Source organism: Octopus sinensis, linkage group LG2, assembly GCF_006345805.1.
Source record: "Octopus sinensis linkage group LG2, ASM634580v1, whole genome shotgun sequence".
NCBI classification, from domain to species: domain Eukaryota; kingdom Metazoa; phylum Mollusca; class Cephalopoda; order Octopoda; family Octopodidae; genus Octopus; species Octopus sinensis.
The window spans coordinates 76,218,538-76,286,403 of NC_042998.1; the positions used below are offsets into that span (position 1 = coordinate 76,218,538).

At 35.1% G+C, this 67,866-nt stretch overlaps 3 protein-coding genes across 9 annotated transcripts in view; 1 reads left to right on the forward strand and 2 right to left on the reverse strand.

Moving 5' to 3' along the window:
* The window catches only part of LOC115232426 (guanine nucleotide exchange protein SMCR8), an 81,477-nt gene extending 64,121 nt beyond the window's left edge, over positions 1 to 17,356 (reverse strand). Inside the window, exons 1-8 of one of the 7 annotated variants that reach the window (XM_036514315.1) lie at positions 16,885 to 17,054; positions 16,680 to 16,681; positions 9,520 to 9,727; positions 7,404 to 7,492; positions 5,113 to 5,191; positions 3,746 to 3,828; positions 3,240 to 3,285; positions 15 to 99 (exon numbers count right to left, since the gene is read on the reverse strand). In XM_036514315.1, coding sequence (XP_036370208.1) covers positions 15 to 99; positions 3,240 to 3,285; positions 3,746 to 3,828; positions 5,113 to 5,191; positions 7,404 to 7,492; positions 9,520 to 9,711 — 574 coding nt within the window. In that variant the 5' untranslated portion in view covers positions 9,712 to 9,727; positions 16,680 to 16,681; positions 16,885 to 17,054. Of the gene's footprint in view, positions 1 to 14; positions 100 to 3,239; positions 3,286 to 3,745; positions 3,829 to 5,112; positions 5,192 to 7,403; positions 7,493 to 9,519; positions 9,728 to 16,679; positions 16,682 to 16,884; positions 17,058 to 17,214 lie in introns of those variants that run through there. The other 6 variants (XM_036514321.1, XM_036514306.1, XM_036514328.1 and 3 more) reach the window with 6 other exon arrangements.
* Positions 17,357 to 24,712: 7,356 nt separating this feature from the next.
* LOC115224943 (coiled-coil domain-containing protein 174) lies at positions 24,713 to 43,168 on the forward strand. The gene is made up of 11 exons (XM_029795882.2): positions 24,713 to 24,864; positions 29,336 to 29,440; positions 31,568 to 31,668; positions 32,879 to 32,940; positions 33,781 to 33,919; positions 34,922 to 35,023; positions 35,884 to 36,056; positions 37,726 to 37,820; positions 40,388 to 40,523; positions 42,067 to 42,189; positions 42,505 to 43,168. The coding sequence occupies exons 1-11, from the start codon at positions 24,802 to 24,804 to the stop codon at positions 43,083 to 43,085; spliced, it is 1,680 nt and encodes a 559-aa protein (XP_029651742.1). The 5' UTR covers positions 24,713 to 24,801; the 3' UTR covers positions 43,086 to 43,168.
* Positions 42,029 to 60,682, reverse strand: LOC115228157 (dynein light chain Tctex-type 1). Its single transcript, XM_029798807.2, has 5 exons — positions 60,526 to 60,682; positions 48,079 to 48,120; positions 45,537 to 45,660; positions 45,342 to 45,419; positions 42,029 to 43,424 (listed from the first exon to the last, which is right to left on the reverse strand). Exons 1-5 carry the CDS (start codon positions 60,550 to 60,552, stop codon positions 43,354 to 43,356), a joined length of 342 nt encoding a protein of 113 aa, XP_029654667.1. The 5' UTR covers positions 60,553 to 60,682; the 3' UTR covers positions 42,029 to 43,353.
* Between the last annotated feature and the right edge of the window lie 7,184 nt (positions 60,683 to 67,866).

The window sequence follows — 67,866 nt, forward strand, 5'->3', positions numbered from 1 at the left end:
TTGAAGATACTTACTCAAACTATATTCGAGATCCTGCAGCTGATGACTCATTTCCAGAGCAAACAATTTCAAATTTTCTATCTTCAAATCACTAGAAATCTTAATGTAAAACAGAAACATGTGAGCACAGAAAATTTGAGAGAAGTTATGAGAGAACAAATATCTGATCAGAGACAAAGAGGAAAGGGAGTTTGTGTAAAAGATAAATACATACCAAAGAAACTAAACTGACTTTATCAGAATATAAGGATATTTTTACAAGATTATGAATGGCTGGAGATAATAAGGGTGGTGAATTTGTAGCATGAAGTATAGATTACTTTTGCATATAATATATGTATTTATTATTATGATTATACATAATGAAATGGAAACAAATTTAACTTGAAATAATTCAGAAAGGTGATGTACTGAATGATGTATGCAAAAATCTTTAAATGAATTGAAATTTACCTCTTATTTTGGGAGAAAAAACAAAAATATAGTGGTAATTCTTGGATCCGCTCCAAGAAAAGGAGAGATAATTTTCAGAGATGAATTTTCATGCTTAGTGGGAAAATTTTATCTTTGTTAATTAGTTGGGCGACAATTTTGTTAAAAGTATGATCAGAAAAAGAGTAGGAAGTAGTAGCAATGTGAGATAGTCACATAGTTTACAATGGAATGAGGGAAACAAGTAGTTAGAAAGATAGTAGGAACTCAGTGTTATCTACTTGTCTTGATAAGTAACTAGTTCTCAAAGAAATTTTTCCATAATCTAAACAAATCAAAATCATCTCAAAATAACATATGAAGTGAAAAATCTGGGTCCAAGAACTCATGGGTAAAACAGAGAGGATTAAAAAAACAAATTGTATAAGACTGCTTGCAATGGTGTGGTGAGCTTGCTCATTCTGTCTCTGTCTCACACAAACTTTCACCCTTATCATTCTCAGACAACAACATATACACAATGTACATTGTATTATCCATTTAAAAATAATGTTGAAAAGTTTGTATGCATAATTTACCCTTTACCAAGGAAATACAATACAATATTTTTTTAACTGTTTCAAATTAAATTTGTGCCTATGAAATATTCATATATTATGCTCTATGAATTGGATTGTTAATTTTTATGAGGTTTGAAAATATAGAATCAAGAGGTTTTAAAGTAAACCTAGCAAACACAAAGGTTTTACTAAGTAAGAAAGCAGACAGGATCTTGGAACCTCCAGGGAAATGACCGTATCCAAAATGTAGAGAAGAACAAACATAAATTCCATTTGCTGCATGCAATGTAAGCCATGGACACATACGTAGTGGAATCACGGGCTGGCAATCAGAGAAAGTAAGCATCATATGTGATAGATACACTGGAGCAGTACATCCTGTGAATGCATCAGAAGATTCTCCTACATGCTCAGATAGCTCATTAGAAGTGGTTGATAGCTTTTGTTACCTAAGAGATGAAAGTATAGTAGCTAGAGTAAGAATGGGTTAGAGAAAATTCAGGAAGCTTCTATTACTGCTGACAACAGAGTAAAGGGCAGATTGTATTATGCTTGTGTTAGAACTGTGATGCTAAATGATAGTGAGACATGGGCCCTGTATGCAAAGGATTTGAGAAGATTGGAAAGAAATGAAGCACACATGGTCCATTGGATGTGCAATGTAAATGTGCATCAATGACATAGTATAAATGTACTGAGAGAAAAACTAGGCACAAGAGGAATCAAATGTAGTGTGCAAGAAAGAAGACTGTACTAGTATGGTTATGAAATGTATATGGATGAGGGCAGCTATATAAAAATTACTGATTATGATGCGAATAAAGCTTGCAGAAACAGGAGGTCCAAGAAATGAGATGAAGTGATGACAGAGGTGACAACAAAGGACTGGTATGACTGGCAACATGCAGCTTTCAAGAGGACCTACCCGCCTCAGTGAAACTGAAGTTATGTTTGAGCTGTGTGTGTGTGTGTGTGTACGTGTACATGCATGTGTACAACTGGACCCTTGGTCAAATTTTCATCCTCCCAAGATACTTCCATCACCTCAACATCTTCAGTTCTTCTTGATACCACTTACTTTTCTTACTGCCCTGAATCATCTCACATGTTATTCACTCTTCATTCATTAAAAATGTTCTCCCCACCCCTCCTTCTCCCATCATCTTTATCATCATCATCATCATCACAATCAAGATCATCTTTTATCGTCCATCTTCCATACTGGCATAGGTTGGACAGTTTTACAAGATGCAACAAGTTCAATGCTCCAATGTCAGCTTTTGAATGGTTTCTATGGCTGGATGCCCTTCCTGAGACCAACCATTTTACAGAGTGTAAAGGGTGCTTTTTTTTTCATAGCATCAGTACAAGTGAGGTTGCCATACAGCTTGCAGGACTAAGATCCCCTTTCAATGAATGAATGGGGCTACAATAGAGGAAAGCTGCTTCATGCAATAAGATGAGAGATTAAAGCATGAAAGAAGAGGCCAGAACAGGTTTCTTGCGGTGGATGAACAACATAGCTACTCATATTATAGAAGTATGGATGGGAGTAACCAGAGTAGAGCAAGGTTAAACAGTGGAAATAAAAAGTGTCAGGGAGGACTCTGAAGGTACAAGAAGGTGAAAAGAGGTGAGTGGGGACAGAAGAACAGTGAGTGACAGAGGGTAGACGTTGAAAGAGTATATCAGAAGAGCAAGGCATGATTAGAGATGGAAAATGGGTGAGGGGATGGGGAGCAAATTCAATGCAGAATAAGGGTTGAAGAGAGGTTGATGATAAATACATGGGGGGAAGGGAAAGCAGTATGAGAAAGATAACTGGTATCACAGAACAAGATGATGCATTTAATTGCAGCAGCAGAACACTGCAGTTATGAAGGTAATGGAAGAGAGAGTCAGAGAGAGAGATGATGATTGGTAGAAAAGGTGCAGTTGTATGTATGTGGAAGTTAAAACAATGATGATACATAATCTGAGACCAACATTGCACTGTATCTATAAGTAAGTCACTTAGCTTTTATTTGCGCAGTCTACTGTCAATGTTAAGAATGCTGTTTCAGCAAACTGGGATCTATATCATTTGCCAAGTGTTTCTATACAATGATAATAAACTTGAAATAAAAACAACCTGTTTTTCATTATATTTAAAATGTTAAAAATAAACAAATCATGTATATTTTAACTGAATTTGGAGATTTAATGAGTGTTGATTAATTTTTTTTAATATTTTGAAATATTACTTACTTTAGAAAAAGCTTTATGGATTTCTTTATAAAATGTTATCAGTTTCCTGAAAAATAAATATTTGGTCAGAATATTTAAGGATATGTTTCTTTTGAAAAAATTTAAATATACAAAAGAAAATATATTTAAATTCAGATGTAATTTTAGAGACATATCGTTTTATATTGATGTTAGCAACCTCAAAATGATAGGGCCTTCTCTGATTACTATATAACCTTCTTAAACTACAATAACAATTTCTCTAGTAGTTATATGGTTTTCAGAAGGGGAGAGGGATAAATTATATTGATGTTGTAAGTGTGAAATTTTAATGCCAGTAATAGAATTGAACTTGTGCTAGGGATCAGGAATTCTGTGCTTGAACAAGCTGCACTGTTTCCTTGGCTACAGACTGTATAAGGGCACTTTACAATAACGGAATGTAGGTCTCCTGTGATCTAAATTTGAATCTAATATTCTAAAAGAAACTAATATTCTTGATATAGCTATTAAGAAGCAGTACTTACTTGGAGTCAGGTGAGACATATGCCATACAAAATGGTCTAACATAACCGCGGGCTTGTAAATCATATAAAAGAAAATGGTAGACCTGAAGAATAATATTAACATACTTTAGCAAGTTATATTATTACCATTATTGTTAACAAAAAACTGAAAGAATTTTTTTTAGCCTTAACTGTAAAATGTTAAATATTAATTAATAATGGTACAAATAGATTCTCTACCCATACTACTAAAACTAACAACAATCAAAGTTTAATTTCATTAAACTGCACTGAGTTCTAATAACTTTTTTTAAAAAACGTATGTCCTTGGCGTTTTATCCATAATCACCATTAATATTCACTTTTACATGCTTGCATGAGTTAGATGGAGTTAATTGAGATAGATTTTCTTTGGCTGGATGCTCTTCAAGTTACCAACACTCACCTGTTTCCAAGCAAGGTAATATTTGCCATGATCAGACATATTCTCACAGAATATTAGAAATGAACGACACTGCTTGTATGAACTGCTTGTATGACAGTGACAATCATTTACAACTATCATGCGATATTAAGACACACACACACACACACACAAATATATATACAATGAGCTTCTTTCAGATTTTGTCTACCAAATCCATTCAAAAGGTGTTTTTCTAAGCAACAGATATTAAGAATGTTAACTTCAATGGTGAGTAAATCCTAGAATCAGAGGAAACAAGTGAGAGTCTGTGTGAACAACAATAAGTGAAAAGTAAAGTTTTCAGAATGTTCAATAAGTTATGAAGAGCAGAAAGTCTAATATTTTGGACACTTGCTCTTCATCAGGAAATAGACAAAAAAGGTAAAGGACTTGTTGGCCTAGTTGGCAATACAAGTAGATGGCAACCATAACTCTATGCACTCCGAATTCAAATTCTACCAAAATAAATTTTGCCTTTCATGCTTTTGGGATTAGTAAAAAAAATACCAATCCAAGGCAATGGTAGATGAAATTGTAAGAGGTTCTGACTGGATGCCTTGTGGTAACTTGAATTCTGAGTTCAAATACAGCCTGACCTACTTGGCCTCTTAAAATGCAAAGCATCTGTGCAATACTTCTAAAACTACTCATGACTAAAATAATTTGAGAGGAATTGGTGAATTAATACAATTTTCTTTGACTTGGTGAATCATAGTAGAAGGTGGTGGTGCTATCTTTTCTTCATAGATGTTTCCCAACTAATTACACAGCTCTAAATACCCATAGATCTGAGGTTTTGAAAATTACTGTTATATTTCTGTAGTTTTCTTAATGAAATAGTTTAATATGTAAGAACACTGCCCCATTATAGAATTTTTAGCAAATTAAAAGTGAAGCAGAGTGTTTAAGTTTATTTACTCACATATGCCGAAACTCCTTCTGCTATATCAGTAAAGAGAACTTGTTTATCTTCCATTAATGTGAAGTTATTGCATAAAATACTAGGGAAAAAAAGAAAAAAAAAGCATTTACAAAACATACCAAAACCAATATATTGGTTTAACATAACTATTAAAAAATTAATTCTGGTGGGTAGAAGCATCTTAATATATATATATATATATATATATATATATATATATATATATATATATATATATATATATATATATATACATATATAGGGGAGAAAAAATGAGTTAAAAAAAATAATTCAAACTTTTGGGGGATTTAAAAAGATAGAAAAAAATGTTGCATCAGAAATAGATTTATTACAAAACTGAAAAAATCTATTTCTGATTCAACATTTTTTCTCCATTTTTTAATACTTGTTTATGGTATATTTCTATACCTATAACAAAACTCTTCAAAGAAAAAATATATATATATATATATTATTATGGTAGTTTTGACTTTCAGAGTCCCTCATAGCATAAGGCATTTATGTGTATTAGTGCCCTTAATATAAATAAATATATTTAAAGGGAATAATTATAATTTTTCCCTTTTTGAGGTTTTTCACGCTGACTACTTGATAAATCTTATAAAGATTTTATCATATTTTTAAATCTTAAAATTTATATATATATATACATACATACATATATATACACACACAAACATACATACACACACGTGCACACACACACACACACACACACCACACACACACACACACATACATACATACATACATACATACATACATACATACATACATACATACATATCTGTAATTTTCATCTATGGTGCCAAGCTTTAATCACCCTTGCCTTTCTCTTGAAAAGCATCAATGTCATCATAGTGAAAGAAAATTTCTTTGAAGAAGCAACTGCTAGTTTTTCACAAAAACCTTGTTCAGGCCTGCTCCAGGTACAGATACTCAAACCAGCTATAAAAGACATCAAAAGACATCGATATGTCCCTAATATCTTTGATTTCAAATCAGCTAGAGAGTAAAAACATACATATTCTATCTTTATCATTTTAATAGATTAAAAAGGCTTAATCTTTAATCTATCATATCTCTTAGAAATTTCCACATAGACAGTTTTGACCTTAGAGTTCTCTGTTGTTATGAAGTGAATTCAAAGAAAATTTTTATCCATTCAGTCTGATCCTCTCTCCTACAATCATTTTCTCTCATCCTTATCACTCTATCTAGCTCACTCACCATGAGGTTTACGTATAAAGAATTAAATCATACTTGGAATTCCTTACTGATAGCATCCCTTTACATGACTTGTACAGCTCTCACCAACCACTCATCTATCCCTAGTCTCCACATTGATCACCAGATAAGGGATCAGGGGACCTTGTCAAAGGCTTTTTCCATCTCAACAAAAGCCAAGTACAGAGGTTTATCTTTGGTTAGGAATTTGGGAAGACAAATCACTTTTATTGACAGTAATATAAACTACAAGATAAAGTTTTCTAATTATGATGGTGGATTCACTTGAGAGTATTCTGAATTTTGTTTGAAGTGTCGTGATTCTAATTTGTGGATGCATGGAGTGAATAATGTGTGACAGTCTGCGAGGTGTTGCTGGAAGATATTATTGGTTTGTTGTTGATATAGGACACAGCACCATCATCATCAATGTTTATGTCTGTTCTCCATGCTGGCATGGGTAGCACATTCTGTTACTGCTCTCCTAGATAAGTTGGAGGATAGCATCTCACTCTTGAGTTTCACTTTTGGGTAGGAAGAACATCTCTGGCTGGATGCCATTCTTAACATCAACCACTTTACCAAGTTTACAGGTTGCTTTTTTTGTGGCACCAACACTAATGACAAGACTAAAGGGTGCTTTTGACCCTACACTTAACGGTATACTGGGAGCATTTTATTGTGGCACCAACATGTACATTAAAAGAAACTGAAGGGACATAATGTACATATATATTAAAGAAGATGCATGGGAAACTGAATACTATATAATTCAATTAGTTCTCGTTGCTCTAGTCCATTCAACTGGCAAAATGGGTTGTATCTGTAGTTCAGTAGGCCAACCTTATCACATTCTATTTTTCACTGAATCTCCCTGAGAACTGTGTTAAAGATACATGTGTCTGTGGCATGTTTGACCACTTGCATAATAATTTCTTGAACAGATTGTTTGGTTGATTGAATCAACTGAAACACACATCATCATAACTGATGGAGAACCAGATCGTATATTGTCAGATTACTTTAAAAAAACCTTCACTTACTTTTTTGGTGGCTGGTGATCAACAGACATGATTTTTACTGCAAAGGCATTGATATCAAAATGACCAATCCCTTCAGATGGCTGGACAAACTATAAAATAAATTTAACTAGTTCAATGAAATTTACATAATAATAGAAATACATACATGCAGAAAAAAAAACTTTCAGCATTAAAGAAAGAAACAGAAATTTTGTTAATAAAAAAATGTCTTTGCTGCATACCTAGATTAAATGCAAATTGTCAGAGATATTAGATTGGAATAGTAACAAAACAATACACGATTCTTATTAAATAATTGCTTTGTTAGAGTTGAACTTCAAGAGTAAATAATTCTGAATAGCTCTTAAAACTAGGAAAATGGTTGCTGATAGTGATGATAATGGAAGCATAACACCCAGGTTTATAGAGTAGGAAGCTATAACTGTACTTAGTACAGTGTTTATCCCAATTTTAGAATAGGAATACGATGTCCCTGCATCTCATAAAAGGCAGTTAAAAGCGTTGATAAGAGGGACATCTAGCTACAAAATAATCTCTTAGGAAAACTGTCCAATCCATGACAACATCAAAAAGCAGAAGTGAAATACTGAGTTATAGATTCCATCATCATTTAATAGAAAAGGAATGAAAAACAATATAGATGAGAAAATAGAATAGTCAATTAAAAACGTAAAACATATCATGAAATGAATTAGGTTGTCAAACACATAATGAACAAAATATTATAAAATGGCAAACTTAAACATAGTTTTATTTCTATAATGGATATTAAATACCAGTATACCAAACAAGAATGGCAGCATGTGGCTCAGTGATTAGGGTGTTGCACCCAAGATTATATGAATGTGGTTTCAATTGCTGGACAAAGGGAATGTGTTCTTCAGCAAAACATTTCATTTCATGCTATTCCAGTCTACTCATCTGGTAAAATGAGTTGTCCAGTGATGGACCAGTGTCCCATCCAGGAGGGGATTATATACACCACAGAATCAGAAACTAGCCTTATGAGCCTATAATTCAAGGAAGGACCTTTGAACTTCCTTTTTTTTTTAATACTAAACAAGCAGTTGAGAGATTGATGGCATTTATTCTGTCCTGGTAATAGAACATGTCAGTGGCAAAATAGATGGTTCTCAATATATTCTGAGAGGAACTGTAAGATTATCTACATTGCCTCTTTAAACAGCAATAATAGTAAAATTGATGGCTTTTAGAGACGAGTAGAATTTTTGCCTAAGAAAAACACTACCCTTCTACAAACTAGTGTTCTATCCTGAGAATTATTTTTCTCTTCATTTAACATGGAAACTGAAAATTTCGGAATTTGGATAGATTAAATAATAATGCTATGTTAAGATAAAGGAGTAAATGCAAAACAGTCTGTTAGTGAGTTCACATTGGTAAGATGTTGCTGTCTACTCACAACTTGTTATTGAGACCCAGGTCAGCCTTGACAGAATGAACCTATACACAAAGGCAATCTAGCCATTACCATCCAATCTTTTTTGAATATCAAGGGCCACATTGCCCAACATTTTCTTTATTTATGACAAGGTGTACTGTAAGAGGTTTGGCTGTTATTTCTAGAAGGTTGAGTGACCATGTAAAGGCTTCTTCATTATCAAATTTGTTGGTGGTACAACAACTATATGTGAGCAGTGACATTATTTATCAGGTTTATGAAACAAATAAGTAATGTGCTTACTTCATAACTTTTAAAGGGGAGTGGCAAATATACCGTTAACACACACTGAAAATAGACCCTCGATATCATAACTGATTCAACTCTTTAAGCCAAATGAAAAATACATATTTTGTAAGGTGGTAGAAAATAGCTATGGAGAATTGTAGAAGTGAAAGTAATCAATATTTTTACAAAAATCATGAACCCTAAAATTTTTAGAAAAGAGTAAATGAAAACTGTAATATTTATTCTTTTGCCCTTCAAAAACGATATGAGTGAAGTAAAATAATTCCAATTAAAAAAAGGGCAAACCAACTTGTTTATCCTAACATTAGAAAAATGAAATCTAACTGCAGAAAATATGTAATAGTGTAATCTGTAACATATTTAAAAGTAGAAAATAAAACAATGACTTGTTGATTCCATACTTACTAATGGTTTGGGTCCTTCAAGTTCTGAGAATTCAGTGACCATTACAAAGTCTTGAAGCAGATTGGTCCCACGATTCCAGGGATGGATTATAGAAGGGCATGGTGTTAAGTAAGAGAATCCTTTAGAATTTCGAATAGAAGTTCTTCTCTCACTATATTCAGATACTTGTGGATACACAGTAGATCCAAACATGTTTCAAATGTTAAAACTGGAGGGGTGAAAAATATAAAAGTAAATATATTTTTAACCTTTAGATTACAAGTAAAAGCTAAAATATTTGAATTAACAATCAGAAATCTGTCACTTTTCTCTTTTATTCTATACTATATTCCTCAGTTTTACTCCCTGTATACAGATGGTCTATTCCTCTTTTCAAAATAATTTCAAATTGTGCAAAAGAAATTTGAAATAGGAATAATTTGGTAGAACCTAAGGTAACATAACAATAATAAAATAGTTTAAGATACCCAACTGCCAATAACATTGAATTAATTCTGAAGATTATTAAAAGTATGAAGTTGTTACATAGCCACAGTAAGCCTATGAAATGTGAGGGCTGAACAATGAGATTAAACTTAGATCCCTCCTCCCAGACATATCCTGTCTTCATCTAGCTGAAAACTATACTGCACACTTTGGTTGCAGCATGGCAGTCTGGACATGTACTATCACCAATCAGGACATTTCTGTACACACTTAGATATTAGTGGTAGGTAGCCACAGCAGAGGTGGGTAAAGTGAACTCAGTCAAAGTATAATAGTTACTGTTCTATATTCATTGTTACTCGTTTTTGTGTGGATGTGTTCTTTTTGCTTGGAACACTTGGCAATATACCAACAGCTAAGAATCAGACACTATGGTCTACTGTGATGGTTATTTGAGGCAACAAGAGTGACTAAAATTTTGTAGAAAATATTTTTAAAAAGTGATTTTTTTCAATATTCAATGCAAACTGTACTGCTACCATCATCTTCATTTTTTATCTACTTTTGATGCTGGCATGGGCTGGACAGAGTGTAACCTCAGCCAGTTTTTTTTTCAGAGTTACTGCCCTCCTTTAGGAGTCAGGACCTATTGTCTCACTTGTACGTTCTGATTTTGACATTGTTTCTATGGTTAGATGCTCTTCTTAACATTGACCACTTTACAGAGTGTATTTGATGATTTCATTGTGGTACCAGTACAATAGAAGTTGTCATGCCCTCAGCTAGCCTAAATTGGTCCACTCATGTCTAATATTAAAATAAATGTTGGAGAACAGAATGAACTAAATATGACTTATTGGATCTAGAATAAAAGTAGAAGTTGTTGAGAACAAACTACTTGCATCAGTTGTTAGTTGCCAAGACATTGCATCCTTTAAAACCTCCATACTTCCTGAAATTCGCCAACACTACACCTGATATCCCCACCTCCATACGCATGCACGCATGTATATCATGACTCATACACTGCTCATTTTCCTGACTTTTGTACATAATTCTATGTACTGTACATGCACCTTTGATGAGTTGTAGTGCATCTGAGCACTAAACACAATAATTTCATTATTATTTATGTGTATATATATATATATAATATATATATATATATATATATATATATATATATATATATATATTCTTTTATTTGTTTCAGTCACGTGACTGTGGCCATACTGGAGCACCACCTTTATATATATATATGAAAGAACAAGAGAAAATGGAGATTACAAAGTTAATAATTGTTTATTATTAACAACAAATTAGTCATCTTCACTTTTTACAGCCATTTCAATTAATACTTTCTTAATCTCCATTTTCTTTTCTTCTTTTAATACTTGAGTAGTAATTGAAATGGCTGTAAGACGCGAAGATGACCAATTTCTCCATTTTTTTTCCATTTAAATGGATATAAACTATGTGCTTTATACATGCCTATTATTTTAAGGAAATTAATTCCCCAAAAATTCTAAATATTGAACCACTATTTCCTTGGGTGAAACCATCCTTTCATGAGATTAACATATTCTCTAATTAAATTTTACATATATATATTATTTTATCAAATTTATTAACTTATGTCATAATGTTTTTGTTAAAAAATTCATTGGAAATTTTATCTAAAAAAGAATTAGAACAATTAATTAGTTTATATTATGACATACAACTTGTGAATATAACAGTAATTACAACTGTATGTATTCTGATGTATGCTTACACGGAGTAAAAAGCAATTCAAATGGCTGCTAATACAAACAGTGTCTGACTGTGAAACACAGCCTCAAAAAGAGAAATTATGATGAGAGTTTGCAAGGCCTTCAAGGTTAACTTCTACTTTAGCAATAAAAATGGCCTTAAAATGTTGGTTGGTGGTGTAATATTCAGTGTGAGGCAAGTGTTTTTTTAATTAGTTGGTATGTTGAAGAAGACCTGTACCCATGATCTGTACAAGCCACTCAGACTTTAGTTGATTTTCTGTTTGAATATTTTCAACACACAACAACAATATCTGGAAGAATGTGTATAAAAAGGAATCCCAGAGAGATGCAATCATGTAGAAGAATAATAGGGAAAGATTTTTTTAAATGAGGATGAGAGGTGTATGTGTCAAGTGGACATGAGTGGAGGGTTATGTAACTTGCTAATTTAGCAGTAAGAGACCATTGGTGTGTAATGTAGACACTAACTCAGTCAAATTTAATCACTTTTTAATATAGATAAGATCTATAATGGCTGGGTGTAATTTGAGAATGTTTGTATCAATGACAAAAATACTACCAAATACTGAATTAGCAAGTTAAATACTACCAAATATCAAAAAGGACAGAGTTCAAAATAATGCTGCTGATTTGATAGGGCCAAAATATGGAATTTTCATTTCAAAATTTATTAATATAAACATTCAGTACATATATACTTCAATGTAGTACATGATAAATTTCAAAACTTAATATGCTATCTTCTGAAAATATACGAAACTCTTGAGTAAAAATTGTGACTTCCTATGCATGATGTGATATATGTATGCAATAAATGTCACAAGTGTGTGTGTGTGCTGCAACAGATATATGTATTTAATAGATGAGTATACATATGTGAATAAGATATGTAAGCATGTTATAGATGTGTGCATGTATTTCATAGATCATCATCATCATCATTTAATGTCCGTTTTCCTTACTGGCATGAGTTGGACAGTTTGACTGGGGACTGGCAAGCCAGGAGGTCGCACCAGGCCCCAATCTGATCTGGCAGTGTTTCTACAGCTGGATGTTCTTCCAACCACTCCAAGAAGCCAGTCAGGTGGCACTGGAATTGGCCACGTTTAGATGATACTTTTTATGTGTTACCAGCACAGGAGCCAGTCAGGGCAGGTAGGCTGGCATCGACCATGTTCAGATAGTGCTTTTTACATATCACTGGCATGGGGAACCAGTCAGGCAGCAGTGGCAACAACCCACACATGCATGGTGCTTATTGCATGCCACCAGCATGGAAACCAATCAGGCGGCACTGTCATCAGCCACAACTACAATTCCATTTGATTGTCATCTGATTTGATTTTGATTTTACTTGATTCAATAGGTTTCCTCGAGCACAGAATGTTGCACGACGATTCAAAAGTACTTTTTAAATGGGCTGGTTATGCAATACTGATGTAGGTTATGGCTGGGTCTTCTCAATCACAGCATATCTCGAGAGTTCTCGGTCTTTCGTCATTGCCTCTGTGAGGCCAAACGTTCGAAGGTCATGCTTCACCACCTCATCCCATGTCTTCCTGGGTCTCCCTCTACCACGAGTTCCTTCACACAACAAATGCCATCATCATCATTTAATGTTCATTTTTCATGTTGGAATAGGTTGGGCAGTTTGACTGTAGCTGATAAGGCCAGTGGCTGCACCAGGCTCTGTGGTCTATTCTGACCTGGTTTCTATGGCTGGATGTCCTTCCTAATTTCAATCACTCCACAGAGTGTACTGGGTGTGTTTAACGTGGCACCTGCATGACTGCTTTTTATGTGGCACCAGTAATTCTTCTGTGGCAGGTGGGTTTTCTTGAGTATAGCAATGTACCAGATATCTTGAGTATAGCAATGTATCAGATGGTCCTCAGCCATCTCCTTTGTAAGACTCAGTGTTTTACATTTGAGGACATATAAGATGCATGTTTTTCCCCAAAATAATTACTTTAGGTCTTATATGCAAAATTGGGTTCCCTACAAGTTAATTTTGTCCCTGATGCTCACTACTATCGGCCATTTTCTTTTCCTGAATACACACTGTTGAAAATTGGGGATGTCAAATATACAAAGAAGTCTTTTATGACATGAGCTGGCAGATTTATTAGCATGCTGGATGAAATGCTAAGCAGTATTTCATCTGCTGCTATGTTCTGAGTTCAAATTCCACTGAGGTCGACTTTACCTTCTATCCTTTCGGGGTCAATTAAATAAGTACCAGTTATGCATTGAGGTCAATGTAATCAACCTAATCCTTTTGTCTGTCCTTGTTTGTTCCCTCTGTATTTAGCTCCTTGTGGCAATAAAGAAATAAATATAACACATGAAATTTAATTTTCTATAGATTTTCACCAATCCACTGCTGAATTGAACCAGGTTTTCCTAAAGAGTCCTAACATTTCTAGGTTCCAACAGAGGTAACTTACTTCATGACCCACTCCATCAACTACTATTGCTATAAGAACTATCATTAGATTTTAAAAGCTGTCAGTTCCTTATCAGTTTGATGCAGATGTTCTCATCTATAGTTTAATCAAAGTATTTGCATTTCTTGAGCAACTGATATCTACGTGAATTCTTACTGGTTCCTGAGAAGTGGGAATGTAGTTTTACTGAACTGTTCTACAAAAACTAAATGAACCCAGCTATCTATTTAAGGCTGTATATGGCTATAGTGCGGCCACACTTGGAATTTGCATCACCAGTCTGGAGCCCTTATCTTGCTCAGGAGATTGACCGCCTGGAAAATGTTCAGAGAAGTGCAACCAAGCAAATACCCTCCATCAGGCATCTACCATACTCTGAACGCCTTGCTTCTCTGGGCATAGATAATATTGAAGCTCTGAGGTCTGGCAACTGACTTAGTAAACACCCACAAAATTATTAACCATCATGCCAACCTTGAGCACCTTTTTGAGCTCCATGTGTATAACACATGTGGTCATGCCTACAAAGTCAGTAAACAGCACAGCTCCCATGACTTTTGGAAACATTTTTTTACACTCAGAGTTGCTGAAGCACGGAACCAACTACTTGTATCAGTTGTTAGTTGCCAAGACATTGCATCCTTTAAAACCGCCATGCTTCCTGAAATTCACCAACACTACACCTGATATCCCAACCTCCATATGCATGCACACATGTATATCATGACTCATACACTGTTCATTTTCCTGACTTTTGTACATAATTCTATGTACTGTACATGCACCTTTGATGAGTTGTAGTGCACCTGAGCACTATACACAATAATTTCATCATTATTATTTTGTTTCAAAAGGGTCCTTTGTTATTTTCATAGTGTATTCTTTCTTTTCCACAATGACATAATAAAAGTAGTACTCAGCAAACATTTTAAGGCAGTATGTATGAAAGGCACACAAACACACACACTGAGTTTATTGAAACTAAAATTTCATCTTGACTTGAATTTCATGTTACTGTGATGTTCAAATGAGAAATCAGATCAAAGTGGCATGAATCTCTAGTCACAAGATAAAAACTCAGTTTTAATTAACTAATATACTCTAGAACGTGTATTGAGCATTCTTACTGCCGCCCATTCAATCAGCAAATGAAGCTGAAATTTGGATTAGTGCACATCTGGGTGGACATAAACAGGAGTGTGTGCTGGGTGGGTTAATAAATTATACCAAGTTTTTGTATAGCGTTAACTGATCGTGTGTGGGCATAACATACGCCTTATATATAACTTATACTCAGAGTAAACAGGTTATTCATCAAGCAAAAGAGCTTAGCTAAGCCTATAACTTACTGAAGTTCATTTATTATAGAGTGGGAAAACAAGTTGTTCCTTTTAATATCTTGTTTCCTCTTCAACATCACCTATGTGATAAACTATACCAAACAATATGCATACATAAACAATAAAAATTAAAAGCCAGAAAATATTGAATTCCCCAACAGCAATCAAACTACACATTTGTGACCAATACATTAAATATTTCCTGCAGAATGTTCGCGATTTTTTTTTATCAAATTAAATGCAGAAAGGTGTCACCTATTGAACTAAACTTCGAACAGATTTCGCTCATAAGAAATATTGGCATCAAACAGTTCATATATGATCTCCTCTTAACAAAAAGTAACGCCAATGCAACCATTTTTGCAACAGAGAAAATAAGTTTCAGCACTGACTCATAAAATACGCAGACGATAATTTGATCTTTGGTTTTCGGAATTTTTTTTTTTTTTACAAATTAATGTTTCAATTTAAAATATAAACTTGGGCTTCATATTAAACACAATTTCATATAGATGAAATAGATTTTCTAAATGAAACAGGCTATTTAAAAGCTTTCCCCTGCGAGACACTAATCTATCAATTGCCTTCCTGTGTATCGATCGAGTGAATGATGTGGTTTAGTGCAGTGTCCATGCAAAATCAAATACATTACCTGTTGTAATACGTAAATTGAAAGAGTGTTTGCTCTTTCTAACTTATTTCCATCGTAGTTGTTCACTTATGTAAATTATAAATGAAAAGGACGTGAAAGTGATGGGGGCGAATTTCCACGGTCTAAGCTTGATATTAATGTGGACTATCTTGAGACAGCCGAATATAACTGGCAACAGTTTATAAATCGTTAGGCTTCATGCAACCACTCCATTCTCGACCTCCGACTCTGTCACGTTACTCTTAAACGCCTACACTTACAGATAGGTATTTATGGAAACTTAAATTCCACTCGACAAATCTATGGAATGGTATGTTTTGGAATTAGTAAAAAATTTTTAACAAAATTATATTTACCATGATCAAATGCACGAAAATACGTTTATACGCCTGGTAGAAGATATAATTACACAATATATTCTAGCATTAAATAAGACTGTAATTATCGGTACACTCTAATTATGTAGAGATGCACTTTGTTCAAGTGACAGGCTTCAGGCTATTTGGGTAGGAAACACCACAACTGGCATATATATTAGAAATCTGTAGCTCTATCTTATTGTGTCAATGTAATATAATGTAACTCGGCATCTAAACAACATCTGTAGATTCTATTTATTTTAAAGAATGTTACTGCAAAAAATATAAATACTTAAATGTCATAACACAAAATAAACAACAATAACAGAAGGGAAGATGACAGCAAAATAAGCATCATGTACTTACAAAAATGTAAACAGTTGAGGTGATTAAGAAAACAGACGATATGTTATTTCATAACTAAAGCCACCCACAACTGTCAATTATCAGAAGTATCAAGTATTTCTGCCGGTGACCAACGACAATTTGCTATCCTGCTTTAGAATTCCGAGTAACAACGCGTCATTCAGAGCATGCATATAAAATATGAGAAAGTGATTTCTGACAAACAGAAGATCAATAATTCTCAAAGTAAACAATAAATATACGTTTCTTACATTAGCATAAAATCTGAAAATAATGACGTTCATTATTTTCCTCAAATCATTAATAACGTAAATTAAGTGAAATACTTACCCAAGAATAGAAACCGATTTCTAAAGAAACCTGTTGATCTGCAGTTCGAATATTTTTTTTAGTTTGCTTGCTGCAATTTTGTCAATTTACCGTATTTTGAGTAAGGTCATAAAAATAATTTTGCTACACAAAATTAATTAATTTTGTCGTTATTATAACATATGGACACATATATATTTTCTTTTAATAATCATTTCTCTAATCTTTAATTTATATGGACGTCGGTGTGTAGCAGTTAATGGTTCCAATTGTAAACTTCAGATACTTAACAGCAATAGTCTCAATATTCGTCTCAGTGGCAGACTACATGCATCTCTTCTCTGAAAATCTCCTTCATAACTCGCCTCCATCAATATGGTGTTCTCTTAGAACTCATCTTTCTATGATGACAAAGCTTAAACAATAACTTGAAGCATCAAGGTTATTGAGTATCTTCAAGCTTCTTCTTCTTCTTCATCATCATCATCGTCATCATCATCATCATCATCATTATCATTATTATTATTATTATTCCAAGTTTACCATATTAGAGCTAGTCCATCTTTTAGATTCTCACAGTCCCTGCAACATTCTAATTTATGAGAAACTCGAAAGTTTGATCTATATTAAACTCACTTCTGGATTCCTTGCTCAAGTTCTATAGCTCAAATAATTTGGGGATCTGGATTTACATGTTTTCTGTTCTCTCTCTCTGGTACTTACCCCCCCCCCCCCCGCACTGCCTTTCTTCTCCTCGAGCTTGCTTCTTTATGATGGACAACTTTCATTCCTTTCCAATGCAGGCTACTTCAAATAGAGAAATGAAGCTCTATAACTGTGGAGGTGGTAATGGTGGAGAAGGACTTGGATTGTTAGTTCTAGAGCAGGGCAGGCCCACTGCTAGACTTTGGTGCCTGGGAGTGCTTCAGAATATTCTGGATGAGCACTAATTTGTAATAATGCTAAAGTTTTGAAATAAATGCATCACTGTAAATCTGAGGGTGTACCATTGAATAGTGAGGAGACATTGCTGTCCAGTGCACCACCTTAGAGATGAGCATGGAGCAGGTTAAATCAACTCAAAGAGTTTGGGAAAATTTACATTTAAATTATATTTTTGGCTTACTTTTTGATCAAGCTGATCAATTTTCAATGTGACATTTAAATTCCATGATTGCCAAATTTTCCAGAGATCAGGTTGGCAAGATTGATGTGTAGGTGTAGAAAATATAGATGTTAGAGACTAGTTAGAACACGAGTAGAAAATTCTCTCTTTATTAGTTCCTTGCTCTGGCTGAATTTTATAGAAAAGAGAGAAAAGAGATAGCTTCCATTTCTGTTTATATAGCTAATGTATGGCTTATAGGTACTGTTCCCTCATTGGTCTGTTAGAACCCAGTGCAAATAATGAACAAATAAAACATCACCTAGATGCATGAAGTTCATTACAAATGTAACCATGAGTATGATTTTATTAATAGCTTTATGGGCAACAGGTGCAGCCTACCCATTTATTGACCTGATTTCATAATTCAGAAATTATGGTGCTAATCTAAATCTTTGCTCTACCTTATCATCAGTTCTGATTAAATAGATACGTTAACTGTGTGGTTAGGGAGCTTGCTTCCTAGCCACATGGTTTCGAGTTCAGTCCCACTGTGTGGCACTTTGGGCAGGTGTCTTCTACTATAGCCCCGAGCTGACCGAAGCTTTGTGATTGAATTCGGTAGGCGGAAGTTACTGCCGTGTGTGTGTGTGTGTGTGTGTAGGTGTTCAGTGCCTCTCCGAAAGAGAGAGAGGGATAATAGTCTGTAGAATGACTGGAGGTATGCTACAAAGTCATTAATCCAGGTATACCATTCAAACATTCAAATAGCATGGATTTTAAGATACAAATACCACAGGAATTTATTATTTACAAATGGACAGTGTGGTGCAAAACTGTTCCCTTTATGTGTGTAGTGATTGTGTCTTTGTGTAATTGGCAGAAACTAGGATTGTCCTGTTCTCATTGAAAAATGTTTCTGAGATATCTATTTATGGAAGCAGTGAGAATCTATCATGTATGCTTAGGTTATTCTTGTATGTCTCGTCTAAGATTTTTTTTATATCAAGAGCAACAGCATTGCTTTTGCCGCCCCCCCACCAAAAAAAAAAAAAAGACACCACTGATGTAGGACATAGACAATCAAATCTCTCTTTTAAAACCATGCTAGTTGTCCCTAAAAGAATTGAGCATTGAAGAAATTCTTACAATCATCTCTATTACTCTTGAGATATTAGGAATGAGAACAATTGGCTAGTAGTCAGCAGGGTTAGAAAAGTTTCTCTTCTTGAGGTCAAGATAGATCTCTGAGCTGGTGCTGAACCATACTTTGAGATTATTAGATGTGACACAACCAGATACATTGTCTTCTTTTGTGGGAGTAACCTGAGGAAGGTTTAGAAAGTAGCTTGTTGCTGTTGCTGGTGGTGTGTATGTAGACTTGGAAGTAAACTGAACAGCAAATGTGAAGGCTTTATCAGCAGGTGCATTATTCACAGACCAATCCTAGTTGAGAAATGGCAGGTAAAAAGATTCTGTGAAATTAGTAGTAATCCGCTTGGGAAGGGACCAGAAGTCTTAAATGAGAAAGAATCTGAAAGCCATGTCGCACAAATCTGTCTTTTGCTAGCTTCTGGGCCATCATTTGATAAATCCAAAAGGTGATGATGAATACATGTTGATGCTATTGTATCTGGACAGGTGAATAACTGTCATGTCATTGGACCAAAAGGTGAGGATGCAGGCACATCTGTTGATGCCAGCCAGCCTGATGTTAGAAAGCTGTTGACAAAATTAAGTTGCCTATTTCTGGATCTAATTTTGAATTAATGGGTACTATAAATATGACAACCTAAAGTATTCACTACAAATAGAAAGACAGTAAAACACAGGAACATAGAAAATACACTCAAAACTAAAGCAGATGGTGTACATCCTCTATAAACCAAAACAAGTTTTGGAATAAGTCGGTTCATGATAAAATAAAATGACTAATTTTTGTATGTGTGTTGTATTGTTCGTAGATTCCACACTTCATACCGAAATGTCTAACAAATTTAGGAAAATCCTTCAGGAAGTTAATTTCATATAAGTTGTAAACAAAGGAGACAGTAAACCAGTATCTCTATCAAATCTGTCAACTTTGCAAGAATGAGCTAACAAAAGATGCTTTTATATGGTAGCTCAACCTGCTAGAAATGGGAGCCAGGTGTCACCCACTGTCTTAAAAAAAAACATTGTCCAGGATACAATCATAGAAACTCTGTGTGAATAAGGATGGAATGTCTTTGATAATAGTTTTACTCAATTAGACCTGACTGGTGGCTGAACAACATTAGCGAAGTATATTTGGAAGAAATTATGAAAGTTGTGAAAGAAACACCCATGTCAGCTGTAAGAAAAAAAATTAATAGTGCATAAAATGTCAGGATCATGTGTAAACTTAACTTAATTTAGTAATTGGGAGATAGTTCAGAATATAGGAGAAAATTTCAAAGACTATAGAACAATTGTTGAATAGAAATGTCTGTGTATATTCTATCTAGATGCTCTGAACAAGCATGGTTGGGTGAAAAATCTTTTGCTGCTATTAATATATGGAAGTGAAAAACCTGACCATAACTGCATCCTACGAAAGGTACAGTGATACACTTACATAACTATTTTATTTTAATGCATTTTAAAGTACTAGCTTAATAGTTTTTAACCTTTGCAACATAGAGCTAAAATAAAAAAGGACAACTTTTACCAGCAGCTCAGATACCCAGCCTTTTCACAACCAAAACTTTCTTCTAATACAGCCAAACCTTCTACCTGTTTATATGCTCTTTCTTCTGTATACTTTGTTATACACCACCACCACCACCCACATACATAGTTTAATTAGGTTGGTCCAGTGGTCTGCAAGGCATGTAGCTATTTTCTTCAGACATATCAGACTCGGCCGAAGAAGAAACAACTATACTCTGAAAAAACTCTAGAGCTACAGGTCCTTAAACTATATATAAACTGCCTTCTAGCAGCAATCCTCTCCTATCAAGTTTTGACTAGTCACCAGCAACTTCATATAGCCATCTGAATTGAGTCTAAGGCCCTCTTCAAAGATGTGAGGATGAATTCTGGTGAGTAGGTGCAGTTAGAATGCCTGCTAGCCATGGCTTCATCGTCTCCATTGCAGCTGTTGATGTCACATCTTACAGCCTTTACAGTGTCCACAGAGCACTGAGCAGCAGTCATGACGTGGCCATTTTGATACCACAGTCTCCAGAAGCTTCACGTAATCATCTGAATTAAGCCTAAGACCCTCTTCGAAATTGTGGGAATGAATCCCAGCATGCAGATGCAGTCAAAATGCCTGCTGTGTTCCTTCCTGTTGGCCATGGCTCCATAGTTTCCATTGCAGCTGTTCATATCATGTCTTACAAGCATTACAGTGTTGACAGAACATTGAATAGTAATCATGATTTTGGAATTTTGACACCTGGTGTAAATCATCATGATATAGGTAACTCTTTTCCAATATTCAGATGGTTTCCAGTTGCTGTAAACTTAATGTGCATCACTCTGAGGATACCAGGATTTGCACATAATTATGCCATTTGTCTTGTTAGACTTTTCATTTTAGAGTTTTTCTCTTCAGAAAAGAACCAAAGTATACTACGTTCATGATGGTTTTTAACCTTGGTAATTAGCTGTTTGGCATGGACCCTGTGTCTTTGCAGATATGAATTGGCTTCTCCACATTACATACAACTTACATTGAATGTTCTCATGTGCTACAGTTCTGATAGTTCACCCTGACAGCTGAAGTTATTTAGCAATGGTCCACATTGATTTTCAGGGATCACCATAGATAATATTTTGAACCCATTGGATGAACTGCAGTACCCTTGTATCTGAAAGTTTAAAAATGTTTCTTTTTTCTTTGACAGTTAAAACATTCCCGCCAGAGTATTCCATCTGATTTATGTACAAAAGCTCTCCCAGGTTTTAGAAAGTTGACAATTTGTAAATTGTCGTATTCAACACATATGGCAACAATGAGTGCATATCTTTTCATTTCTTGTGGTAGCATTTTATTTGTTATTGGGGATCTGAAAGAAATAAAAACCTCTTAAGTGGTAAATATCCTCAAAACCTTTTGAACCCTGTGTGTGTTTGTAAGCATAAAACTCATCAATAAACTTGTAGAATGTTATATTCATGTTAATTTTGTTAATATTTACTCCAATGAGTCTATTTGTAAATTCATTTTGGTTGCATTATTTTTTTAAATGTTGAAATCGGAGTCTTGTGCTATGCTCTAATTATAATGGTTGCTGTAGCCTGTATCAGATATATTGATTTAGTTACCAGTATGGAATGTAAATAAAACTGTTGTTAAATTATATTCAGCAGTTTTGTTTATTATATACTGAAATTATAATTCTTCAGTGTTCTTTCGATATAGCCCTCAGAACTGTCAAAATCCGATGATATGAGACCATATGATTGTTCGTTCATTTCCGTAAATTTTTAAAAATTTATTTATTTTTGTTTTAAAATGAAAGAGGAGAAAGTGAAAGATGTGTACGTGTGTGTGAGAGAGAGAGAGAGAAAGGTGCGTGTTGTCATGTATACATACATACATATGCATTCATCTTTTTTGTGTGTGAGTGAGAGGGAGAGAGAAAGTGAGTGCCACTTAGGCATCACTCTCTCACACACACACACTTAGGCATCACTCTCTCACACACACACATACAAAAAAGATGTATTTATGTATGTACGTACACATGACAACACACCTCTTCATTCACTCTCACACATCTTTCACCTTCTCCTCTCTTTCAGTTTAAAACAAAAGTATATAAATAAAATGTTTTTACGGAAATTAACTAAAAACAATGACAGCCCTGCAAGTCAAAACGAAAAGATAGGAATAATCTAACATTATATGTAGTATTGAAAACAATATAGGTGGAGGAGACAATGAGTAATATTTACTACATTTTTTGACTTTGAGAAGAAATGGATTTTCTATAAGTGCTCACTACTTTGCAAAAACTATGATTCAAGCAATGACCTTCTCTAAATGAATTAAAAACACTAGGCGAAAGTAAGGAATACGTACACCGGGTGTTTAGGGTTAGGATTTTTGTTACGCCGAAAATGGGTGGTGTACGTATTCTTTACCTCTGCCAAATACTGTAACATATTCAGAACACTTTTTCAGAAAATTATCTCCGTTCTTTTTGAGCATGTAAAAGACAAATTTAGCCGGGGCAAAATGAGTAAAACAAGATAGGGTAAATTTGCCGCTTCAGTATTACATTTAGAAAAAAAGACTCAAGATTAAAAATGCAACAAAAATTTAAAACATCTAGATCAATTGGAAGGAGCTCATGGAAAAATAGTAAACGGTATGAAATTAACGAAATTTGACCAAATCTAAAAACTCAGCATAAAATATTCTTCTTCACGATCTGCTTGAGTGGCTCTCTTCCTGATATATTTATGCATCATGCAGTTAAAGAAATTGAAATTAGCCATTACTCATTTTGCCCCATTCTAGACATCATCTTTTTGAATTTGAAAATTATTTAATTAGACATTTGTGTGGCGGAAAATTGACAGAGAAAAGAACTTTGATTGTTAAACATCAAATGTTATCCCTATATTTTATTAGTAACCTCAATTACAATCGGGTCAAAATTGAAGAAAAATTTCTTTAGAAAGATACCTGTCACTTGACTATATTTCAAACGCTTATTTTCAACAACTATGCTGACCAATTTTTACTCCCAAAGATAAAGCAATAGTTTAAATTAATGATGCAATATACTAGCAAATGTAATGGTTTGAAATAAGTAGGGCGAAAATAAAAAGAAATCAGAAATTGCACTGCTATGTTGAACAGCAAACCATTAAAATTGTATTGTCAGATTTCCATGTTACAAACTTTTAGTAGAAAGTAGTATACATAATCATGACATGGTGTATTATAGTCATAAAGGTTTAAATAAGACCAGTGTATGGTTTAGAGAATGCTGTGACAGAAAAATATTTTAATGCTTTTTGTAGAAGGTGTCATTTCACTATTTTAAGAAAGTGCGACTACAGTATCTATAACCAATCTTAATTGAATACTTTAACAAGTAGCTAAACAAAATTTGGTTGAATGCGTATGGTAGACTCGATGAGAAGAATAGTGACATATTGAAATTATTATATCTAATAAAATCAAAGGGATAGTGAGTAACTGAGTCCTGTATATACCATCAATTAAAACACTTAAATTTCATTGCTAAAACAGCTGGGAAAAATAATAAAAGACCGCAGTAAACAATTTCATCCACATCGAAATAAGTTATACAGAAATCAATTCGCACTAAAGACGTAAACACACAATTCGTTGTTAAACTTAATATACTAAAATAGTTAACTTTTAAAAAAATGAGACTACTATGAGAGAGCTATGTGTATACTTAATTTATTTTTTACTTATATAGTAAGAGTTTATTATTTTATAAAAATACTCGCTATATAAATATAAACAAAGTTTTACGACTACGAATTTACTGATGGCATCTGCAAAGTCGTGTTTCTGTGTAGAAAGTAAAATGTCTAACGTTAGTTCAGCTGGGGTATGTAATTGAATATTTCACTAAATATTGCACATGAAATGATTATGACACCAGAGTTTAATATTTTTTTTTCAATTTTACCTCGTGTGTATTTTCATAATTGTATAAAACGAAAAATAAGTGAACAATGTTACACAATAAAACTAATATAATAGTAACCAGTAGGAGGAAACAATTCTAAAGGAATGCAGCTCTTAGGAAGAAGGAATGGATAAATGCAGAGTATGATGATAAACTAGCAGTTCTGGGAGGGTGCAGATATTAAGAAGTTTGCTTTACAACGACATGCTTTTAGGTTCAATCCTACTACGCAGCACCTTCAGCAAGTGTCTTCTATAATAACTTCGGGTGAACAGAAGCCTTGAAAATTGAAGTTGATAGACATAATCTTTTACTCAGTTAAATGCCACCATCTGGTACCTTCGGTATATGGTCTCCCTCTGTTCCTCCCGAAAGACTCGGAAAATATTTTTAAAAAAAGACCATAGATACTGCTTGTTCCTCCTTTGGTGAAATCATGGGAGAAAGAAAAAGAGTTTCAATAGGCATTGGCATGGCAGTGTGGTTTGCGATCAGACGGTTTCGGGTTCAGTTTCACTGCACGGTACCTTGGGCAAGTAACCCCGGATCGACCAATGCCTTAGTGAATTTTGTAGACGGAAACTGTGTGGAAGCCCGTTGTGTGTGTGCGTATACATATATATATATATACAATATTAGATATGTACATATATATACAAGGGTAGTACATGAGTACCTATATCGCTAATTTACTCATGTAGTACCCTTGTGTGTATATGTACATATCTAATATTGTATGTATATATTTTATTAATTTGCCTGTACGGCTGATAATTCGCCTACCACTTGTGATGGTATTTTAATAATACCATCCCTATATATATATATATATATATATATATATATATATATATATATATATATATATATATATATATTATGGTGAATTGAAGAAATGGAGCTGAACGCAGATTGAACAGAAATCGTTTTATTTCATTCGTTCAGCTCCATTTCTTCAATTCACCAATAATGTTTTAATTTCAATTATCCGCACCAACGCACGGTTGCAACGCCAGATGGTTGTACCTCCAACCGTGCTGTTTACTGCTGTGATTTTTGCTACTAAGGTATCGGTTAAACTTTTGATTAATCTACTACAAGATTATTCATCTTTCTATTTCACATATATATATATATATATATATATATATATATATATATATATATATATATATATATATATATATATATATATATACATGTGTTTTTGTTTGTCAACCAATGTTGATCTGTTTACGTCCCGAACTAAGCAGTTCAACAAAAGATATCAGTAAAATAAATACCAGATTTTAAAAATTAGTACAGGAGTCGATTTGTTTGACTGTACCCTTCAAAGTGGTGCCCCAGCATGGCTAAAGTCCAATGACTGAAACAAGTAAAAGATAAAAGATGTAGCTGCTAAAGTTATAAGAATGAATGTTTTTTTGTGCAGCTCCATGTCAGCAGACCTACGACCTAAAGTGTTCAGACTATAATCTTGCCTTGTTCAGTAATCTCTGACAACATTATGTAATATATCTTTTATGAGACTGTAGAATACCATTTCTAGCTGGTAGGATAACTACATAGAGTCTCCTATATTTTCTCAAGGAATAAACGCTTGTCTCAGATGGATTTTTTTTATATAGTCCATTGTCTCAAATGTGAATAGATTTGCCTGGAGAAAGTGTTGTGCCTATGACTTTTGCAGGTCCTCTAAGACACATTTCTGACCTCTATTATTCAGTTGGAGGAGGAGGAAGATGTGGCAGCAGCTATGTTCCTTGCAGGCTTTCCCAAACATGTGAATTCAATGATCAATTTGAACTTTTTCAGACTGGTGCTTGTAGAAAAAAATGTGACAAGCAGGACAGCCTACAAGAAACAGCAACTAAATTTACTGTAAATTACACCCTACTGTCTTTAACCCTCCCCCCCTGCCAAAAGACATTAAATAAAATAGTTGCATCACTGTGTCTCACTTCAGTCATTACTCTCTCTCCCAGTACCAGTGGTGGCTCATAGATGAAATTAGTTGGGGTGCTGCTTCAGAAAATTTTTAGTTGTTGTTTTAATATTGTGTAAAAGGAAAGAAACATATAAAAAAAAATATTTATACATAAACTTGATCGGTTCACATTTTAGCCACTGCTGGGTAGTATGTTTAATTTATTCACTGAACACCACCGTGAATTCCTCTTTGTTTTTCAAAAATACCCCCTAAATCACAAAATAAGCGGGGAAAATCTGCCTTATTTTTCAAATCCTGTCAGCTACACTATCTGGAAGCAGGATAATAATCTGATTCTACACTTTATCATATTTATTCAAGAATATAAACACATTTTTAAACACAACACATGTGGAGTCAAAAAGAAACACTACCTTTCATCAGGGTCGGCATTGCCTGAACTACAGTGCTCTCTCTCTCCCTAGCATGCAACTTTCTATCTCGGACATGTGAGCATGTGCACAACAGCCAAACACTGCATCGCTGGAACTGTGAAGCACACAGTTCTATCCAAAAATTTTAGTATTTTTTTCATAAACTAGGGGATGGCTACTGACATTAAAATTAAGGATTATATAATGTACAAGTATAAAGAAAGAATGTTATCAATAAAGAATGTTAAAAGTATAAAGAATGTTATCAATAATATCGAGTGGAAATAGGGGGTGCTGCAGTTCCACAGTGCCTATACACGAGCTGCCACTATCCAGTACTCCCTCTTCTATCACCCATTTTCTATCACACCTACCATACTATTCACCTTGTTCCTGTTAAATCACCTTACCAACAAGCCTCATATAGCTGTCTATCATTCCCTCTCTTCTCATTACTTTCCTCTCTTTTCTACATGCCATTGAGAAGACAGTCTTCTGGTGCTTGTGAATGAATGAACAGAAGCAACTTAAAGCAGAGAGGCCTGTTTAGTCTTGTTGGGAACAAAACAACCTTTCTAGTGCTGGTTCATCATAAAATGTATTCAATACACTATGTAAAACAAATGAACAGGGACAACATTAAGCAAAAGGACTATCAAGTCTTTTGAAGGGGATGACTATTTCTCTATGGTAAGTACACAGTACTCACTGTAGAGTGGATAGCGCTAGGAAAAGCATTAAATCATAGAGAGCATGCTAAAAATGAATGTACATGTGAGACATGGTCTCCAACCGGTCTGAAGAGACAGTAACTCCAAATAAGAACTGACTTGATCTATGACAATCTGTCCAATCCATGCTAGTGTGGAAAAGTAGAAGTAAAAACAGTAATAATGTCCCAGATATTTTATCTTCTATCTTCTAATTGTCTCAGTCACCAGACCATGGCCATACTGGTGCACCACTTGAAGAGTTTAGATCAGTGGTTCCCAAAGTGGGCGGTATTGACTCGTGGGGGCAGTGAAAAGTTCCTAGGGAGCGTTGAAGAAAAGTGAGGTGGTAAGGGGGTAGTGATTCATATAAAAAGTAGGGCGATAATGAGTTAGAGAATTCATGTAAAAACAACAAAATAATGGGTTCATTAGGTTAAGTTTTATTTGTGAAATACAGTTGCTTTGAATTTGTTTCAGGAAGGTCTATGCTTGTGATGGTTAGTTGGAGTGGAGGCACTAGGAATGTGGCCTGGTTGTCAAAAGGGCGGCAGCCTGTAAAAGTTTGGGAACCACTAGTTTAGATGAACAAATCGACCCCAATACTTTTTTCTTAACCTGATACTTATTCTATCATTCTCTGTTTGCCAAATGCTAAGTTACGGGGATGTAAATATGGGGAACAAAGACACACACACAAGTGTGTGTATATATATATAAGATCATCGTTATTGTTATCGTTTAATGTCTGTTTGAATCTATTTATCCATCCAACAGGCAAGCTGGGAGGCTGCACCAGGCACCAATCTGATTTGGCAAAATTTCTACAGGTCGTTGCCCTTCCTAATGCCAACCACTCTGAGAGTGTAGTGGGTGCTTTTTATATGCAACCAGCACAGGAGCTAGTCAGATGGTACTGGCATCAGCTACGTTTGAATAGTGCTTTTTATGTGGGGTGCCAGTCAGGTGACACTGGCATCAGTCATGCTCAAATGTTGCCGTTTATGTACCACCGGCACAGGTGCCAGTCAGATGGCACTGACATCAGCCATGCTTGAATAATGCCTTTTATGTTCCACTGGCATGGGTGGCTCTGGCATTGGCCATGACTTTGATTTCACTCATGTGAAAATTGTTTTGGGCATTTATACTTACTAATCTGATAAATAAATTTACTGTAAGAGTAAATTTTATGAATAATTTACTTTTAATAATATATTTTTATTTACTTTTTTTTCAGGATATTTTGTTACATATTGACTGTTAATAGTTTTTTCATTTAATAATTCCTACTTTTGATGTAATATTTTTCATAGTTGATTGAACTGAAAGCAGAACTTTTTAGGAAACAAGAAGAGTTCAAGAAAGAAAAACTTAAATTTGCATCAACTAATTGCATTAAAGGGAAAACAACTGCAAAAGTAAGTACTTCTATGTTTCCAGCAAAATTTTGTGAGAAATTAAGGGTTGGTTGCACTTAAAAATAACTAAGAGTTGCTGAATTGTTTGTAAGAGAAGTTTAGACTGTGTATAAATTTTTTGTGAAGAAAATTGAGGTGAATTTAGTACACTGATGGGTTCTGTCTTCAACCTTTTTCTCCACATTCAAAATTCTTTATGTAGTAGATACAGAGTTGAAGATTTCAACATCTTTCGGAAGATTTATATACTTATTTCTTGGCTCACAAAGAATTTGTCAAATATCTTCAGAAAAACTTTCAAATCTGGAAGTATATTCAGAATCCAAATGCATAAAAGTTAATATGGCAGAGACCAAGACAGAGAGAGAGAGAGAGAGAGGGATAAAGGATACAAAATATTTCATAATAATATCTCTTGAAGTTTGTTAGGAACCAAGTCTTAGATGATTTTTAATTAATCAAAAGAAAGGAGCAGTGCTCATAACTGTGACTGTTTGGATAATGGTAAGAATAATGGGAGTAGAGCTAACTAAGGTGACATGTTACTTATAAGTTCAGGAGGGCAAAGTTCATTGCAGTAGAAGAGGTAGGGTGAACAAACAGTATGGGAACTAGTGGTTGTAGTACATTGGTAAGTCTTGACAATCCTCCTATGAATCCTATTCTTTTGTATACAGTATAAAATAATTGTATGTGCTTAGCAGCCTGCACTGTCCTAGATATATATGCAGTACTCTATTGACAATTACATCTGAAGTAGTTATTGTTGAAATCTTGGGGGAAACCTAGTTAAAGGAATGAAGTGGTATCTATGTTACTGATATGTAGTTGTCATGGTGGATCATCAGGAGTTGTGGGGAATTTGTAGCCACCTAGTTGTGTAGAGAAGTGTATAGTTATTGCAAGGTTGTTTCTTTCCTATGTCTAGAGATTATGTTTTGCTGCTGTCCAGGAAGATTAGGTTATATTTATTCACTGAAAAATATTCATGGTCTTTGATCATGGAAACAGAGTATGTCTGTCATGAAGTGTCTAGACCGAATGCTGATGATGCTTATGTGAAAAACATTAAGGAGGTATTAACGGTGACATTATTTGGATAAGAGAATGTGTGTGTGGAGGTGGAGTAGAAGCAAAGATTGTGTCCCAAAATTGGCCCTCATCTTTAGTATAAAAAAATGCTTCAAGCTCAAGTTAGACTCACAATAGAATAGTACTCCCATACCAGGACAGTGCAGTTGCTAAGCCTACTAGCATCTTAGGCTGCATCCAAAAGGGCCACCTGACTGATTGGTATGGTGTTAAACACCAACACCCTTCAACCTTTGGTCCACAAACTTATTGTCTCTTCACTCTGCTTTACCTACTGCTAGTACAGTGGCTATGGTCTCATACCAGTTCCACTCTGGACTACTTGACTCATCTCTCCTCCTCTTATTCATATTTTATTATCCCTCCCCTGGTACCATAGTAACCACTATGCTGAATCTTTTCTCTGAATTTTTCCTGCAGACATTGACTTGCAGTTGCTTAAGAATAACATCAATCTCATCAATATTAGAGATGCTGCAAGAGCCTATGGCGTGAGGAGCTCCCTATTTCCAAACTAAACTAAACCAAACCATAAAAGAATAAAATAGAAGTGCCAGCAGGTAATAGCATTGTAGGAGACATAATGGAATCTTGTAGTGCAGCACAATTCATAGGCAAAGAAGCTTCATTAGCATGTTCTGGAATGGTGTAGGCTATTAACTCTTTAGCATTCAGTTTACTTTGTCAAATTTAATACCTATTTATTCTCATTGTTTTGAATTAATCATGTGCTATCTCACAGTTTTGAGATTTTGATTTTGAGACTGTTTATTTTTAGAATGATATTGTAAGGTTGGTGTGAGAGACAGAACCTTGCCAGTTCAAACATAAAACAGGTAGAATATTTGGGTCAGAAATGGCCTGTTTAAATACTAAAAGGATTTATGGGCAGAAGGAAGAGCAAAGTACCACTGCAGTGAAAACTAGGAGATAAAATCCTCTGTAGATACAGCTTTATGGAAACTGTTATTATTAAATTTACATTAGCTGATTCACATCATTATACTTAATTTATCAGTAATTTTCGTACTTCAGAAAACAACAATATGGAGTAAAAAAAATTATGGAGTTGCTGAACGAGCTAAAAGGGATTATGTTGCCAAGAAAGAAGAAGAGGACTCATTAGAAAAATCTCGGTGAGGATTTTCTCAGTTTTCATACATGTTTCTTTTATCAACATTTTAAAAAGTTGCTTGGTTCTTAATTCTTCTGATTTTGATATTTTGCAGATATATATAATATAATTTAATGGTGCTGGTATGGCTATGGGGCAAGAAGTTTGCTTCCCTATCACACTCTAGGTTCATTCCCACTAGGCGTTGACTTGGGCGAGTGTCTTCTTCTATAACCCTGGGTTGAGCAAAGCCTTGTGAGACAGAAACTGAAAGAAGTCTGTTGTATTATTGTCATAATTTAATGTTCATGTTTCATGCTGGAATGAGTTGGATGGTTTGACAGGATCTGTTGGGTCCAAAAACTGCATTGAGCTTGAATCTGCTTTGGCATAGTTTTTATGGCTGATTGCCCATCCTAATGCCAACCGCTTTACAGTGAGGAAGGGTGCTTTTTTTCATGTCATCTGCACTGTTGAGGTCACCATACAGTTCACAGGTCTATAAGCCCTGGGGGAGGTGTGTGTGTGTGTGTTTCATGGTAGCATTTAAGGGGATTACTGTGAGGGGGATATGTATGTGTGTGCATGTTATTGTCTCCTTGCCTGATATTGCATGATAGTTGTAAATGAGTGTCAATGTCATGGTAGCGGTGTCCTTCGTTTCTGATTTTTTTGTGAAACATGTCTGGTCATGGGGAAATATTACCTTACTTGGAAGCATATGAGGGTTGGCAACAGGAAGGGCATCTGGTCATTGAAAGTTCACCTCAACAAATTCCATCTAATCCATGCAAGCATGGAAAAATAAACATTAAAATGATGATGGTGATGATGTTCTCACTATTATGTAAAATATTCTATAATCTGTTAATGTAGTTAATGAAATGTAGTTACAGATGAATGAGTTTACTATACTATACTAAACTTAATTCTACACAATAATTTATAAACTTACTGCAATAGATAGAGAATATAATTTAGGATTTTTTTTAATGAATTTAAAGAAATACAATAAAAGCGGAGAAAAATAATGTTATGAATTGGTTAGAAAAAGACCATGAGCAATAATAGTCAAGAAATTACAAAATAAATTAGTATTAATTTTACTTTATATCAAGACGTTTGGATAATGATATTTCTAGTTAAGAAGGCTTCAGGTATGTTTAAAAGTGATTGGTGATTGTTATTTGCATTTTTCTTTATGTACAATGAAAACAATATTTCTTTTCCAGAAAAGCTCTTGAATTAAAAAGCCAACTCTATGAGAAAATAGCTAACAATCAAAATATTCCTGGTAAGTATATATTGTTTGTTTGTAAAGTGAATTGTTTTTTAATCCATCATATTGATTGATTAATTAAAGTTTCAGCTTTTGTTTGGCATTATTCAGTTTTCTCCAACAATTGGCTGCCAGTTTTACAGTTTCTGTGAAGATGCATGGTCTGGTGCTTAGGATGTTACACATACCATCACAAGATTGTGGTTTTGACTCCAGGACTTGGTGACATGTTGTGTTCTCGAGCAAAATGTTTCATTTCACATTGCTTCAGTCTAACCAGCAGTGAGTAACCCTGCAATGAACTGGTGCCCAGTTCACAGGAATGTTGCGATCTCAGTCACTTATACACCATGGAAACTGGATAACCACCCCTATAAGTTCTAGGACTCAGTACCGTATTTATGTTACTTTTTATGGTTTCTAGAGATCATGGTTGTGAATCCAGCCTTATAATGTAAATGAAAGAGATTTCAATAATTTTCTTGAATTAGACTAATCATATATATATACATATTTGTCTATTAGAAAGAAATTATTATTATAATGTTTGTTTGTTTCTATATACTGGTGATTACCACTTACACATACTATCTTTTCTCTGTTTACTTCCTAAATTGATGGTGATGTTTTTTTTTTATAATGTTGAGGAGTTACATCTGTAACTCTGTATTTCATAGAGAAGTGTACCCTCCTTAAAGCTAAATCATAATAATAATGAAAGTAACCAGAATTTTAACTTGTAATTATTAGTTCCATAAGCTTATCTCCTGAATCACTACATTAAACTTTACTAAATACATGACTTATATTTATGGTTTAATTAGCTATTAATTATATTATTTTGTTTGATATTAGATGAAGATGGAAGCCAAATTTTCCTTGTTGATTTTCAAAAGAAAGCCATTGATAAAATCTCTAGTGAAAAACATAAGATTTCATCAGAGGAAACAGAACAAGAGTTTGATAGTTCAACTGATGATCCTGAAGAACAATGGTAAACATTTGTCACCTGTTTTACATTCCTCATTTATAAATTTTGTTTTACAGTGTTTTTACATTTGTTTTTCTTTGCTGCTATTGTGTGTGATGGTTCTATCATCACCACTGTCATCATTATTGTTTTAATGCCCAGCTTTTCCATGATAGCATGGGTTAATTGAGATTTACTGAAGCGATTTTTCAACGGTCAGACGTTTTTCCTGTTACCAACTTTCACCTAGGTACTATTTGCTCCTGATCTTTCAAACAACAAACAGCTAAATGGCCACACACAATTTTATGGCAGATGTAAACAATAAGACCATATGTATGGTGACATTGGTTTTGCAGCATGCAAAAGATATCAAGACAATCAGAAGGTACAAACAGATACACACACTCCTGGCCTATAACTTATGGCTACAAATTTCACTTGCAAGGCATTGGTCAACTCAAGACTATATTAGAAGACACCTGCCCATAGTGTCATGCTGTAGGAATGAACCTCAAATCTCATGTTAGCATTGAAAACTTCTTAGCAATGTGATGACGCCTACAACTGTACCTTTCTATAAATATAAATATGTACAAAATTTATTGAAGTAAGACTTGTAACACCTAATTTTTAACTTGGTGGAAGAAGACAGTAATGGACTCATCTATCAATTCTGATTGATGACTGTTCTAGTTGTTAAGTCTATCATCTCCATAGGTGGCTGAGTGTTCTATGGACACATGGAATCAAGTCCATCTACTTAATTTCCTTCATATACTTTGGATTAATCTGAGGCTGTGTTACATTATCCTTGCTTAAGGTATTGCTCAGTGATCAAATCTGGGACTGTGATTACAAAATGATCTTTTTAACAAATCAGCCATGCATTCATGTAGGCATATTTTTACCCCATCATCTACCCATCTTATATCTCTCCTTTCTATGTGTTTCTTTTGCCTTTTTTTCTGGTGTAAAATGGAATTGAATTTGCATATTAATAAATATTACCATTGTATATTATAGGATTGAGTATACAGATAGTTTGGGAAGAACTCGGACTTGTTTGAAGAAAGATTTAAAGTTTATGCAGGAAAGAGATAAAGAATTCGGCTTGCTTCCTACCAAGTAAATTACTTTTGTTCTTTTTTTCAGTTAGATAAATTAAAGTTGAAGATATAATAACACTTTCCTGTCTACAAATATTAATAAAAATTGATATTACATTGGTTTCAAATTCTGGCACAGGGACAGCAATTTCGGGGAAGAGGTTAAGCTGATTATATGCCCCCCCCCTCCACTCCGGTGCTGCTGGCACATAAACGCACCCCAGTGTCATGCAAATAGCACCTGTGCTGGTGGCACGTAAAAGCCGCCCCCCATTACACTCTCAGAGTGGTTGGCATTAAGAAGGGCATCCAGCCGTAGAAAACTATGCCAAATCAGACTAGAGTCTGGTGCAGCCCAGTTAAACTGTCTGGCCCGTGCCAGCATGGACAACGGATGTTAAATGATGACGACGACAACGATGATGATGATGTTTTCCATGCCTGCTTAAGTCAGATGGAATTCATTAAAACAACTTTTTAGAGGTCAGATGCTCTTCTCACAAACCTTTACTTGTTTCTAAGCAAGTTAATATTTACTCATGTCTAGATATGTCTTCATGGAAGATTGGAAATAATAGTTTACCATTATCATGCAATGTGAAGACAAAGCAATATAAATGCACACACTGTTGGCTTCTTTCAATTTCTATTTACCAAAGTATACTCAAGGCTTTGATCAGGACCTGGGTCTATAGTAGACAACACTTGCCCAAGGTACCACACATTGGAACTAAACCTGAAATCACATAGTTGGAAAGCAAACTTCTTAACAACTCAGCCATGTCTAAACCTGTATTTTTAATGCATTTTTCTCGTTTTTTTTTTTTTTATATTTTTATCCCAAATTTACTTAAAACAGTTGATTTATTGTTGTTACAGTAAAAATTCTGAAGAAATTCAAAGTCAATCGAATAGTGAATCAGATAAATCTGAAATACTTGAGCCACAAGAAAGGTATCGACAAATGCTACATGAAAAATGGGATGCTGAAGAAAGAAAGGCTGTTGAAGGACCAATTGGTCCAATTCATTATGAAAACGTCAGATTCGATGGTAACAAATATATTTCTTTGTTTTTCGTGTAACTCTTTATAAATAGTGTAACTCTCCTTGTAGATTAGTCAGAGAAGGACAAGCAGGGTGGTCTCCAGGGTTGGTGAAGGAAAGAAAGAAAGAAACTTTGACTTAGAGATTACTCTAGTAGGAAGCAATGTAAGGAAGTATTGAAAGCTTGCAACGGAGTGGACTACACCCAATGATTAGTGAATTAAACTGACCAGATTAAGTGTACCACCTAAAAACAAACATATAAGTACAGGTGTGGCTAAGAAGGCCACTTCCCAACCACATAGTTTTGGGTTCAGTCCCACTGCATGGCACCTTGGGCAAGTGTCTTCTACTGTATAGCCTTGGATCAGAGTGAAAGTGCTTGTAGTTCTTTTTATAGATAAAAGTTCATTCATTCAACAAGCTTCCATACAGTTTCCATCTGGCTTGGTTCTATCTGAAGATAATGTAGAAGCCACTTACGCAGGGTGGGATTGAACCTAAAAACTACATGATTGTAAAGTGAACTATTAACCATATAGTCATACTTGTAGCTGTAGTCATTCTTCAATTGTAACTCGGTAAACAAATACATCTTGGCATTGTACATAGCATCATCATCATCATTCATTTTATTTCTGGTTTTACATGCTGGCATAGGTTGGATGGAATTTGGATGCCCTTCATGATGCAGCCTTTTTGATATAGAATACTTATTCTCACAATAAAATTAATTCAACATATTGCAATTGAATTTTGTTGCTTACGCTATGCATTCATTTTCTTTACATCAAGTGCATTTTTCTACCTCCAAAGCAACATCTCCAGTTGATTTGGGTGGCATAATTTTTTACTCAGCACTTTGCATATATGGGAAGTGCTTTTATGCTCTGTGCTCACATTCCTGTTCTTGATAGTATATAAGAAGTTGGGTATTTGTGTGAGTAAATGCAGCTGAAATATGTGATGTTATAAGGACCTCATCTTCATAATCAATGCTTGTGGTTGTGTGCACTATATTCTGAATACAAAAAAAAGGTCCTTGCTTGTCTCATATCTCTCTTTTTACACTCTTTGCTATTTAGTAAAGCCATGTAAGTCTTTTGTCTTTATATCTAACTTCTAAATGTAGTTTCCACTTCCTTGTCTATTTTTTTTCTGTATTAGTGATTTATTATTTATTTTACTTTACTCTTTGATGAAGTATCTATTTCTAGTCATTTAACAGCTACTAAGATAAGAATTTTTAAGTGTATACTGTATACATCCTGGTATTGAGAAGAGAAATACCGTATCCTTGTATGTCGTAAGAGGCTGCTAAAAAAAGTTGGTGTCAAGAAGAGTATCATCATCATCATCCTTTAATGTCCATTTCCCATGCTGGCATGGGTTGGATGGTTTGACCAGAACTGGCAAGCTGCACCAGATTCCAGTCTGATTTGGCTAATTCAAAGTCTCATCTAATCTATGCAGCTTGAAAAAGTGAATATAAAAATGATGACAATGATACTGATGATGATGATGATGTAGTAACAGTACTAGTTATTCCTGATTCTATACCAAATCCTAAATAATGCAAAACTTGACTTTTCTTTAAATGTTGGTTTTACTTTAAAATGTCAAATATTTTAATTTTCTTTAACTAAAAATTATTTTGGTGACTTTTTCTTGTCAGAGGTTCGAACTCATGGTGTTGGTTATTTCCGTTTCTCTAAAGAAGAAGTGGAAAGAAAAGAACAAATGAATTTACTTAATACATTGCGAGACCAGGTAAATATATTACTATCCACCAGTCACTTTCCCTTAATTTTATCCTTTATATTCATCTGAACTCTCTGTCTTTGTAATTTTTTCACCTGAACACACTTACCCCTCTCTCTCCTTGGTAGTGAATTGGTATGAAAAGGATGGTCTTAATTTTGCATCTTGTTGGCAACAGTGCGTAGAAGTAACTGTGTTCTGAGGGTAGTAGTGTATGTAAAAAGGGCTGCTCTTTGAGCCCAGAATGTTTTACAGGCATGGTGTGTGCTTAAGTAGCTTGCTTCCCAACCATGTGGTTCTGAATTCTGTCTCACTTAGGCAAGTGTCTTCTACTATAAAAAAACCCAGGCCAACCAAAGCCTTCTGAATGGAAACTGAAAGAAGCCTATTATATATATATATATATATATATATACATGCCTGCATGTATATGTGTATACCCCTGTGGTAGCTGTAAAAGAGCATTGTTAAACAAGCAAGGTTGTTTCCTGTCTTCCGTGAAAAACATGTCTAGCTACAGGAAAATATTATTTTGTTTGGAAATAAATGAAGGTTGATGACAGAAAGAGCATCCAACTAGAAAATCTGCTTCAACAAATTCTGTTTGATCTATGCAAGCATGGAAAAGTAGACGTTAAATGATGATGATACCACACAGTATGTGTGGGCAGCAATGTATGTGAAAAGAGATACCACTGATTAAATATGTGTGTTAATATATAGTACATTGATTGGTGAGAAGTATTTCAATTATCAGGTAATGTGAACTCATGTGTCTACCAAGATATAAAATGAATTTTATCTTTCCGCATCTATTCATTATACTTAAGTTATCCTTACTAGATCCTATATCAAGCAGACTGCTTTTCCTTCTAACCTGTTTGAAGTTATCAAGAAGTGGAGTTAATCGTCATCATCATTTAATGTCTGTTGTCCATGCTGGCATGGGTTGGATGGTTTGGCCAGAGCTGGCAAGCTGTACCAGACTCCCGTCTGATTTGGCATAGTTTCTACAGTTGGATGCCCTTCCTAATGCCAACCACTTAACAGTGTGCTGGGTGTTTTTACATTCTTTTATTCTTTTACTTGTTTCAGTCATTTGGCTGAGGCCATTCTAGAGTACCACCTTTAGTTGAACAATTCAACCCCAGGACTTATTCTATCGGTTTCTTTTGCTGAACCACTGAGTTATGGGGAAGTAAACACACCAACATTGGTTGTATAGGTGCCATGCAGTGGGACTGAACCTGGAACCATGTAGTTGGGAAGCAAGCTTCGAATGTATTTTTTTAAAGACATTTAAAGGCATGGCAGCGTGGTTAAGAAGTTTATTTTCCAGCTGCATGATTTCAGATTCAGTCTCATTGCACAGCATCTTGGGCAAGTGTCTTCTACTATAGCCCTAACCTGATTAAAGCCTTGTGAGTGGTTTTGTTAGGCTAAAAACTGAAAGAAGCTTATTGTTTATGTGTGTGCATGTATATGAATATGTATTTTTGCTTATATTTATGTTCATCTGAAAATCATTGAGATATAAGTAGTGACATTGTTATTTCTTCTGTCAACAAATCATTTTCTGGCTTTTACACCTTCAAAGATGTGTGGAAAAACAGATCCTTCACTTCAAGAGGCGATAAATATTAGTAACAAGAAATGCATCTTGCTATAAAAAAATACTTCTATTATAAATGCATCTAATGATGCTTTTGTTAAAGATAATACCTTTAGTTGTCAATTCATGCTTATATTTATGAGCCTAGTTGTCTATATACTCATTTGCAGAATTATTTGTTTGTTTTTTCTTATGGTTATTCTTTTTACATGTTCTTTCATGTAATCCCACATTATATTGTTCTGTACATGTTTTTGTGAATCCTTAGAGGTTAATACAAATTCAAAAACAACTAAAAAAGAAACCTCATTATTTTGCTGTTAGGGACACTGTGTTTCGTTTTGCAGCCATACCAGAAATTAATATGCACACCAGGAATGTGTTTCATATGCAAATTGGTCAATCCAATAATGTTACACCACTAAACTTAGTGGGTGTTTAAGCAATGTGTTCATAGATAATGGGTTGGATGTGGTGCTGAAGGACACATACACCCATTACCTATATAAACAATCGCATTGTTTATAAAGACATATTCATTTACAAAAAGTCGTAACTTTCAGTGTTGGCTCTAAAATTCCAGAGAAAATCTGTAGAGATAAACTTAAAAGTGATTATTATTTTGGTTATTATTATCATTAGAGTCAAGGCAGGTAGTTGGTAGAACTATTTAGAGCCTATAATGTCTTGCAGTATTTAATCTCATCCTTTCAGGTTCTTAATTTAAATCCTGAAAAACTCATCTTTGCCTTTCATCCCAGAAGGTTCAGTGAAGCAAGAACCTCTCTTAAATTGAGGACATCAGAATTATACTTTTTCCTTTAAATTTATCACCACTGTTAAAGTTAGAAATTATTTGTTAGCACTGCTCCATTACCAAAGATGGCTTTCAGTTTTGCTTCTGGTATATTCTTGGCACTATATCTAAATACTACTTAATCACTTGTAACCTTGTTTACACTAGACAAAAGACGAAAGAACCAAACGGGAATTATTAAAAGAAAAGCGCGATGCTATGATGGCAGCCCGTCTGAAAAAAGTCAAAGATCGTCAAAGAGCTAAACTTGGCTTACCACCTGAAGTAGAGGAGCCAACAACCGGTATGAATTTTTACAAGTTAAATTTCAAATTATGAAAATCATCTTAATTGCAATTGGTTATTTTTGGGAGTAACAGGAACAGTACTCATGCCAAATGATTTGCAGTATTATGCCTCTTGTATTTTGAGTTCAAAACCTGATGTTGCTACAAAAGTACTTTCCCTGATAGCAGCTGGGCCTATATTGTCATGGTAGGTGATGGGGACAAAAAACCAAAAGACTAATGGCAACTGGTTCCAAAATATATTGACACTTCTTTCTTGCAAAAGAATATTAACAGAAATAGAATACATTTAAAATGTTAAATCAAGAGCATATCTTTGCTAGTTGTTTTCTTCCAACATTTTAACTCAGTCTTTGCTGAATCATTATCATTTACAATGGAAAACAGACCTGTAGCATGACAGAGAAAAAGAGGAGAGCAGGGATGATATTTGAATTGGTCTATACCATGGCAGAGACAGGGGAATGTCCAAGCCAACTTGTGGTATTGCAGAGTGTGTAGGAGATATTTGAGCTGACCTGTGACAAGGTTGAGATATTTAAACCAACCTGTGACATAGTTGCAGCTTTCTAAATTGCATATACCTTATTTTTACTATAATAAAACATGAGTTTCTTGAGAGAAATTTAGCTGCAATATCGAACAATATGTGACTAGAACTTTCACAGTTGCTATAACTACTTGGCTTCACCAGCTCTGTGGATTTTTCCTGGTGATTTCATATTCATAAAGACTGGCCTTTCTCTTCAGAGAAAAAGTATAATTGAAAGTTAATCATATTGAACTTAGTCATAACTGTTGTTTTGTTCTGATCTAGCAGATTTATTTAATCACAAATATTCTAGCCATGACTATTCAATTTTTTATTCATTCAGCCACTGTATCTCTGATAAAGTGAACACTAACGTGATATAATGAATCGTTATCTCAGTTACTAATTTTGATCAAGAAAGGCAGGAAAGACAATCTAGAATTTAAATTAAGTAGTGAATATAGTTAAATGTGAGTTTGATCTTTAACTCTAAGTGACAACTCTGGATATGTTTATGTATCAATAGGCCTCATCAGCAAAGTTTAGGCTAATTTCCATATCTTAGAATGAGACACATGTACAGATTTCTCATGAATAAACATTGAGTTGCATTATAACTTAAAACAACAATGACCAAAGAAAATTACCCTGAGAGGACAGCTGAATGATGAAGTAATAGTGTTTAACTTCATGTAATGAATATATAACTACATTATCTATCCAAAGTATCTTTTTTATTTACAATGGCAAGGTGTGAGTTGAGGGAGATTCTGCTGATATATTTAACAGGTTGAGTGACTATGTAGTCTCCTTCATTGACCAGTGGGTACCCAAAAATATTCATATGGAAATATTTAAATGGATACACTCATGAAAATATTTTGAAATTTATTATAATTTATGAAATAAAGAATGAAAAGAAATTAAATCTAAAGAATTAAAAAAAAAGAAAATGAAACAAATCAGATATACTTTTATAGTTTTGTTTTAATATAATTTATCTTCAGTTTTAGATGAAAATTTAAAACAAGAAAATGAATCTGAAAAGCAGAAAGAGGAACCTGTAAAGAGAATTGAACCCCTTCCAAGAAATTCATTTCCAATGAGAGAGTGGGACATTGGAAAAGACAGTAAGGAATTTTTAGTTTATTCACTCAATTTGTTAGTTGAAGAGCTAAACAACATTCTTTTATGTCTTAACTGAGAATCTGTATTTTTAAGAATAGTTACCTTCTGTTGTTTCAGTATAACAGTCACATTTGCATTCTTTCAAACACTCCTTTGAGAAAGTAAGTTTAATCACAAACTTAATAAAAGATTTATAGAAAATCTACCAATAAGTACAACTAATTGATTACATATATTTAACAAAATATAATGAAGCGAAGTGATTTTTACAAACCATGAATTTAAAGTTTGTATCATTTTCTTTTCTTTTCCATCAGAATTTTTTGAAAGAGAAAAAGAATATTTTAAGCAAAGGCGGGATGAAAGAAATTATCAATTTGCTCCACCAGATTGTTACAATAATAATGTTTCTAAAGAAATGAATTTGCCAAAGAGACAATACAAGGATTGCTATGTACCCCAAGAAAGAAAGGAAAGTAAAATGAGCAAAAAGCAAACAGTTAAAATGGATGACAATTGTATGCAGTTAAATCCGATAGATACAGCAAATATTCCACTTCCAGGAGAGACAAGGAAACTAAATTTTGTAGATAATTCACCACTGATTTCATCAGAAAGCAGTTCTCTTCCTAATTCTACTCACCAGGAGCAACAACCAATTTTGAATTCTACTCAGCCATTTTCTCCAGTATTTACTGCTCCACCTCAGTATAATACACCAAACCAAAATACATCAAGTGTGCCACTAGAAATGCCTGTAAATTATCCTGCAGTTACATTTCAGAATGATTCAGTAAGTGAAATATCGGTTCAGCAAGATTTGTTGCCTAAACAACCTAAACCCACTATTGTAGATACAAGGTTGGTGAAAAATGTAAATTCTTTGAAGAATTACTAATTTCACACTATTCAGAACATTTGATTGGCACCTGTATCTTTAACTTATATATTCCTTTAATGATATTAAATAACTAAAACTCATTGGTTTAGTTTGTATTTTAGATATCTCTATCTAGATAAAGCAATTAAAGATAAAATGCAAACTATTAACTTTACAAAGGATAATATAGAGAAAATAAATATTTGACATAATATAAATAAGTAAAATTGCATAAACTTAATTTTCTATGTAAAGGTTTTAATGCCAAGTGTTTCATTTTCACAATTTATATAGCTAACCCAAACACAGACACAATCACATACATAGTTTTGTTCTCCCACTTGACAGTACAGCTCCCTGAAATAAAAAGAAAATAACAAATTTATTTAAAATAGCAAATAGTATAGGTATATCAGAAGTTTAAAGTTTTTTCCAGCTTATCTTGCATTTAAGTTAATCTTCTTATGGAGCAGAGAACTAATATAAATAGGAGGGGGCTAAGAATTGAACTTTAATGGACTCCTACTTACACACTAAATTCTTTGTTGAATTCATTGCCAACTCTCACAAGCTATTCATCTACACCTCTTCTTAACAGCCTCCAAATTACATAATATTCAGTGAACGGTCTTATCTAGTAAGACAATGTTAAGTATAGTAGCTTACTCTTGGCTAAGGACTTCTCTTGTAATTGCCTCACTAGGAAGAATATATTGGCTGTACTGACCTGGCACAAGCCAGAACGGCATCTTGTTTAAGTTAATGCACTTTCTAATCAGCTGTGCTATATGATTCTATTACCTTTGTAACTGGGTCCATCAATTTGATGCTTCTGTAGTTTTTTGTAATGGTAGTTGATGGTAGACCTATGCTCGTCATTGGATAAGATACCTCTTTACCATTTGACTAGCACTATCTCTACATTACCAGATTTTCAACTTCACTGTGACTATCACAGACAGACTAGCTGCTTTTAGGGCCTTCATATCCTGTGTTCTCTATATTAAGCAGCCTTTCAAATAGCATTTCCAAGTTTCTTTCTCTTCACCATCAGTGAGGATAAATGCACTATAGTATCAGATCTGACATCCTGGTTCTTTGAAATCCTACTATATCTTTTTGTGCTCATTATTGACTCAAATCAAATTCCTATATATATCAAGCAACACTGTTTGACTATCACTTAATAATAAAAAAGAATTATGAACCTGCAGTTTCATCAACAAATTTAGTAATCAATAAAAGAACTTAGGATTACTAGGGTGTTATTAACAACAATAACACATAGCTATAACAACTATTTTGTAAAAAAAGAAAAAAAGACACCTAAGTAAGGATATAACCCTTAAACTAGATTAATGATAAATGTTATGTTACCTATAATATGAGAATGTAGGAAACCATCAGTAAATGAAGAAATGAAAGCTCCAGGACAGCTTCAGTAGAAAACTAAATGTTGGCCTTCCTCACAAATGATGTGATGAAAGATACAGGTGAATGATGATATACAGTATGGCATATCCAACACATGGAAAATAACAGATATTAACATGATGATGTCAAACATTTTATTGCTCTCCTCCAGTAAGATTTATAACAATAACATTTTTTTAATGTTGACATATTTAAAATTGATAAGTTGCATACAAGCTTCTTCTCATCAACCTCATCAAAGCTTAATTCCCCAGAACTGACAGTACCCTCTGAGAGTCACTTGGTATCCATTTTGCTTCCACCAACCATATATTAAAATTCCAATTCAACTCACTTCCCCTACACAGTTGTCTTAGTTGTAGAGTTTATGAATTACAAAAAAGCTATGAACACTCTCATTCTTCCTCATAGAAACAAAACTACAACATAACCTGGAGTTATTTTAATATTCTTTTCTTACTTTGGTACAAAGCCAGCAATTTTGATAGGCAGGGAAGACAATTAACACTGACTCCAGTGTTCAACTGACACTTATTTTATTGATCCTGAAAGTATGAAAGGCAAAGTCAACCTCAGTGGAATTTGAACTCAGAACATAGACGGACAAATGCTTAGCAGCATTTTGTCTGACATGCCATTGATTCTGCTAGCTCACCATCTTGTGTTATTTTGATATTCACACCAGATTATACAAAAAACGGCAATGGTGTGCAATGACTAGGAAAATAAAATAGTTACTCCCATTACGTAAAGTCAATGTTTAAAGTATATTAAAATAAATATTAGATTCAAAGTAAAGGTGGTTTTAGGATATTAAGAATTAAAATTCTCTACACATACCATCTGTGGTGTTATCCCAGAAACATGAGCTTGCTGTATGAAGTCCAGCACCATTCTTCTGCATTATTACACAGGTAACTGAAAACAATATTCCAATTTTGTAAAATATTGATTCATTATTAAAATGATAGAGAGTACTCAAAGAAATTACTATAACAAGTAATAAGACTATAGGGGAAAATAATTCACACTTACCGATATATTTAAAAGGTTTGTTTAATTTTGTGAGTTGACTCAGGCACTGTTCAACAACATTTGATGTCCACTGATTGATTTTATTGTGTTGGTAAGCATTGGAGCCAATAACATTTTCTACAGACTGTAATAAAGAATAATTTAGTTTAAATTTAAGATGTTAATCTATATCAACAGGGAACTAAGACAATATCAGAGCATAGTTTATCTGGGGCTTAATTACTTCACTAACACATGCTTACTGTTAGTTGTCAAGAGTAGAAACTTCTTTATTCCTAGGTGATTAGCTCAGACAGAGTTCCAGCAATCATCTTCAAGCTCAGAGCACTATAACCTTATTCTTTGTTCTTTTTACAACTATCTATAACAAATTTTGAAAATACATAATAGCAAATGTACCTTTCCTCAAGAAAAGTAACATCAGAGACTCTGCCAACTTCTGGTCAAATGCTTATTTCAAATATATCAAAGACGATACAGGTAGTCCTAGTGAATCACCTACCCCATGCCTATACCAGACTACAACCAGAATAGTTTCTACAGAGCTACATCATTCTGCTTTCTTCTTGTAATTTTTGCCTCTGACCACATCTAATACAAGAAACTGTTAGTTAAGTTTCCTGCATATGGCTCAACACTTAGTTCACTGTCCCAATGCAGCCTATGATGAAAGTGTTTCCAACCCTCATTTTATGAAGTGATGTAACTCACGGTTGTTATATCTACAGCAGGTTTTTTTCACCCTTGCCTCTACCCCATACATTCTTGGAATCTCATACCTCTCTTCACTGCTTTTTAACATTCCATGTCATCCATATGGAATACATTCTGACTTACAAAATGCCAAAGATTTTTGCTAGTATTTGAATGTATTTTGTACTACTGTTATCATCAACAATACACACTACAACCATGATTTATGTACATATGAAGTTACAAGTACATATTACTTGCTAAATGTGTGTTTCAATAACCTGCTATAACAAGAACTAGCACAAAGATTTTCCGGGTATGACGTTTAATAATATATTTATCTATCTTTATATATATATATATATATATATGTAATGTAATATAATGTTAAAAATGTTGAAATAAACGGAAATATTTTTATATAAATTGTATATATTAAAGGATTAAAACATCAGAACATTGTTGTAGTGATTTTGTTGCTTGGACAAACATAGTTTACTTCTAGTCATGCTGTTATATTTATGGCCATGCACTTGGGACCAGGAAAAATGAGTAACTTTTAGTTTTCATTTATCATGTGCACCCTCAAATCTTAGGTTTAAAAATATAAAAGATTGTATATTATATATGAATAAATAGACACAGGCGTGGCTATGTGGTAAGAAGTTTACTATCCAGCCATATTGTTCTGGGTTCAGTCCCACTGTATGACATCTTGGGCAAGGCTGACCAAAACCTTTTGAGTGGATTTAGTAAATGGAAACTGAAAGAAGCCTATTGTTTATGTATGTATATATTAATATGAGTTTAAAGGGATATATTATCAGGCCAGATACTGTAGTAACTCTCAGTTATGTTCCAGGTTATGGCTAACCGCATCGATTACTATTTAACGTCTATTACAGCTAGTTGTCACTCACACAGTAAATTTCTCTGAAGGCTAATAACACGTTCACTTCACTGGATAGTAATAATCATCTGGAGTGTATACTAGCAATAATTACGATGATAGAGAATATGGAGACTGGTATATCCTTACAATTTATTTCATTTCACAATGTCATACAACATATTTTTATGGTTATGATGACCTACATGTGTTTCCACTACATGGAATATGGGCAGTTGCATATGCATATGCAGCTTCATTCAGGGTTTTTCAACCAGCTTGGCTCGAAGCAAACTCAATTCAGTTAGTTGTTTATTGATTAGGGTTCAAAGGGAAGTGAGGGGAGATTGTTTTGAATCTGAAATCTGATCTCTTTTTGGAAACTTGTGTGGTTGACCACGGTTTCACACCAGGTGCTGGCCAAAGTCAAGATTCTGTCTCATTAAGTCAAAGTTTATGTTACTGTTTTGGCAGGCTTCTTAGTGTATTGTAGTAGATGGATACTTAATAAGCTTACTTTCAAGTATAGTTCTTGTAATGTATTTTATTTTAGGGTTGTTTAGTTCTATGTTATGTTCTTAGTTATTCAGATATTTTCGTGGCTGTCATACAGCATAAAAATACGATCCTCCTGTATTTCCTTTTACCCAAAGCCAGGAACTTTTCAGCACCCACTTGTATGTATAGCTATGTGTTTGACTGACTGTATTTCTTAACTTTGTTGAAGATATGTAGTTGCTTAGAGCTGAAGTATTTTTAGTAAATCCATGATCAAAGATGTTTCTGGCATGACCATCACCACTTTTAATGAGACATAGTGTATCTCAGACTACATTATCCAATGTGTCCTTCCTTTTTTAAAATGACAGGGTCTGATTTGAGTTGTGCAATGGTGATTCAGTTCAAAATAACTTCCAGGGCTGAAAAAGAAGTCAAGACTAAGAGTTCTAATGGTCTTACCTCCTTAATTATGTTAGTAACATCATCAACCACAAATGTGTTCTGAAATATAATAAACATAAATATTTAGATTCAAGTAAACTTATACAAAAGTGAATGAGATTCATTAAAAAATTTTATTTATTGCTTAAATATATTTTACATTTGTTTTTATATTGCTAATATATTATTATTATACTCTGTTGTGTCTGGGGAGAGTCATTTTCTTTTTGTGCCTTATAATGTAACACACTCACTGGTAAAATTTCCACTTATTCCTTATTTTTATTTTCCTAAAATTTTTGTTGCGTCTTGCAACCTTTTGAATAGTTTTGACTCTGTCCGTTATTTACACTGTGTTAGATGTATGTTTTAATGAAGTGGAGCTGTCGGGTAGCTATCTTGATTTTCAGACAGCAGAACACGTGTTTCTCAATGTCTTGCTAGCTTGGCTAAAGCTTATTATATTTCGTTTTTGGACTTGGTTTGCAAGATTCTTTATATGAGTTCATGTGTTGAAACATATTCTGTTGTGTCTAGAGAGAGTCATTTTCTTTTTGTGCCTTATAATGTAACACACTCACCAGTAAAATTTCCACTTATTTCTCATTTTTATTTTCCTAAAATTTTCGTTGCGTCTTGCAACCTTTTCAATAGTCTTGACTGTCCATTATTTACTGTGTTAGATGCATGCTTTAATGAAGTGGAGCTGTCAGGTCAACACACGAACTCATATAAAGAATCTTGCAAAACAAATCCCCAAACGAAATATTATTATACTATTATTTAGTATGCTCTGCTGGATGTGTAATGTCAGTCTGCATACACGACAAAATATAAGCACTCTGAGAGTAAAGTTGGACATAAGAAGCATAAGATGTGGCGTGCAAGAGAGATGACTGCACTGGTATGGTCATGTGTTATGCATGAATGAAGACAAATGTGTGAAGAAGTGTCACACCCTAGCAATAGAGGGAACCTGCAGAAGAAGAAGACCTGGGATGAGATGATGAAGCATGACCTTCAAACGGGCCTCACAGAGGCAATGATAAGTGACCGAGATCTTTGGAGATATACTGTGCTTCAGAAGACCTGGCAAACCGAGTGAGATCATAGACATGGCCTATGCCAGTGTCACATAACTGGCCCATTTAAGAGTACCCTTCAATTGCAAGCAATATGCTGTGCTTGAGAAGACCTGTTGAATCAAGTGAAATCGTTGTCGTGGCTAATACCAGTATCGCCTGATTGGCACCCATGCTGGTGGCACGTAAAAAGCACCATTTGAGCATGGTCAATGCAAGTGCTGTGAGATTGGCTCCAATGCTGGTGGCACATAAAAAGCATCCATTACACTCTCAGAGTGGTTAGCATTAGGAAGGGTATCCAGCTGTAGAAACCTTGCCAGATCAGATTGGAGCCTGGTGCAGCCTCCTGGCTTGCCAGTCCTCAGTCAAACCATCCAACCCATGCCAGCATGGAAAGCAGACGTTAAACGATGATGGTGATATATTACTAATAGAATATATTAATATATGAATATACATCTAAAAATTTGATTGAGCAGAGGTTATATTGCTCACTGGAATAAATATTGTGGTATAGATTCATTTTTAGTTAGCGTATGTGACAAGGGTAGTAGAAAATGATATCAAAGGGCTAGAACAGGAGCTAGATGACAAGTTTAACTAGAGCAGAAATAAACTAAAAGCAGAAGGCTTGTCAGTATTCTGCATCATAAAGATCAGAGGTATGAAGTGTGACAGAAATAGTAAAGCAGAGTGTCAGAGAGAATGAAGACATTCTTCAGGAAAACTGCATTCAAGATGGCAGTGATACCGCTTTGATACTGAGGGTAAAGAGTTTTGGAAATGTTACAATGAGTAGTTGCGGGATATGGAAAATGTATAGGAAAAATAACCACCTCAACTATACCCAACAGAAAGACCAGTGGTGAACAGCTAAATGCTCAAAACCCTTTAACATTTAAACAAACCATATCCTGCCATAAATATTCCATCTGTTTTATGTTCAAACTAGCCAGATTCAGCCTCTCACACCTACCCTACAATATCATTCTAAAATAAACAATCACATTATCGAAATCTTGAAGCTATGAGAGAATGCATGATTAATTTAAAACAATGTGAATAATTAAGCATTATATTTGATAGAGTAATCTGAATGCTAAAGGGTTAAGAAAAATATGGGAAGCAGCAAATTCAATGGAAATAGTTAAGATGCAGAAAATATAGGCAAAGTAAGGCTTAAGCTAGTCACCGACATAATTAACCAGGTAACAAAAGGAGATATCATACCAAATGACTAGCATAGCAGTATAATCATTGACTGTTACAAGAGTAAAAGAAATGTCCCAGAAAGAAGCAACTGCAGAAGTATCAAACTGATGGACAAGAAAAATATAACATTACTAGATATAGTGTACAAAAGAGTCAACTGCATTGGTAGATATAATACATTTGGATAATGATAGCTGGATAAAGAAATACCAAGAAATCCATATGAAGATGGAGGGAGATATGGAAATAAGTGGTGAAAGCTAATCTTAGGATGCCAAGCCTTAAAAAGGAGATGACAAAGAAATGGTAGGATGCTATTAGAGAGGATTCATCCAACCCATGCAAGCATGGAAGAGTAGATATAAAAGTGATGATAATGATGATTGTTATTTGCAGTGAACAGTCATGTTGTACAGAACTGCTCACAGTTGATCCTTTCCTGGATTACTCAATGAAAATTTTTTTGTACTTCTTTTCATTACCAAAGGGTTTGGGAATATTTAAACAGCAACCCATTAGAAAGGAATTGTCCTCAACTTTAAAAAACAGTTACAATTTAAGAAAAAGAAAAAAAAAACCATAGCAAAATGACAAAAAGCACCTCCAATAGCAATTTGTCATTTTCCAGAGTTGTGAGCCATAAATGTGTGCCGGTGGCACATAAAAAGCACCCACTACACTCACAGAGTGGTTGGTGTTAGGAAGGGCATCCAGCCGTAGAAACATTGCCAGATCAGACTGGGCCTGGTGCAGCCTTCTGGCTTCCCAGACCCCAGTTGAACCGTCCAACCCATGCTAGCATGGAAAACGGACGCTAAACGAAGATGATGATGATGAAATAACTATACATGAACCAACTCCAGGCAAAAGAGAAAGCATGGAAGAAGTATTTTGCAAAAGAGAGTACCTTCTAGCTGAAGAATTATCCAAAAATGGGTAAGAAAGAAAGCAACATACTTCTGTTTTTCAACATATGAAGTGGGGTTTCCATATATATACAAAAACTGAAAGGAAGCAAGGCTGATGTGTGGTCATATGCATTCTACTCTGACAGGTGTTGAGCATATCTAAGTGTGTGTTTGTTATTTAAGACTGAAGCTGAGGTGAGAAGAGCAAACCTTCTGGCAGTATGGTGCTGCAATACTAAAGTAGAAGAAATAAGAGATTAAGACCAGAGAAAATGGTGCTTATGTGAACTTTTGTCTCATAATTTCCTTTGTGGCACACTTCTCACAGGTTGTGAGTGTAGTAGTGGCCTGTAACAATATGCCATCATGTAGGATCTGCATGACTATAAATGTCTTAGATAATCTCTGAAGATCACAATGTTATTCCAGAGTTATATCCCACAGTGTGAAAACAGATCTGAGAAATACTGAATTAAAAAGTAGTCATATCAAAGAGGCATTAGTAGTAAGGAACTCTGGATTAGCAACTGACCCTATATCATTGCTTTGTATTTTTATTAATTGATTAAATGTCTCTTGCTATGAATGTTGTGGAGACAAAGTAAGCCACAACACTTCCTACAATTTCCTAGATGCCAAAAGCCCAAACTAAATTTATGGGACAATTCTTCTTCCTTTTCTCTACCATCTGTGAACTCTGATCTAATCTAAATCCCCACACATTCCATGCAACAACCTATTCTGTATCATTCAAAGACACAAATCTCATAACCTATCTCAGTTATTCAGATTACATGTTTACTGAAACTTCAGCTCCAAAAGATAGGGTCAGTGCTTCTTGCTATTGTTTCCTACGTGTACACACATTTTATAGGAGATCTGCAGTGGTTACTCAATACAAGTTCTCACGTGGTAAAACGGGCTAACGTTCCTGATAACAGTAAAGCTTTTGATTGTATCAGACATGTGGATTTCTTGTCAAAGTTGTCCATTCAAGGACTTCATCCATCTTTTGACTCTTGGGTTGGTGGCTTCTTGTTAGATTGCAATTTTGCAGCCTGTCTTAATGGGCCTCTCTCAACACTTAGGCTATCAACTCTGGTGTACTTCAGGGTAAGGCTTTTGTCCCCTGAACTCTTTCTTCTCTCAATTAACAATTTACTTGCCATCACCTCTAACAATGTCCACTCCTATGCATATAATACCACCTGTCATTTCTCCTCAACTTCTACTGCCATAGTGTGATCCACACGCAACCTAGATGTCACCAGCTGGAGGAATCTGTCTCATAACTGTATCCAGTATCATTTACTTGGTGGTGGCTTTTGTTTTGAAGATTTGCCTTTCTTATCATGCTAGGCCTGTAAGTTGGTGAAGGTACATTTTTTAGGTACTTAGGTGGTGTTTGACTCAGAACACCAAGCTGGATCAAATATTGCAAGGTCCAGCTTTATAGTTGTACCAATCCTTTGCTTTGATACTTTTGGATTGGTACTTTTTTCACTGATAACAAAATGATGAAAGGCAAAGTTGATTTTGGTGAGATTTGATTTCAGAGCACAGAATCAGAACAAATACTGCTCTGATGTCTCTGCTAATCTACTACCTAGACATCTCACTTGAAATCTGCATGATTCTGAAAATACTTCATACCTTGATAACTATTAACTATCTACAAAACTGAAGTTCATGATGGGCCACTGCTCTAACATCTAGGATGATGTTGCTGACATACCAGCAAACATACTAGCCTATATGTAAATACAAGTCTCTTGACTAACTGGCATGAAGTCACTCATAGACACAATCCTATTTCTAGTTTATAGATACATTAACTCCTCATTTTACCTTTTCTACTGTTTCTATCATCACTGCTGTTCCTTGGAGTAGGTTGGTCTTGTACTGCCTCCATTCAGGCACTCTTAATTTACTTCTATCTTATGACCCATATAGTGCCCACCATGGCCCAAGTTCTTTTCTGATCATTATTACCAGGCTTTCTTCTTCAAATGCCATGGGTAAAGACTTTTTCAAATCAAACCAATTAAAAGAGAAAAAGCTACCAATTATTCAGTGGGTGCTATTTCACCTTAATTGGATTTGTAAGTGTATGATGCAAGCAATTATCTTCCAAGCAATCAACAATAGTTACAGTATCTTTACTAGTTCAATGTTTTCTAATGAATTGAACTTAGAATGTTTAAGATCCTGATGAATTTGGAAACAGAAATTTTTTTAGTTTTGATGTTATGTATTATATTGGTTTAACCCTTTCGTTACCAACCTGGCTGAAACCAGCCCTAGCTCTGAGTACAAATGTCTTGTTTTCATAAGTTTTGAATTAAAATCTTCCACCAAACCTTAGTCACAATCTATGTTCCTAACACTAGCTAAATGATAACTAAGTTATTTTACTAAATTCTTTGTTATATTTAAAGTAATTGAAAGAAACACTGAGCATCTCAAAATAAATACAGTAACAAAAGGGTTAAATGTTAAAAAGTTTCCGTCAAGTTTTACAATGATTTATGAACTTGATTGAGGAATACTGACAAAACCTTGAAACTTGTTACCCCCAATTTAAAGGTGCCTTCTGTGAACTCGAAAGTATTAGTGACAACACTACAGAAAGAAAAAAAACATGTATTTTTCATTTGTACAGATAAATTTGATCTTAGACTTTCCACTGCAATATTTTGTTTAGTTACTGGATTCATTAAATACATTTATAATGATATAGTTATTATCATTCACTTTAAGTGATTATTTTATATACACCAGTAGTCATGCCTTCATCAAAGTATGTCATATTTGTAGTTTTACAATACATAAAAGAATGAAATATACAAAACAGAAGTAACACAATACTCAAGATGTAATTAGGGTTTCAAATTCTAGCACAAGGCCAACAATTTTTAAGTGGGAGGAAGTTAGTCTATTAAAACACTCAACTGATCCTTATTTTATTGACCCCGAAAAGATGAAAGGTAAAGTTGACCTTGGCAGAATTTGAACCCAGAATGTAAAGTGCTGGAAGAAATGCTGCTAAGCATTTTGTCCAGCATGCTAATGATTCTTCTGGCTGGAGACACAAAAACAAATTGCATGACAACTCTGTTCTATGAACAATCTTTTCTAAGTTTGTAGGCAGTACAGATATCAACAATCTTTTCTATTTTCTAAAGCTTGAAATTGGCATGTATCTTTTACAATGTTATTCTTATTGTGTATTTCAGTTTACAAATGACGGAGGTTCTTTACTTTATATTATCCTACTTGAATGTTAGAATCAACCTTGTGTATCAGCTATGTTCCTAAATAACTATGAAACTGCATACGTGGTTAGTAATGGGTAATCTATGTCAGTTTAGTTATTTTGTTTTGTTATCCTAAAATGTTTTTTTTTTACATCATTTTCCCCTATTTGTCTTGATTGACTGACAATTTGGTAAAGTACTTAATTTGTAAGTCATTTCTGTATTTTGTTTTTAGAATTTCCAGAGCACTAATCACAATGGGCACTACTGCTATCTCTGCGCTTTATTCCATGTCATTTCTATTTATAAGCGTTTGTCCTTTGTTGTTTAGCCCCAGGCAGCCCCAATCAAGCAGATTTATGACTGAAGGTAATTCAGCAATGCCCATCCTATTTTATTGTCAAACATAATGTATCTCATCATCATTTAACATCTGTTTTCCATGTTGGCATGGGTTGGATGGTTTGACAGAATCTGACAAGATACAGGGCTGCATCAAGCTCCAATGTCAGTTTGAGCATGGTTTCTATGGTAGGATTCCCTCCTAATGCTGATCACATTGCACTATGTACTGGGCACCTTTCTGTGCTGCTGACACTATGCAATAGAAATAGTAAGGCAAATCTTTTTTAAACAAGGCAAGAAAGGTAACTGGTCTCTCAGGAAAAACTATTGAAATGTTTAAAATATATAGCTAAAAGGGCATGGGCTTCTCAACTGCATAGTTAATCAAAAATTACAAGAAGGTATCATTCTCATTAACTGATGTAGCAGTATCATTGTCAATTGATACAAAAACAATGGAGATGCACTAGAGAGAGGAAATTACAGAAGAATTAAATTGTTGGGCCACAATATGAAAGTTACAGAAAGAGCCATAGTTCAATTGATTAGGATGCAAAGTAGCCAGAATGAGATGCAGTTCAGCTTTGTGCCGGGAAGAAGCACTACTGATGTCATCTTTCTAGAGGAATAACTGTAGGACAAGTACTAAGCTAAGAGTAAGCTACCATACTCGAGATCTTTGTCAAGGTGCCTCACTGCTAGAAGTAGGCAAATAACTCTGTAAACTATACACAGAAATACAGTCAGCAAGGTGAAAATCAGTAATAAGTATAGTGGTGAATTTAGCATGCAGTAGGGGCTCACTTGGGTTCAGTTTTGAGTCTCCTTTTTATTTATCATAACCCTCCAAGCCATAACTGAGGAGTGTGAGACCAGTTGTTCATAGGAACTCTTATATGCTGATGACTGAGTTCTTATAGTGGAGTCTGTAGTAGAATTATAAGAAATTTCAGATATAGAAGCAAAACCTAGATCAAGAGGCCTCAAAGTAATCTTAGCAAAGATCTAAGTTTTAGTAAGTAGGAAAGAAGATAGAACCAAACTAATCAGTTTGCAGTAGCATGCTTCATCTTAGTTCTCATGGTTATGTTGGTACTATTTTACTGTTACTTATATAATGCCAGACAATTTGCTGGCGACACTATACTGTTGCTAAGTTATGTATCTGTACATATTCGGATTTAACTTATACTGGGTAACCTTTATATATGTTACCAAGTGTTTCTTCAAAATTTACACCTGGCTTTTTCTAGTTTTATATCATACATATTTTGTTTTATTATATTTTAGTTCATCTTAGATTTCATGATTATGTTGGTACTATTTTACTGTTACTTATATAATGCCAGACAATTTGCTGGCGACACTATACTGTTGCTAAGTTATGTATCTGTACATATTCGGATTTAACTTATACTGGGTAACCTTTATATATGTTACCAAGTGCTTCTTCAAAATTTACACCTGGCCTTTTCTAGTTTTATATCATATGTATTTTGTTTTATTTGGTTTGTATTTTTGTTAATATTATTTACTAAACTTTGTACAAGGACTACAATGTTTTTGGGTGGGGTTAGGGATTATACTTACTTTATTAATACCAGAAAAATATATATAAAAAGAAAGAACTGAATGAGATTTGAACATAAAACATGATGGGATGTAACAAAACACTCTAAAGATTTTCATCCAACATTCAGCTGTTTCTACAACTCATTAAATACTGAACAGTTTCTGTCTTAGTTAATCTGTTTCTGTATGTTTTATTTGACTTTTAACCCTTTTGCATTTAAACTGGCCATATCCGGCCTAAATATTCTACTTGTTTTATGTTCAAACTGGTCAGATCTGGCCTCTCACATCTACCTTACAATGTCATTGTGAAAATCAACAATCACATCATTGAAATTTTAATGCTATGAGATAAAGCATGCTTAATTCAAATCAATTTCAAAAAGTATGTATTACATTTGACAGAGTAACCTGAGCACTAAAGGGTTAAACTATTTATGGTGTTCTCATAAGTTATTTGGGATTTCCTCCACTTTGGGTGAAATAGTTACGAGGGGCGTTCAATAAGTAATGTCCCTGACCCACTCCCCATAGCAGTAGAGCAACGACACTTGGCACAGTTATTAGTCTTTTCCTACATAGGAACTACCCAGAGTTATGCATTTCTCCCATCGTTTAATACAGCTCTGGAGACCGTTTTTGTAGAAGACCCCAGCTTGGTCCTCCAACCACGACGTGACTTCAGAAATCAAGGCTGCATCATCTGGGAAACGCTTTCCTTTCAAAATCAACTTCATGGCTGGGAAGAGGTGAAAATCAGAGGGTGCAAGGGGAGGAGTTCATAGCTGCACGCCTGTGCTTCTGATCTGGCGACACGTGAGTTGTGGACCAGAGCGTTGTCCTGCAGGAGGAGGATGCCTTTGCTGATCTTGCCCCGCCTCTTGATTTTGATAGCTTCTCTTAATTTCCTCAAAAGTGAAGCATAATAGGCTCCTGTAATTGTGGTACCCTTTGCCAGGAAATCTGTCATCACTACTCCGTCCTGGTCCCAGAAGACTGTGAGCATAACCTTGTCAGCGGAGGGCTGCACCCTTGCCTTCTTTGGAGGAGGTGAGTCATGGTGCTTTCACTGCATTGACTGGGCTTTGGTCTATGGATCATAGTGATGGACCCAGGTTTTATCCTGTGTGATCAGTCTTTTGAAAAATTTTGACTCATCTTCTTGGCACACCTCCAAATTCATCCCCGAGCACTCAACGCGTTCTTGCTTCTGGAAAGGTGTGAGCAACCTGGAAATCCATCTGGCAGACACCTTTTGCATATGCAAATGGTCATGAATGATAGTTTCCACAGACCCGGTACTAATCTTGACCTTATGGGCTATTTGGCGAATAGCTATGCGTTGACCTTCCAAAATGGCAGCCTCAACTTGACGGACAGACGTCTCATCAACGGCAGAAGGGGGCGACCAGATCTGGGAGCTGTTTCCACAGAGTTCCGACTATGTTTGAATTCACAATGCCAGCGTTTTACAAGGTCATATGATTGGGCATCATCACCATAAGTTACTTTCATTTCATCAAAAGTCTCCCGTGGTGTGCGTCCTTTCAAATACAAAAACCGGATCACTGCTCGACACTCAACAGGCTCCATTTCACACTTGACTCAGTTCAAACACCTGTAAATCAGAAACCACAATTAGTTCAGAGCTGTAATTCGCCACTTAATCTATAGAGGTATAAATAAGTGCACATGCAAAATTTCAGCTAGATCAAACAACTGCAAGTGGGTCAGGGGCATTACTTATTGAACGCTCCTCATATGTGTCTATAAAGTAATTCAGCCTGCCAATTAGATTATTGACTTTGTAAAGCCTCTAAGTATAATCTGTATTACATTCTTCAAAGACAAATTAGGGGGTTGCCTTCATAACTCCAAGATATTCAGGTTATGTAAATTTCTGTCTTACTTTCTAGATTACCTGATATTTTCTTCCAGAAGTGAGTTATTACTTTTGATGTTATTTATTTCATTTTAACAAGAGGAAAAACATGGGATGTGTAAAATTCATACCTAGTCAAAGAACATTAGAGGGCATAAGGTACTTCCCTATCTCTTTCTTAGGCTACAACCTCAAATCTCACTAAGATTGATTTTCATCCTTCCATGTCTCATGAATACAAAAGGAATAAATTCATAAGTAAACGATACTGATCTTGAAGACTTTTTGATCTGATTTTCTCTTGGTCAGCTTTTACACCAGAATTCAATGTCAAAAATAGAAAAGAAAGCAATCATCACCCTTTTGATGTCCATTTTTTCATGACAGCAAGTATTACTATTTGCACGTTATTATTAGCAGCAATTTATTTGTTCAAACTAGTGTATTTTCAAAACTTTTAATACCAGTCTACTTCTTCAATCAGCTTCCCACATGAACCAATATTGCACACAGAATAAACCAGTGTTTTGTAGACACAAGACTAAGGACTGAAAAGGGAGCAGACAAATAGCCAGAATTTATAAAATTATGTTGATTTTAACCTTATCCAACACTAAGGCAAAGAAAGAATTATATTTGATGCAAATTATGTTTTTGACCACCAGGATGATTCATACACAGCTCATTTCTCCCCACTTCTTCATTGTCGCTTGGCCTGCTAGAAATATCAACCAAATCTGCCTGAACTTACATCCTATTACCTTAACAAAGGGCACATTGGATATGTAGTTCTAGATGCACTCTGTTAGAATGTAAGAGAGTGGTTACCTTTTTTTTTTAAGAGTGGAATACCTTAATTATAGGTTTGTTGGATGAGTGCTAAACCACTCTAGGCGAACATTTAGTTAGAAAAAAGTAAATGTAGCAAGACTTCCCTTTGTACCCTCCTCCCTTTATTTTTTTTTATTACGACTTACCTACTCCTATTAATCAATCAAATGGTAAATTTACAGTTCCTACATCAATTGAAAAATGAATGCATAAAATGTTTTCCAACGTTCAAATTATAATATACAAAGAGCAATCATTCCCTTTCTCTTTCTACACATATCAGAAATAACAGTCTGGTATATTGTAAATATAAGTGATAGTATTTTACAACAAATTTTGTCCGTATAAAAGAATTGTGCATCATTACACAGAGAATGTTGATTAAGATTTAAAACCAGCAATACTATATGTAGCTACGTATGACTGACTACCTCATTGAATATAATTCATTTCCAAACAACGATAAAAGAGTCTTCCAGAAATCTCTTTTACTTCTTTTTGTCACACATTATATATATATATATATATATATATATATATATATATATATATATATATATATATATATATCACAAATAGGTCGTCTCAGATTTGTTGCCTTGCAGCTAATCTAATGATAATCCGGTTAGAAAATAGCAGTTAACGAGATACCTTAGCAACATACAAAAATGTCATTTCTGATATGTATAAAAAAAACGGAAAAAAAAAAGGTTGTGTTAACTGTTTGTATAATAATATAATTTGAGCGTGGGAAACAGTTAAAGTGGCTTTATTTTTTAGAAATGTCACTGAAGTGTGAGCGCGTGTGTACATCTGGGTGTGTATTTGAGTGAAAGTGTGTATATACGTCATCCTGTGTCCGACAAAGGAAAAGACTTGAGATGATTCTGTTTAGCTTCAGTCAAGATATTTAGAACTGAAATAATATATATTTCATACGATAAAATGATGAAATATTAGATTTAGTGAGATATAATGATATGTTGTATGACAGAACACTTTTCGTTTCCATAAAAGTTTCGTAATACAGTAGAATCTAGAAAGTTGCAGAAAAATTTACTGGTATTGAAAATTTTAAATATCGAAAAATAAAAAAAAATGTCAAAGTGCACAAATAAATGTCTAAGTGATTTTAGTGGTTAAATAAATTACAAGAGACTAAACAGGGGGACTAGAAATAGAAGTCAAATCTTGCTCAATTTACATCCTATCCATTTAAAAGGGAGGCTATATGAGGTACTGTAGACCCAGATTTGAAGATAGGATGGTCACAGCTGGAACGCTTATAATCATCGATTTCCTCATTATAGCTAACCTTACAGCTAAACAGCTAGTGACCAAATAGAATAGTGACTGGGATAGAAATGACTTACTTCTTCAGAACCTTGTAAATCGTCCATGTCGTTTTATAAATTCGAATGTATAGAGAAAAATATTTTTGAGAAAAAATGAAAAACAATTTTTAGGTTGACAACAAACACTCGCAGTGTCACACGAGATTCTCATTGGCAACGAGGGGAGAGCACTCTCACGCCAGTCTATGCAACACAACCTTAATTACGAAAGTAGCGGATACGTATGAGAAAATGCACCGACAGTAAACGATCAATTTTATTATTAGTTGCGTAAAATGTATTTAAAGGGATTAGTTGAACAAAGTGCACGTTCCTCTTTATCATTTAATAAATAATAAAATATGTATGTAACACAATTTATACGTGAATAATTAAGCATATAACGTACCTTTCTATTCAGTGCTCAGGTAACTGAGTTTGAGCGTGGTTTCTATGGTAGGATTCCTTCCTAATGCTGATCACATTGCACTATGTACTGGGCACCTTTCCGTGCCACTGACACTATGCAATAGAAATAGTAAGGCAAATCTTTTTTAAACAAGGCAAGAAAGGTAACTGGTCTCTCAGGAAAAACTATTGAAATGTTTAAAATATATAGCTAAAAGGGCATGGGCTTCTCAACTGCATAGTTAATCAAAAATTACAAGAAGGTATCATTCTCATTAACTGATGTAGCAGTATCATTGTCAATTGATACAAAAACAATGGAGATGCACTAGAGAGAGGAAATTACAGAAGAATTAAATTGTTGGGCCACAATATGAAAGTTACAGAAAGAGCCATAGTTCAATTGATTAGGATGCAAAGTAGCCAGAATGAGATGCAGTTCAGCTTCTCAGATACTGCTGGAGAGGAACAGTCATGTATACATATATGTATGTATGTATACGTAGTAAGTATACAAACACACATATATTGCTTGCGAAGACCTGTTGAGGCAAGTGAAATTGAAATCAAAATAAAATTCGATGGCTGGCATCCGTGCTAAGAGCACCATCCAAGCGTGATCGTTGCCAGAGCAGCCAACTACTTTCCGTGCCAGTGGCATGTAAAAAGCACCATTCAGGCGTGATTATTACCAGCGGCGACTTACTGGCACATGAAAAAAATATTCGAGCGAGGTTGTTGCTAGTGCCGCTAGACTGGCCCCTGTGCAGGTGGCACGTAAAAAACACCATTTGAGCATGGCCGTTGCCAGTACCGCCTGACTGGCCTTCGTGTCGGTGGCACGTAAAAGCACCCACTACACTCTTGGAGTGGTTGGCGTTAGGAAGGGCTGTAGAAACTCTGCTAGATCAGATTGGAGCCTGGTGCAGCCATCTGGTTCACCAGTCCTCAGTCAAATCGTCCAACCTATGCTAGCATGGAAAGCGGACGTTAAACGATGGTGATGATGAGGATGATTACACCTGTGCATCTGTCACACACAAAACCTATCTTCCCAGTTAACCTTCCTTTGATATTGCTCCATCTTTTGTGTCCATAGCTTACACCGAGTACATTGTATGGAGTTTCTACCCATGCCTTTTCTATAGATTGAGCAGGGCCATCTACATGAAGGAGTTTGTGATATGACAGCCTTCCTACTTAGAAAGACTTTGGTTTTTGCTAGGTTAACCCTAAGGCCCTTTGATTCTAGATTTTGCTTCCACACCCCCAACTTTGTCTCTAGTTCTGGCAGTAACTCAGCTATTAGAGCAAGGTCATCAGCATAGAGGAGCTCTCAGTGGCAGCCTGTCTTGAATTGCTCTGTTACAGCCTGGAGGACTATAATGAATAAGAAGGGGCTGAGGACTGATCCTTGGTGAACCTTTACTTCTACCCAGAATTCTTCACTATACTCATTGCCAACCCTCACCTTACTGGCGGCATCCCTGTACAGGGCTTGTACAGCTCTTACCAACCACTTGTCTATCCCCAGTTTCTGCATTGACCACCAGATAAGGGATCAGAGGACCCTGTCAAAGGTTTTCTCCAAGTCAACAAAAGCCAAGTACAAAGATTTATCTTTGGCTAGATATTTCTGCTACAGTTGCCTCACCAGAAATATAGCATCAGTGGTGCTTCTACCTGACACAAAACCAAACTGCATCTCATCTAGGCTAACTCTCTCCCTAATTAGTTGGTCTATGATTTTTACTTTTACCTTTGTAGCAGTTGACCATGGTGCTGCAACACCAGTCATTGGGTATGATTCCTTCCTGAACTACCTGATTTACGATGCAGGTGAGAAGACCATAACCAATACCACCCGATATTTTAAGCATCTCAGCGAGGTGCTTTCCCTGTCTCTCAACTGGGTCAACCTTTGGCAGATTCTCTACCTCCTGTTCATTCTCCACATTCATCAGTCTTTCATAATGGCATCTCCAAGCCTCTTTCTTTGCAGAATCATTAAACACAAAGGCAGCATCATCCATGTGGAATACATTTCTCTCCTATGACATCACGGCTTTCTCTCACACACTGTCTTGCAATCCAAAATACTTCAGTTCTTTTGTCTTCATGTCACTGAACATTGGCAAACTTCTTTTCTGCTACTCCCTTGACTATATATACCTGTCTCCTAGCTTTGCTTTTGGCTATCTGATACATTCTCCTGCTACCCCAACTCTTCTAGGCTTTCCAGGCCTATTTCTTTGCTCTAATGGCTCTGCCAACTGTATTGTTTCACCACCATGTTACTCTAGGTCTGGAAAGGACTTTGCACCAGCCACAGATTTGGTCTGTGGCACTCAGCAAGCTAGTTGTCCTTGCTTTTAACATGTTAGAATTGTAAAGAAGCATTGTATATGAAAGTGTTTAGACCATTGTAAATGTAAGTGTTATGAGCATTAAAAAAAAAGGAGACAGAGAGAAAGAAAGAAGGCAAGTGGGCTGCTGTCTGATTTAGATAGTCTAGAGATGGGGGAGGGGAGAAAGGAAAGGGCTGCGAGATTGCCAATATAAGAGGAAAGAAGGGAAGGGCAACTGGATGTCTGGTAAGGGAAATGAGATTTCCAGTTTTGGAGGCGGGGGTAGGAAAGGGTGGGCTCAATCACAGACATAAGAAAATCATTTTAGGGAGCAGAGGAAACAAGAAAGAATTATTTTAGAGGAAAGTACAAAATATGTATATACATGTAATCTGCAGGTCGTGAGTTCGTTCCTCACCCAGGGCACAATTATTTTATAGGCGCAGGAGTGGCTGTGTGGTAAGTAGCTTGCTTACCAACCACATGGTTCCGGGCTCATTCCCACTGCGTGGAACCTTGGGCAAGTGTCTTCTACTATAGCCTTGGGCTGACTAAAACCTTGTGAGTGGATTTGGTAGACGGAAACTGGAAGAAGCCCATCGTATATATGTATATATATGTGTATGTGTGTATATGTTTGTGTGTGTGTTTGTCTCCCCCACCATTGCTTGACAACCGATAGTGGTGTGCTTACACCCCGTAACTTAGCGGTTCAGCAAAAGAGACTGATAGAATAAGTACTAGGCTTACAAAGAATAAGTCCTGGGGTCGATTTACTCGACTAGAAGGTGGTGCTCCAGCATGGCCGCAGTCAAATGACTGAAACAAGTAAAAGAGTAAAAGAGAGAGAGTATGTAGCCAAGAAACAAAGTTAGTCATTTTAGAGCAAGAAAACTGTATATAATACAACCAACAAAAAATAACATAGTTACACTTAACATGTTAAGCTGATACATTTTGTGAACTGGCATATGGATCTACTACACAATACTGTCAAAAGTTTGTTATTACACAGGGTGTGTCAGTATTTGGAGGACATCACTTTAAATAGCTCTAACTTTCTTATAACTAATTCTCTTTTTAATTTCTTTTTCTGATTAATGATGAATAACATGAAAGTAACAAAGCAAATGAAAAGGCATGCTGTAATCACTGCCATACAAGCTCAGCATAAAGATATGGAAATTGCTTGCTTTGTGAAAGTTGGCTGATCCTTCATTGACAAAGTTAGAGAAGACCTGGAAGCTGCTGATGGGGATCCAACATTAGCAGCTAAATGCAAAACACAAGAATTTATACAGAAAGTGCAGGAAAAACTCAACACAACCCTGGAAAGTCAATCAGAGACCTTGCAAAGGATTTCAAGGTTTCAGAATGAATCATCAGAAGAGTTGTGCATGAAGATATCTGTTACAAGTTGTGTGTGATGCAAAGAGGTTAGTTCATATTAAGTACAATGAAAGATAATTGTTTGATCCATGGAAAGTGCTTGCACTACAAATTGAAACATCAGGAAACTGGAACAGTTTGGTTTTTCTATTGTGAGAAGAACTTTGATCAAAACCAAAAGGTAAACCCAAGGAATGATAAATGGTTATGCAAAGTAAGCCCAAAGAATGACAGATGGTTATGCAGAAATCCAAGTGAGGTTCCAGTTGTAATGCATACCAAGTTTCGAGCAACTGTGATGGTTCTGGGAGTTGTTAGCAGTGAGGGTCATGCCTCCCCACTTTTTTTCACAGGGCTTAAGACTCAATGCTACTACCTACACAGATGTATTGGAGAAGGTTGTGAGGCCCCGGAGAGACAGTGTAAGTAATAGATCTTACATCTTCCAAGATTCTGCACCATCTCATAAGGCTAAAACAACCCAAGTTTGGGTGCACGCCAATTTCCATGATCATGTTACCCCAGACACATGGTCTCCTAGCTCACCCGACCTCAATCCACTGGACTATTACATATGGGGCGTCATTGAAAGAAAGGCCAATCAACACTCATAACACCATTCAATCTCTCGAGTTTGTTGTAACAAAGACTATGTCCAAAAATGATAAAGACCATCTAATTCATGCATGTCAATGCTTCAGACCCTAAATTGAAACCATTATTAATACTAATGATGGATTTGTTGAATAGAAGTGTTGTAAGGACTCTCAAAATTATTTGTACAAATTTCCATATAGTTAAAGTTTTTCTCTGATGTGCTATACTTCTTTTTCTTCATTCCTACAAATGATCTCAAAATACTGACACACCCTATATTTATGAGTCGTTATTCAAATGGATGTAAAAATAATGTCCAAAAGTTCTTATGTTGGTGTACAATTTGTTTTATTCTTAAACAAGGACTGACAGCAGAGATAGTGAAATAATGAAGACAACAAACAATTACTCAAGAAACTTTTAAATCTATGACACAAGGATAGTGTCATTTCACACATTGATTTGTCAACAGAAACTGATGTTCAGTAATGCTATTAAAAACCTGTGTATAGCCTTAAGGGAACCTGTTATCCAGTACTAGCATTATACATGTGCACACATATGATGGGCTTCTATACAATTTCCACCTACCAATTTTAATTGCAGGATATGTACAGGCACCCCTGGTGTTACAGCTACCTTAGGTTACAAGATTTGGCACTTTGGAAATTGTAAAGTACATGAAGTAATTTGGGGATTATACATTCCTCACTTGTGAAGGAGTTTGCATTCACTTGTTGCCCATCCTTTTCCTGCTAAACACTAAATCTATTTGACTTGCATGTTTACCTGGCTGGTTAGCGATTAGGTGGCTGGAAGCTTTCCTGAAGTTATTTGCAAATTAATTGCAAAGTTGTTAGGTCATCTTTGTCACAGAATTCCAAGATCTTTGACCGGTTTTCATTCTCCAAACAATATCTATGGCCTTCATGTATACTGGAGATACTATTGAAGTGTTACTCAATACGTTTATCAAAAACACTAACTATGACAAAGTTTTTGTCATTTATATCAGTGGTTCCTTTTGTCATTCATATCAATGGCTCTTTTTGTTATTTGTGTCAAAGGTCCTTTTGTTTCTCTGTCAGTGCTGATTGTAGTGAATATGTAATGATAACAGTTGTTGTTTAATTGCCTATAAGTAATGTCATCACCATCATCATTCTTATCCTCACTGTCATCCTTAACATCCAATTTTCCATGCTTCACAGTAATGAAACATGGGCTGTGACTGCAGAGGACATGCATAGGCTTGAAAGAAATGAAGCTAGCATGAGCCGCTGGATGTGTAATATCAGTGTGTACACATGACAGAGTGTAAGCGCCCTGAGAGAAATGATGGACATAAGAAGCATCGGATGTGGCATGCAAGAGAGACGTTTGCGCTGGTATGGTCATGTACTACGGATGGATGAGAAGAGATGTGTGAGGAAGTGCCACTCCCAAACAGTTAAAGGAATCCGAGGTAGAGGTAGACCCAGGAAGGCATGGAATGAAGTGGTCAAGCATGATTTTCGAACATTAGGCTTCACAGAGGCAATGACAAAAGACCAGGACCTCTGGAGATATGCTGTGATGGCGAAGACCTGACAAATAACGTGTCCTGCACCAGCTTCACATAGCAGCCCCAGCCTATCCAAAGTACTCTGGATCACAGAACGGCCTGCTGTGCTCACCTTGGATCGTAGGGCGACCTGCTGTGCTTGAGGAGACCTATTGAGTCAAGTACATCAACATCAAATAAAAATCAAATGTGAAATTGTAGTTGGATAACTGTGCTGGTGGCATGTAAAAAGCACCATCCGAATGTGGCCGATGCCAGCACCACCTTGACTGGCTTCCATGCTGGTGGCACATAAAAAGCACCAACCAATCGTGGCCATTGCCAGCCTCCCCCAGCACCTGTGCCGGTGGCACATAAAAGGCACACGCTACACTCACAGAGTGGTTGGTGTTAGGAATGGCATCCAGCTGTAGAAACACTGCCAGATCAGACTGGAGCCTGGTGCAGCCTCCTGGCTTCCCAGACCCAGTCGAACCGTCCAACCCATGATAGCATGGAAAATGGATGTTAAACGATGATGACGATGATATATATATATATATATATGTATTTACTCTTTTACTTGATTCAGTCATTTGACTGTGGCCATGCTGGAGCACCACCTTTAGACGAGCAAATCGACCCCAGGACTTATTCTTTGTAAGCCTAGTACTTATTCTATTGGTCTCTTTTCCCGAACCACTAAGTTACAGGGATGTAAACACACCAGCATCGGTTGTCAAACGATGTTGGGGGACAAACACAGACACACAAACATATACACACACATATATACATACATACACACATACATACATACATACAAACATACATACATGCATACATACATACATACATATACATATATACAACAGACTTCTTTCAGTTTCTATCTACCAAATCCACTTACAAGGCTTTGGTCAGCTCGAGGCTATAATAGAAGACACTATACAATATTCAATTTTTGGGGTTTAATCGATATGCAGGTATTCTATTTCAGATAATAGAAAAATACCCTAATGAATACATCTAACAGTAAACTCATGATATCAGTTTGCACATCATGAAATATCACTTAAATGATTATTTTGTGAT

Bases quoted from the DNA above. Each gene is read 5' to 3' on its own strand.
- LOC115224943 (XM_029795882.2), top strand. From the start codon at position 24,802: ATGGCATCTGCAAAGTCGTGTTTCTGTGTAGAAAGTAAAATGTCTAAC. The intron at 32,941-33,780 runs GTAAGTATATAT...GTTTGATATTAG, and splicing joins TAACAATCAAAATATTCCTG to ATGAAGATGGAAGCCAAATT. The intron at 33,920-34,921 runs GTAAACATTTGT...TGTATATTATAG, and splicing joins GATGATCCTGAAGAACAATG to GATTGAGTATACAGATAGTT.
- LOC115228157 (XM_029798807.2), bottom strand. From the start codon at position 60,552: ATGGACGATTTACAAGGTTCTGAAGAA. The intron at 45,661-48,078 runs GTAAGACCATTA...TCTTTATTACAG, and splicing joins TTACTAACATAATTAAGGAG to TCTGTAGAAAATGTTATTGG. The intron at 43,425-45,341 runs GTATGTGTAGAG...TTTTTATTTCAG, and splicing joins CTGGGATAACACCACAGATG to GGAGCTGTACTGTCAAGTGG.